Consider the following 72,089-nt stretch of genomic DNA (forward strand, 5'->3'; position numbering starts at 1 on the left):
GGTTAGGATCATCCTGAATTTTCGGTATCGGTTTCGGTCCAGAATTTTCATTTCGGTGCATCCCTAAAATTTACTGACATAATAAATACAAGATTGCCTGCATAGAAATGAATGTGTGTGTGTATATATATATATATATATATTAAAAGCATAAAATGTCTTAGCCTCTCTGTTTTTAAGAATATAAATAGATATTTGTGGACCTAAAAAGAAATGATTACTAACCCTTATTTTATTTCAGATCTACATAGACAAGATTCATACATCCAGGATTTATTAGAAATATGAAATATAGTATATTCATGTTGGAATACAGTGCAGTACTGAATATGAAATAGGCTGTATTTGTATATAAATGCAGGGACACTGATAAAAATTTTAATGGATTTTAAGCTAATAATTAGCAGTATAATTACTTTAATATAATATATTGTTAAAGACACATGATGTCTCATATCAAAATAATCAGAAAAATGATGATACTACCCTATCTACAATTAATATTGTAATTTATTAATGCAATGTTATAGTATTGTTTAATTTAATAATTATATGGAAAATCATGTAAAATGTTTAGAAATTATTAAATGTATTGCTGTGTTGTTCGTCCGCTGCCCCCCGATGGCCAGAGTCTAGTATGACAGTCAAGGGACTTAACTGTTAAAAGATGCGTTTCCATAGCGACAATATATACTGAACCAATGGGGAGCGTTCCCCAAAAGTAGCCAATGAGAAGGGACAAGCACGTGGGTGTGAATGAAAAATATCATCAATGATTAGATAAAAGAATGGCAATGCAAACAAGGAAACCGTTTTTTTTGTGACTTGCTGGAGACTAGTGATTTGATATTTGGCGGCCATACTTGGGAACACATCTCACTAAGCAAGAAGCTGAAAACTTACCTTGATATGCGATAACTTTCCTTCAAATGAAATGATCTAAAGACCACTATGAATTGGTTCAAATTGGTGAAGTATAATTGTCCTAATTTTTAATAACTGAAACAAAGGTTATTGGTAGAAACATAGTCAATTTATAGTAAAGAGATTTAAAGGTGCACTCAGTATTTTAACTGTGTTCATAGTCCTATACATAAAGTTAAGTGTGTCTCTTGCATGCTAAATAATTCATCTGTGCAAAATATAGAAAAAAAAAAAAAAAAAAAAAAAAAAATATATATATATATATATATATATATATATATATATATATATATATCTTAGAATTGGTTTTAATTATAAGTAAATAAGAATTTGCTCCAGTTTAAATAAATAGACATTTAAGTAACTGTTCACATTAAGAATATAGGTATTTTTAGTGTCCTAACTAGAATTGTATTAGAATCAATTACAGCTAAATAGCTGAATATATATATATATATATATATATATATATATATATATATATATATATATATATATATATATATATATATATATATATTGTTTACTAAGCACTGTTAGTGGTTTATACTTTAATCTCATTGTGTTAATTGAATGAAAGGCTGCGGTGAGTAAGGCTAATTTTAAGGGTAGACTTTTATGAATTTTGCATAGCATATTTGAATAGTTTTTAAACGCATTTAATATTGACTCATATTCTGATTCTTACAAATATATATATTTCAATGTGTTCACATAGATATTTACTAATAATAAAGATTTCAGGTATTTATATTAATTGTATTGTCTTAGTATATGCATATTTGATTGTGGGTTCAGTTTAAAGAAAGATTGTTAAATATATTCAGTTATAACCCTGCCATATACTCACACATTGTTTGGAGAGTACGGCTAAGATTCTTATAAATATACTGACAGTACTTAGTACCTGTCACTCAGCCAATGAGCATTTGTACTTAGTGCCTGTCAGCCAATGAGTATTTGTACTGTAATTAGTACCTGTCAGCCAATGAGCATTTGTACTTAGTACCTATCAGCCAATGAGCATTTGTACTTAGTGCCTGTCAGCTAATGAGCATTTGTACTAAGTGCCTGTCAGCCAATGAGCATTTGTACTTAGTGCCTGTAAGCCAATGAGCATATGTACTGTACTTAGTGCCTGTCAGCCAATGAGCATTTGTACTTAGTGCCTGTCAGCCAATGAGTATTTGTACTGTAATTAGTACCTGTCAGCCAATGAGCATTTGTACTTAGTACCTATCAGCTAATGAGCATTTGTACTAAGTGCCTGTCAGCCAATGAGTATTTGTACTGTAATTAGTACCTGTCAGCCAATGAGCATTTGTACTGTAATTAGTACCTGTCAGCCAATGAGCATTTGTACTTAGTACCTATCAGCTAATGAGCATTTGTACTAAGTGCCTGTCAGCCAATGAGTATTTGTACTGTAATTAGTACCTGTCAGCCAATGAGCATTTGTACTTAGTGCCTGTCAGCTAATGAGCATTTGTACTAAGTGCCTGTCAGCCAATGAGCATATGTACTGTACTTAGTGCCTGTAAGCCAATGAGCATATGTACTGTACTTAGTGCCTGTCAGCCAATGAGCATTTGTACTGTACTTAGTGCCTGTCAGCCAATGAGCATTTGTACTTAGTACCTATCAGCCAATGAGCATTTGTACTTAGTACCTATCAGCCAATGAGCATTTGTACTTAGTACCTATCAGCCAATGAGCATTTGTACTTAGTGCCTGTCAGCTAATGAGTATTTGTACTAAGTGCCTGTAAGCCAATGAGCATATGTACTGTACTTAGTGCCTATCAGCCAATCAGCATTTGTACTTAGTACCTATCAGCCAATGAGCATTTGTACTTAGTACCTATCAGCCAATGAGCATTTGTACTTAGTGCCTGTCAGCTAATGAGCATTTGTACTAAGTGCCTGTCAGCCAATGAGCATTTGTACTTAGTACCTATCAGCCAATGAGCATTTGTACTTAGTGCCTGTCAGCTAATGAGTATTTGTACTAAGTGCCTGTAAGCCAATGAGCATATGTACTGTACTTAGTGCCTATCAGCCAATCAGCATTTGTACTGTACTTAGTGCCTGTCAGCCAATGAGCATTTGTACTTAGTACCTATCAGCCAATGAGCATTTGTACTTAGTGCCTGTCAGCTAATGAGTATTTGTACTAAGTGCCTGTAAGCCAATGAGCATATGTACTGTACTTAGTGCCTGTCAGCCAATGAGCATTTGTACTTAGTACCTATCAGCCAATGAGCATTTGTACTTAGTGCCTGTCAGCTAATGAGTATTTGTACTAAGTGCCTGTAAGCCAATGAGCATATGTACTGTACTTAGTGCCTATCAGCCAATCAGCATTTGTACTGTACTTAGTGCCTGTCAGCCAATGAGCATTTGTACTTAGTACCTATCAGCCAATGAGCATTTGTACTTAGTGCCTGTCAGCTAATGAGTATTTGTACTAAGTGCCTGTAAGCTAATGAGTATTTGTACTAAGTGCCTGTAAGCCAATGAGCATATGTACTGTACTTAGTGCCTGTCAGCCAATGAGCATTTGTACTTAGTACCTATCAGCCAATGAGCATTTGTACTTAGTGCCTGTCAGCTAATGAGTATTTGTACTAAGTGCCTGTAAGCCAATGAGCATATGTACTGTACTTAGTGCCTGTCAGCCAATGAGCATATGTACTGTACTTAGTGCCTGTCAGCCAATGAGCATTTGTACTGTACTTAGTGCCTGTCAGCCAATGAGCATTTGTACTTAGTACCTATCAGCCAATGAGCATTTGTACTTAGTGCCTGTCAGCTAATGCGTATTTGTACTAAGTGCCTGTAAGCCAATGAGCATATGTACTGTACTTAGTGCCTGTCAGCCAATGAGCATTTGTACTTAGTACCTATCAGCCAATGAGCATTTGTACTTAGTGCCTGTCAGCTAATGAGTATTTGTACTAAGTGCCTGTAAGCCAATGAGCATATGTACTGTACTTAGTGCCTGTCAGCCAATGAGCATTTGTACTGTACTTAGTGCCTGTCAGCCAATGAGCATTTGTACTTAGTACCTATCAGCCAATGAGCATTTGTACTTAGTGCCTGTCAGCTAATGAGTATTTGTACTAAGTGCCTGTAAGCCAATGAGCATATGTACTGTACTTAGTGCCTGTCAGCCAATGAGCATTTGTACTGTACTTAGTGCCTGTCAGCCAATGAGCATTTGTACTTAGTACCTATCAGCCAATGAGCATTTGTACTTAGTGCCTGTCAGCTAATGAGTATTTGTACTAAGTGCCTGTAAGCCAATGAGCATATGTACTGTACTTAGTGCCTGTCAGCCAATGAGCATTTGTACTTAGTACCTATCAGCCAATGAGCATTTGTACTTAGTGCCTGTCAGCTAATGAGTATTTGTACTAAGTGCCTGTAAGCCAATGAGCATATGTACTGTACTTAGTGCCTATCAGCCAATCAGCATTTGTACTAAGTCCCTGTCAGCCAATAAGCATTTGTACTTAGTGCCTGTCAACCAATCAGCATGTGCAGGAAGGCGCCTGACTAGAAGTAAACAAGTGATACTGCTATATTTTCCACACATTATTTTTGAAGGATACATTTAAATGCTGCTCTTGTTACAGAACATACAAGTAGCTATCTCTATAATCGTCTATTTGCACCGAGAACTTCATATAACAACATATTAACACAATTATTGTGTAAGAAATTAACTGCTACACATTAAACTACATTAATGGATATCTTCACAAACCAACACGCAAGTTCCTCAGCCAATGAGCCAATAGTATACCTCAGCAAGCTAAACTGTGTCACTGCCTTTTATAAATACAGCGTAAACGTCATCAGTCAGTGACCCAATAGAAATACATGACAACCAGCTGAATTGACACGTCATCTGTCGCTAGGAGCAAGAGAGAAAAAGGCTGCTGTGAGGAGTCCCCCAATCTGTGAAGTTTGCTGAGGGGTTACTGGTGAGAAGCCGAGCGTGCGCGCGCACTTATGCTTATCTCGCGCTGTCAGTTATAGGTTCGCGCGCTCACAACACTGCCTTTAGTTCCCCTGACGTTTAGGTCCGCGCGAGTTGCTGCTCTGTTTTTCCGTCTGCGTAGGACCAGATAACTCAAACTACTAGACTAGTGGCGAACCCGCGAGAAGTGCGCGTGACCTGTCGTGTAATGTTACATCTGGGTAACAAGTGACAGTGATGCGAGTGTCATATTTACCCAGAATTCCCCGTGCTGCCCCGAGGAGACCACGCAAGTGACAGCTGTGTGACGTCAGAGCACCTTTATAGGAAACTAATGAGTGCAGCTCTGCATATTACAGTGTTTAGCTATAGTTATTATGTCTGTCTGTACAATTATAATAAAGTACCAGACTAATTAAACAGGTTACATATCCCAGTGGCACAGAGCTGGGCATATGGTGTTTAGGGGCAAATACATGGGCAGAATGCAGCTTCTGTAACATACTGCAATGGTGCCCATAGGTTTACATGAGAGATGTGAGAGCAAAGAAAGTAAACAGCTTTGTATAGAAGACATTCATTCTGCTCATGTGCTGCTACTATTATTATTATTATTATTAATTATTATTATTATTATTATTATTATACTGTACAATCCTTACCACAGCATATATAATGAGGAAACATTTCATTTAAATGATAAACAGTTTAACATCTCCAGTGCAAACTATTCTGAGACTTTATTGCAGTTTGGAAAGCAGCTTTAGTTGGCAGTAATTAGACAAGTAGTGATACCTTTTTTATTGGACTAGCAACATATATAAAGGGACATTAAACACTAAATAAACGCTAAATAGAAATAGAATGGTGTGCTCAAAGAAAAAAATAATCTGAGAATAACGTAGATATAGTTTTTAAAGTTTCATTAGCTGTTTAAATATTAACCATATAAGTGTAAAGTTTTAGAGTCTGTAAAGCAATGGGAGTTGCCATGTTGTAACTTAGGTTACCTTCTCTGCTGTGACCATTTAGGTACAGGTATAGTCACTAGAGTGTGCTCAATGGCTGTGTGGAATATAACAGTGTTCAGCACTTCTATTTCTAAAAGAATGGAATTACAGGAAAAGGGGTCAAAATAAATAATGAAGGTATATTGCAGAGTTTATATATATATATATATGGAAAAGTGTAGAGATAGACAAGCGCACAGAGGCACTCCTAGTGTAATACGTTTTTTATATATATAGATACACATATAAGAAAGAAGAAATATCCACACTCACTTGGTTTTACCTCATTCACTATGAGGTATTTTATCTGCACAGTGTTAGTAGATGTTTACTCCTTGGTCCAAGCCCTCCAGAACTTCTTGAATGGCCCAGTAGTTTCTGGATCCCAGCTCTGCAAGCATTAGCCCTCCACGATTTTGAAGCGATAACTAAGGATCTTGTAGGATTGTGACTTCTCGTTTTCCTGCCCACAGCTTCTCTGTTTAATGCAAATTTCTTAATTTCTATGGAGTGTTATGGAAATCTTGGGGTTATAAAGAATTTTTGTGTTCCATCTTAAAGGGATATGACAGATGAAATTAAACTTGCATGATTCAGATAGCGCATATAATTTTAAGACACTTAAATTCACTTCTATTTTCAAATGTGCTTTGTTCTCTTGGTATCCCTTTTTGAAAAAGAATACGCAGATATCCTATTCTAGAGGGAGCTAGCTGCTGATTGGTGCCCGCACACATTTGTCTCTTGTGATTGGCTAACTAGATGTGTTCATCTACCTACCAGTAGTGCTTTGCTTCTCCTTTAACAAAAGATAACAAGAGAATTAAGCAAATTTGATAATAGAAGTTAATTGGAAAGTTGTTTAAAATTGTATGTTCAAAGTTGCAGTTTAGAAATCAGTGCCATGCTTTGCAATATGCTGCCACTTTCTCTCTTATCCAAGAGATTTTTTTACACAGATCATTTGGTTCGGAATACAACTTAGATAATTGTGTATTCTGTATTTTACTAGTAGTTTGTTTCAGGGCTAGTCCATTTCCCTCATGTTTTTTTTTTTTTTTATCTAAAATAGGACATTCGAAAATGTATTACAATTTTTGCCTTTAGAAAAACAATTGTTTCTAAGCTAAACATTTTTTTCTATGTTTATGGAGAGTGTGAGAGTTTTCTGCCAGTTTGCTTGTATCCCAAGGGCTAACAGCGCACAAACTACATCTCCTGGTAGCTTCAAAGTCAAAATAAACATCTTTAAATATATAATCATGGCTCTTTCAAATGTATATTAGAATATTTCTGAAGTTATGTTCCAGCCAGGGGGTAAGTACAAGGGTTTCAGATAAAATGGGGGGGGGGGAGCTTTTAGGGAGGTCCCATCCAGACCATTATAAAGATTTTGTGGAACCTGCTGTTAGGTCTGCTGGTTCATTCTGTAGCCTTTACGGTGGTACAATTAAGCCTGGTTAGTGGTGTTTTGGAAGGGTTGCTGCTGAATTGAAGAGGGAGCTCTGCTGTAGACTGTGCCCCAGGACCAAGTGAAGTCTAGTTACACCCCTGGTCTGCTGTAGACTGTGCCCCAGGACCAAGTGAAGTCTAGTTACACCCCTGGTCTGCTGTAGACTGTGCCCCAGGACCAAGTGAAGTCTAGTTACACCCCTGGTCTGCTGTAGACTGTGCCCCAGGACCAAGTGAAGTCTAGTTACACCCCTGGTCTGCTGTAGACTGTGCCCCAGGACCAAGTGAAGTCTAGTTACACCCCTGGTCTGCTGTAGACTGTGCCCCAGGACCAAGTGAAGTCTAGTTACACCCCTGGTCTGCTGTAGACTGCCCCAGGACCAAGTGAAGTCTAGTTACACCCCTGGTCTGCTGTAGACTGCCCCAGGACCAAGTGAAGTCTAGTTACACCCCTGGTCTGCTGTAGACTGTGCCCCAGGACCAAGTGAAGTCTAGTTACACCCCTGGTCTGCTGTAGACTGTGCCCCAGGACCAAGTGAAGTCTAGTTACACCCCTGGTCTGCTGTAGACTGCCCCAGGACCAAGTGAAGTCTACTTACACCCCTGGTCTGCTGTAGACTGTGCCCCAGGACCAAGTGAAGTCTAGTTACACCCCTGGTCCCTGTCAGATTATTTCAGCCTAGGTACAACCAACATTTATAAGGTGTTTTTCAAATAATTTGATTGGAACAGAAATAAAAAATAACGTAAATATATTAAACAAGTAGTTAAAGCTAAATGGAGCTTATGCTATTTTGTGTTGGACGGCTCAGCAGCTTGCACAAGGAGGTGGTAGTTGAAGCACAGTTAAGGGAAGCTCTGCGGTAGAAAAGCCTCCTTTATTTATAGCCGCCAGACACTGCTGACAGATTTAGGGTTTGTGGTGTGAAATACGGCACAGGAATGGAGCAGACATAATGTAAATCAGAGGTGCTACAGAGAATAATGTTCAGCAGTAAATCACAAATTAAGTCATTAACAGCTTCAGATCCTAAAATTAATGAAAGCACTTTCCTAAAAAAAAAAAGAAATCTACACACAGAAGGTGTAACTGCATTATTGTATGAGAACAGCATTGGCATCGAGGGTTAGAATTATCACTGTGAGCATATCTGACCTGTGATTGACAAAGCTACTCATATTATTTGTGGTTATCAATTTCATTTTTATTCTTAATTTAGATTTCAATTTGTGTGTGTGTAATATAAATATATAAAATTATATATATATATATATATATATATATATATATATATATATATATATATATATATATATATACATACATAATATAGATACATTCTTGTGAATTTTGGGACCCCTGGCCCACAGTTCCTAAAGGCATATGGTGGCACCTTATTCCCAACGCCTACAGAAGGCCAAAGCAAATATCTCGGGATTACAACCAGATGGGGATTGCTAAAGAGACGTTTTCTGACTGGGGGATTACCAAGCTTTTGAGGGCTTGTTTATACTTCATTAAAGCAACATAAAAGTGTAAAAAGGAAATGTTCTAATGTATCTAAACATTGTATTATTGTGCTATTGCTCGCGTATAACTATGTGTTTAACCTTTTAACGCCGTTATGCCGTTCTATTCCGTCATATTTACACTGGGCTTTAAAGCCGTTATGACGGAATAGAACGTCATATCAAACGGCTGTCCTGAAGCCTTCTGCGCTTCAAGGACTTGATCGCGGTCTGGAGGGCGTTCCTAGGGTTGTAGGGACGCCCCCCAGATGCGATCCAATAATTGAAATCTCGCGATCGTATGCACGATCGCGTAGTTTCAATTTGTCTACATCGGAACAGGTGTTCCGATGTAGACACTTTAACCCTGTCACGAAAGGGTTAAATGCTGCAAAAACAGCTCTAGAGCAGCGATGGTATTCATTTAAACAAAGGATACCAAAAAGAATGAAGTTAATTTCATAATAGATGTAAATTTAAATGCCTTTTAAAACGTCATACTATGGGCTAGATTACGAGTGGAGAGCTATTTATCACTCGCACATCATGTTCGCTAGAAGTAAGAGTTCTGTGCGCTTCTGTTAGCATGCGTATGACAAGTTGAAAGGAAAAAGTTTTTGCACAAGCGCTAACCCGATGCGCTCAAAAAGACAAACTTAGAATATCCGTGACCACGTTAAAGTATTCCCCCATAGACTTTAATTGAGCAAAAAAAGTGGTTACAAAAACTAACACCCTTACTCGCGCACAAACCCAATCACGTTTTCTCAAGCGTGCTAACCTGACATGAAAATTTGAATATTTCACATTCCAATGTTCTTCATATAGCAGAATATGATTTTATTTATATATATATATATATATATATATATATATATATATATATATATATATATATATATATATATATATATATATATATATATATATATATATATTTATATATAGATATATATATATTTATATATAGATATATAGAGATAAGCCTGTGCACCCTTCACTTGTTCCCAGTTGGTTCGATTGAGAGCTTGCATTGTGTGGCTGTTTTAGGGACCCAGGTTTTGGAAGGGACCTTGACTATGTACCTGGGCTTGTCCCATTTGGCCAGATGCAGTAACTAACCTTTCAATTTTTGCTTTTAATCTTAGCTGAGAGCTTGTAAGTGTTCTCTATGTGTTGTAAAGATATATATATATATATATATATATATATATATATATATATATATATATATATATATATATATATCTTTTTAACAATACCTAGAAAATATTCCCCAATGTGAAGAACATTGGAATGTAAAATATTTAGAGTACATACACAGTTTACAACAGTTTATAAAATTATGAATATTGCATAAATATGATTTTTTCATGTTTTCAGCTACTTGCCTGCAAAGAGCTCCAATGCGCGCGCACACACATACACACACACACACACACACACATATATATATATATATATATATATATATATATATACAGTATATAATATTTATGTGTATATTTATGTAAATACATTTATACACATATAAATACATATAACATTTTTATTGGGCTGTGTTTTTATGAGTGTAACTGTACTGTTAAATGTATTTTTGATGTTTTTTGTGCAACATTTTTGTCTTGCATAACAGTTTTAACCAGAGCTCTGAAGTTGCGATATCTCGAAGTTGCGTGTTAAATTAAGCAAACGGGTTTACTTTCTAATACGCGTGTTAGTTCCGACGAGTGCAAAGACCAACGATTTCTCTGCCGTGCAACAGTTAAAGTAATTGTAAACGTTACTGAATTAAAGGCCACTATTAAATAATAATATTAAAAACGGGGGCACTTTAATTCAGTAAAGTTTACAATGATGCTTATTTTTAAAAATGCTTTTCTTGTTATGTTAAAACATAACGCCGATCCTCCGTGGCGCTTACCGGTCCTCCAGGGAGCGTGGGCTAACGACTTGAGCAGCGACACGCCTCTGTCCTGGGCGCAGCAATTTCCAAATATATCACCACAAATTTCGGCTACAGGGCTAACGACCTACTCAGTCCAAACATAGAGACAGGGTCAGTTGAAAGTATAAAAAATATAAATTTATTGTGTACACTTAAAAACAAAAAAGAGCCGTAGCTCTACACACTGACAATAAGGGGTATCAGTGTTCACTCAAGTGAACAAGTGTGTGTGAGACACACAAAACATGTCTGCTGGTGCCACACTGATACCCCTTATTGTCAGTGTGTAGAGCTACGGCTCTTTTTTGTTTTTAAGTGTACACAATAAATTTATATTTTTTATACTTTCAACTGACCCTGTCTCTATGTTTGGACTGAGTAGGTCGTTAGCCCTGTAGCTGAAATTTGTGGTGATATGCTTTCTTTAGCAGATTGATGACAAAACCGTCTTCCTCCAATCTTTACATTGCCCCATGAGCTGGACGCCAAAGGGGTCACACAAAGATTGGAGGAAGCCGGATTTGTCATCGATCTGCTAATGAAAGCAGGAGATGCGGGCGGAGGATCAGCGTTATGTTTTACCATAACGTAAAGGTAAGTATTGTAAAAAATAAGCATAATTGTAAACTTTAATGAATTAAAGTGCCCCTGATTTTTAAGAGTATTTTTTATTACTGGCCTTTAATTCAGTAAAGGTTACAACCACTTTAATACGCCACTCGTAATCTAGCCCTATTTCTGAATCATTAATGTTTTTGTTTTTTTTACTTTCATGTCCCTTTAAGTGCTTCTTCTGTATTAAAATGGATTTATTTAGACATTTTAAACTCAAGAAAAACTGGTTATGCTAAACAATGTTTATTTTGGTTTTGGAACTAACAGGAAGTACATGTTTGTGTTCATAGGGTCCGTAGGGGGTGGAAGCTCACAGGCTGGTCCCACAGTTGTATTGGGGAACAGTGAGGCGCCTACAAGAATAATATTTATTTTTTCTCTCAGTACAAGAATATCCATTTATATATAAAAACATACATTTAGGAGGCAGAAATGTTTAACCATCTGTATTTATATTTATTATGCACACACCCATTATGTAATACCACCATGTATGATAAATTTGTATTTCACCTCTGTGAGGCCGTGAAAGGATCCTGCTACAGCAATCTAAATTTTAGATGTGGCTGGTGGTGGCCAGCAGAGGGATGTAGAGGGCACCCATAGGTGTCTTGGGGACTATAAACCTGTTTTAGGGAATGTGGGGCAAGTATGTTCTTCTCGCAAAAGCAAGATGCGGTTGATATCCCTTTAATGCAGAGGATGGTAGGGAATTACCTGGTGGGCACAGGAAGGATTTTGGAAGATTACCGCATGTCAATCAAAGTGCATTCCCAAAAAATGAAAACCATGCACAATGATTTACTTTTATAAATACTATTAACACATTCTCCCTAATTATTTTCTCTTTAGTTTGCCTTTCATACATGGCTCACTATATCATATACTTAAATGCTGGTGCTGTCTAGGAGTAGCTGAATTACTGCCATAGTTTAGCTTTCCTTGGTCTTTTAATCCTAATCAGAGGCCTAATGATCAAATTCACCAGATGTTTTCATAGAAATAAAAAATGCTGAAATGTGACACGTTTAGGATGTTTGAAATCATTCATTTCTTAAACTGTTATTTATAGTTTTATAGTGATTTGAAATGTCTTTGTTCACAAAGTATATCTCTAATTTGAAAAAGGTAGATGATGAAGTCAAACTGAAACTTTATGATTCAATGAATAAAGAGTGTACACTTTACTTCGGTCATTAAATTGATCTTTCCCTTGGTAACCTTTGTTGAAATGAAGCCCCTTACTGTGAGAGCATACTGAGGTAGGCGAAGGAGCGTGCACGTGTCAAAGACTGTATGTGCTCTAATGGAAAGGTTTTTTATTTCAACAAAGGTTACTAATAAAAAGCTTTTTTAAAATGTTCACTTAGATCACTGAGAACAACATGTTTCAAACCCAGAATTAAAGGGAAATGAGATCACCATCAGTACCAGACACGCACCTGATATAAGCTGTGCAGGAATTTCACCACTGTTGTTAAAGGGACATTCCAGCCAAAATTTAAATCCGCATAGATGCATTTCAGTTTTGAATAGAAGCATTTTTGTAATATACATTTATTAGCAAAAATGCTTCTAATAAAAGCTATAACTGTTTGAAAAGTGTATTTAAGTATGCACCGTGCACCAGCATTTTAAATACAGCACTTGCTCAGAGGGCCTAAGGTGCTTGTACCATCTGAAAATTACTCAATTTGTTGATAGCTGATATGATACAAGTCCCACTGGTGCGCTGAGCAGCTGCAGTACTTAAAATGCTGATGCACTGAGAATACCTAGTTATGCTTCACATGCATAGAAAAATGTTAACACTAAAATGGTGACAACTTTTACTAAAAGCATTTTTGCCAAAACATTTATATTGCAAATATGTTTCCAGTCAAAGATGTAATTCATATATCTGCATTTATATTTGGACTAGAATGTCCCTTTAAAGGGACATTAAACTCAAATAATTATTTCATGCTTTAGATAGAGCATGCAATAACTTTCCAATTTACTTTACTTGTACCCATGGACAGCGATGCGGAAAATGTTGGTGCTTCATAAATGAAGTATAATAATAATACTTCTATTATTTGATTTGCTTCATTCTCTTGGTATCCTTTTGCTGAAAAGCATACCCAGGAAGGTCTACAAGCAGCAATGCACCACTGTGAACTAGCAGCTGATTGGTAGCTGCACATATCCCTCTTGTGATTAACTCACCTGATGTGTTCAGCTAGCCCCCAGTAGTGTATTCCTGCATCTTCAATAAAGGATATCAGGAGAATGAAGCAAATTTGATAATAAGTTACTTTGAAAGTTGCATAAAACTGCATGCTTTATCTGAATCATGAACAAAAAAATTGGGGTTTTATGTCCCCTTTGAGTGCTAACGACAGCTCTGAGCCATTGCAAATTTTCCCAGTCAGGTGCTGACGATGGCTCAGAGCCGTCACCAGCACTCACCCACCATGAGGGCAATCTGAGGGCTCCCATCAACTTCCACCCCAGCGATCGGGCCTGTATAATGACAGGCATCTCCGGGGCTTCACGTTTTGCACGGTGACATCACGTGCAATGACGTCACCGCGCAACTTTTTTGAAAAATTACAATGGACAGTATAGGGAAATGGGGGCATGCTGCTTAGAAGCCTGTATCTCAGGCATCTAAGCAGCTACAGACCCTGAAGACCCACCGTTGGAAAGGTAATCGCCTAATCAACGGTATAAGTCTTGGGGATCTGAAAGAAAAAAAAATATCTATTTAAAAAAATCCTCAAATCCAGCATAGCACCCAGGTGAGAAATTGCTTAGCACTCAAAGGGTTAAATAATCAAGTTGAAAACGCACAGTAGTGAATTTAAAATGTGAATAGAAATACGTTGATGTGTAGCGATAGCTCTTACTGTGAATGTGATGTGAAGCTGTTTTCTGATTTTGTTGGACTCATAATTAACATTTTTTGTTTTAGGTTATAAGCCTGTTCTGTTGGGCTGAATCTGTGCCAGAGGGAACAAACATTGTGCGGGCCGCCTGGCCCCAAGACCCACAAAAGTAAGTGGAGTAATCAGTGGGGTACTTGGTGTATGTGTTTCAACAAATCACTGATACAACATTATTTAAAATGCTGGTGCACTGAGCATATTTAGCTAGGCTTCACATTCACGTGCAGAGAAAAATATTAACACTAAAACAGTGATAACTTGTACTTGAAGCATTTTTGCCAGTACATGTATATTGCAAGTATATGAATTACATATCTTTGAATATAAACATATTTGCATTTAATGGAACACTAAACCCAAAACATTTCCTTTCATAATTCAGATAGAAAATACAATTTTAACCCCTTAACGACTGAGGACGTGCAGGGTACGTCCTCAGAAAAAAGGCAGTTAATGCCTGAGAACGTACCCTGCACGTCCTCAGTGTGGAAAGCAGCTGGAAGCGATCCTGCTCGCTTCCAGCTGCTTTCCGGTTATTGCAGTGATGCCTCGATATGGAGGCATCCTGCAATAACCTTTCACGGCCATCCGATGCAGAGAGAGCCACTCTGTGGCCCTCTCTGCACCGGACATCGATGGCCGGTATCGTTGGTGGGTGGGAGCCGGTATGGGAGGTGGGTGGCGGCCATCGATGGCCCTGGTCATGTGGAGGGGGGCGGGATCGTAGGCGGGGGAGTCCGGGGGCGCGCGCGGGCGTGCGCACGTGCACGAGGGGGCGGGGGCGGGCGCGTGCACGGGGAGGGAGCGGGTGGGAACCGCTACACTACGGAAAAAATGTGTCCCCAAAACACAAAGTGGGACAAATAAAAAAGCCCTTGTGTGATTTAGGTGGTGGGGGGGTGGGGGGCGATTGAGCTACACTACAGAAATTAAAAAAAAATAATAATAAACAGTTGATTGTTCAAAATGGGTACTGGCAGACAGCTGCCAGTACCCAAGATGGCCCCCAATAAGGCTGAGAGGGAGGCGTAGAGAGCTGTTTTGGGGGGGATCAGGGAGGTTGGGGGTTAAGGGGGGGATCCTAAACACAGCATATGTAAATATGCTTTTTTTTTTTTTCTTTAAAAAAAAAAACTTTTATTTTAGTACTGGCAGACTTTCTGCCAGTACTTAAGATGGCGGGGACAATTGTGGGGTGGGGGAGAGAAGGGAGCTGTTTGGGAGGGATCAGGGGGTGGGATGTGTCAGGTGGGAGGCTGATCTCTACACTAAAGCTAAAATTAACCCTGCAAGCTCCCTACAAACTACCTAATTAACCCCTTCACTGCTAGCCATAATACACGTGTGATGCGCAGCAGCATTTAGCGACTTTCTAATTACCATAAAGCAACGCCAAAGTCATATATGTCTGCTATTTCTGAACAAAGGGCATCCCAGAGAAGCATTTACAACCATTTGTGCCATAATTGCACAAGCTGTTTGTAAATAATTTCAGTGAGAAACCTAAAATTGTGAAAAAATTAACATTTTTTTTTACTTTGATCGCATTTGGCGGTGAAATGGTGGCATGAAATATACCAAAATGGGCCTAGATCAATACTTGGGGTTGTCTACTACACTAAAGCTAAAATTAACCCTAGAAGCTCCCTACATGCTCCCTAATTAACCCCTTCAATGCTGGGCATAATACACGTATTGTGCGCAGTGGCATTTAGCAGCCTTCTAATTACCAAAAAGCAAAGCCAAAGCCATATATGTCTGCTATTTCTGAACAAAGGGGATCCCAGAGAAGCATTTACAACCATTTATGCCATAATTGCACAAGTTGTTTGTAAATAATTTCAGTGAGAAACCTAAAGTTTGTGAAAAAATTTGTGAAAAAGTGAACAATTTTTTTTATTTGATCGCATTTGGCGGTGAAATAGTGGCATGAAATATACCAAAATGGGCCTAGATCAATACTTTGGGATGTCTTCTAAAAAAAAATATATACATGTCAATAGATATTCAGGGATTCCTGAAAGATATTAGTGTCCCAATGTAACTAGCGCTAATTTTGAAAAAAAGTGGTTTGGAAATAGCAAAGTGCTACTTGTATTTATGGCCCTATAACTTGCAAAAAAAGCAAAGAAGATGTAAACATTGGGTATTTCTAAACTCAGGACAAAATTTAGAAACTATTTAGCATGGGTGTTTATTGGTGGTTGTAGATGTGTAACAGATTTTGGGGGTCAAAGTTAGAAAAGTGTGTTTTTTTCCATTTTTCCTTCATATTTTATAATGTTTTTTATAGTAAATTATAAGATATGATGAAAATAATGGTATCTTTTGAAAGTCCATTTAATGGCGAGAAAAACGGTATATAATATGTGTGGGTACAGTAAATGAGTAAGAGGAAAATTACAGCTAAACACAAACACCGCAAAAATGTAAAAATAGCCTTGGTCCCAAACGGACAGAAAATGGAAAAGTGCTGCGGTCATTAAGGGGTTAAACAAAATTCCAATTTACTTCTATTATCTAATTTGCTTCATTCTTTAGAAATCCTTTGTTGAAGAAATAGCAATGCACACAGCTGAGCCAATCACATGAGGCATCTATGTGCAGCCACCAATTTGCAGCTACTAAGCCTATCTAGATATGCTTTTTTTTAATCAAAGGATATCAAGAGAATAAGGCAAATTAGATAATAGAGGTAAATTAGAAAGTTGTTTAAAAGTGTGTGCTCTTTCTAAATCATGAAAGAAAAAAAATTGGGTTTCATGCCCCTTTAAATTTTGACTTTTTGACTGGAATGTCCCATTAAAGGGACATTAAACACTAAATAAATTATTGCTTAAATGATGTATCCAGAGTAAAAATTAGCCTGAGAATAATTTGTAAATGTATTTTTTATAAATTATATTAATAGTTCAAAGGGTAAATTTAGTGTCCATATAACAGTGGGCGCTGCCATATTGTAACTTAGGTTACCTTTTCTACTGAGACCAATTAGGAATGGTTATAAATGTCTTACTAGAGTGTGCAACCAATGACTGTGTGGAATATAGCTGTATCTGTACTTACATGTTTAACATGAATTGTAAAACCCCACAGTATTCAGAATTAGTTTACAGGAAAGGAGAACAAAATAAATAATGAAAGTATATTGCAAAGTTGTTTTATTACATGTAATTTAACAATTTATATTAATATCTTGATGTGTTTAATGTCACTTTAACTCTGCTGCATTTTGTTACTCGCATAAAGGGTTAAAAACTTTGTTACTGGCTACTATGAGATTAAAGCACTGTTCCTGATTTATTTTGTGTTTGAGGGATCTGAGAATATAAACACTTTCCTGCAATCATTCAATAAATTAACATGTCAGTATATTCTGAATGATAATAGAACAGATTAACACCTTGTTTGCTGCAGTTGTTTTTCAACTGTCAAACTCCAGACACCACTTTCCTTATCTGGAGGAACCAATCCAGCTTAGTTTGCCTGGGCTTGCCACTGTCTCTGTGTTAACAAAATCTTGATAGTATATCTTTAGCAGAAAATGCGTTGCTAATTAGAGGCATTTATATGTATTGTGCATGTGCTCTTACAGTTCACAGAACTTGAAAGTGCACACTTTTCAGACTTGAATTACAGGAAAAAGGACCAAAATAAATAATGAAAGTATATTGCAAAACTGACTTACATAATGTAATATGACTTTCCCTTTAAATACAGGAAAAAATACATAATCTCCTCATAGAATGTTTAATAAAGAAAAATAAAACCTCTTTTCTTTATTGTGTCTGATTTTGCTTCAAAATACAAATGAATATTGTTTTAGTTCCATCTATAGAGGTAGATGTGTGTCTATAATACTTAAAAAAAAGATAATTTAAAATGTTATTCCCCTTTATGCAAGGGCTCATCAAAGCCAGGAGCTAGGGTATATACAAATACCACTGTCTGGCTCCTAATTATTTAATAACAATAATAAAGCTTTGCAATGCACTTTCATTATTTATTTTGCCTGCCTTTTCTGTTATTTAACTTGTAGTGTTTCTCTCCCCACAGAGAAGCTTAAGTGCCGTCTGTTAAATGCAGAACCCTGATACTCCTACATACAGCATATGTTGTACATTGTTGCTATCTGCAGGAGCTGGTTTATAACTGTTCCTGCCCAATTTGCCACAGTAAAGCATGTAAGATATTCAGAAGGTTTTTTTTTAAGGAGTGTGTCTTGGGACTACAAAATGATGCACATTTTTTTTAACAAAATTACAGGTTTAAATGCTTTTAAAACATGTATCTCTGTTGCAATACAGTGAATCATTTCTGATGCATAAATAAAATTGACCTAAAGGGACAGTCCAGTCTAGATTTGTTATTGTTTAAAAAGATAGATAATCCCTTTATTACCCAGTTTTGCAAAACCAACACTGTTATATTAATATAGTTTTTCCCTCTGTGATTACCTTGTATCTAAGCCTCTGCAGACTGCCCCTTTTCTCAGTTCTTTGGACAGACTTGCATTTTAGCCTATCAGCGCTGATTCACAAATAACTCCACAGGAGTAAGCACAATGTTATGTAATATGGCGCAATTAAATTAATGCCCTCTAGCTGTGAAAAACTCAAAATGCACTGAGATAAGAGGCGGCCTTTAAGGGCTTAGAGCTTAGCATATGAGCCTACCTAGGTTTAGCTTTCAACAACAAAGCAAATTTGATGATAAAAGTAAATTTCAAAGTTGTTTACAATTGCATGCCCTATCTGAATCATGAAAGTTTAATTTTAACTAGACTGTCCCTTAAAATGCCCCATTGAATAATTGAATATAGGTAAAGCTAATTTGAGTCTGCCACATTCCACACTGTGATTGGTTTGCTCAAACTCATTTACTTCAGTCCCTTATTGGCTAAAGCAATATCATATTGGCCAAGAACATATATTACCTAAGGCTTTTCAAGCCTCTGGAATTGTTAAATGAATGTGTCACATTTAAGTCTAGATTACAAGTGAAAAAAAATATTAACATTGCCCAAGTTACTGTAAATCAAGTGTTGATTTCTTGTCAAAACTATTATTATTTTCGTGCTTGAGTGATAGGATGCACTAACATCTTGATATCAGAAAGTGCGGCTGCACTAAACCCCTCACATAATAAACTTCTGTTACAACGTGCTGATAAACTCGCGCTTGCTATTGGTTGAGCCCTAAGTTGTGAGTGCGCTAAACCTCTGCTCAAGTAGTGGAATTTTGTCACTTAGAAATACATTAGGGTATTTCATTAAAATCTTAGTTAAAGGAACAGTAAATGTAAAAACTAATGTTACATAATTCTGCGACAGCTTGAAAAAAAACAAGATTTCAGAGATTTTAGCTCCCAACGTTATACTTACCTTGTTTTCTCTACAGGCTCTTCTGATCAGGTCTTCTTTTGAAAAGTGATTCACAGACGCACTGTCTAATCAAAGCAGGCGCTAGATTGCGCTATTAAACTAAATGTAGCATGCTCCCGATACTTGATAAGAAGAGCCTGGAGAGGAAACAAGGTAAGTAAAACTTTAGGGGCAAAAATCTATCAAGAGGTGGCCCTCGTTTTACAACGGTTCAATTTACACCGTTTCAGAATAACAACCTTTTTTTCCAGTCATGTGACTGCTATTGAAAAGCATTGAGAAGCAGTGCATTTATTAAAATAGCCAGTAGGTGGAGCTGTCCGCTTGTGTTGCAGCAAAGCCAAGGAAGCTGAAATTAATCGGTTTAACCAGACCTGAGCTATCAAGCAGATTTCAAAGGAACAAGATCTTTCTGTCTATAAATCAGTCCAGATTGGAATGCATAGAAAGAACTGTTTGCAGAAAAATGCAAGTGAAGTCTGTGTTGTGATTATTTTATTAGGTTTATAATGCTGTTTAGCAAATGTTTTTGTTTATTTAACTTAGTTTAATTATATATTCTGTGTTGTGTGATTATTTTATTAGGTTTATAATGCTGTTTAGCATTTAAAGTCTTCATTTCAAAGCTTTAAAAATAATGTATTAGGTGTTACTTATGACAATTTTGAGAGGAGCCTGGAACCTATCTCCTTCACTTCTCATTGACTTACATTATAAACTGGGTTTCAATTTACAACGGTTTCGATTTACAACCATTCCTTGTGGAACCTAACCCCAGCGTAAACTGAGGGCTACCTGTATTTAGGCCTAGATTTAGAGTTTGGCGGTAGCCGTGAAAACCAGCATTAGAGGCTCCTAACGCTGGTTTTAGGCTACCGCCGGTATTTGGAGTCAGTCAAGAAAGGGTCTAACGCTCACTTTTCAGCTGCGACTTTTCCATACCGCAGATCCCCTTACGTCAATTTTGTATCCTATCTTTTCAATGGGATCTTTCTAACTCCGGTATTTAGAGTCGTGTCTGAAGTGAGCGTTAGAAATCTAACGACAAAACTCCAGCCGCAGAAAAAAGTCAGTAGTTAAGAGCTTTCTGGGCTAACGCCGGTTCATAAAGCTCTTAACTACTGTGCCCTAAAGTACACTAACACCCATAAACTACCTATGTACCCCTAAACCGAGGTCCCCCCACATCGCCGCCACTCAATTAATTTTTTTTAACCCCTAATCTGCCGACCGCCACCTACGTTATCCTTATGTACCCCTAATCTGCTGCCCCTAACACCGCCGACCCCTATATTATATTTATTAACCCCTAACCTGCCCCCCACAACGTCGCCGCCAGCTACCTACACTTATTAACGCCTAATCTGCGGTCCGCACGCCGCCGCCGCCAGCTACATTATAGCTATGTACCCCTAATCTGCTGCCCCTAACACCGCCGACCCCTATATTATATTTATTAACCCCTAATCTGCCCCCACAACGTCGCCTCCACGTGCCTACACTTATTAACCCCTAATCTGCCGAGCGGACTGCACCGCTATTATAATAAAGTTATTAACCCCTAATCCGCCTCACTAACCCTATAATAAATAGTATTAACCCCTAATCTGCCCTCCCTAACATCGCCGACACCTAACTTCAAACATTAACCCCTAATCTGCCGACTGGAGCTCACCGCTATTCTAATAAATGTATTAACCCCTAAAGCTAAGTCTAACCCTAACACTAACACCCCCCTAAATTAAATATAATTTAAATCTAACAAAATTAATTAACTCTTATTAAATAAATTATTCCTATTTAAAGCTAAATACTTACCTGTAAAATAAATCCTAATATAGCTACAATATAAATTATATTTATATTATAGCTATTTTAGGATTAATATTTATTTTACAGGTAACTTTGTATTTATTTTAACCAGGTACAATAGCTATTAAATAGTTAAGAACTATTAAATAGCTAAAATAGTTAAAATAATTACAAATTTACCTGTAAAATAAATCCTAATCTAAGTTACAATTAAACCTAACACTACACTATCAATAAATGAATTAAATACAATATCTACAAATAACTACAATTAAATAAACTAACTAAAGTACAAAAAATAAAAAAGAACTAAGTTACAAAAAATAATTTTTTTTTACAAACATAAGAAAAATAATACAACAATTTTAAACTAATTACACCTACTCTAAGCCCCCTAATAAAATAACAAAACCCCCCAAAATAAAAAATGCCCTACCCTATTCTAAATTAAAAAAGTTCAAAGCTCTTTTACCTTACCAGCCCTGAACAGGGCCCTTTACGGGGCATGCCCCAAGAAATTCAGCTCTTTTTTTCCTGTAAAAAAACACATACAATACCCCCCCCCCAACATTACAACCCACCACCCACATACCCCTAATCTAACCCAAACCCCCCTTAAATAAACCTAACACTAAGCCCCTGAAGATCTTCCTACCTTGTCTTCACCTCACCGGGTATCACACCGATCCGTCCTGGCTCCGATATCTTCATCCAACCCAAGCGGGGGCTAGACATCCATCATCCGACGGCTGAAGAAGTCCAGAAGAGGGTCCAAAGTCTTCATCCTATCCGGGAAGAAGAGTAGATCCGGACCGGCAACCATCTTCTTCCAAGCGGCATCTTCCATCTTCATCCGATGAGGACCGGCTCCATCGTGAAGACCTCCAGCGCGGACCCATCTTCTTCCGACGACGACTTCCCGACGAATGACGGTTCCTTTAAGGGACGTCATCCAAGATGGCGTCCCTCGAATTCCGATTGGCTGATAGGATTCTATCAGCCAATCGGAATTAAGGTAGGAAAATTCTGATTGGCTGATGGAATCAGCCAATCAGAATAAAGTTCAATCCGATTGGTTGATCCAATCAGTCAATCAGATTTAGCTCGCATTCTAGTGGCTGATCGGAATAGCCAATAGAATGCGAGCTCAATCTGATTGGCTGATCGGATCAGCCAATCGGATTGAACTTGATTCTGATTGGCTAATTCCATCAGCCAATCAGAATTTTCCTACCTTAATTCCGATTGGCTGATAGAATCCTATCAGCCAATCGGAATTCGAGGGACGCCATCTTGGATGACGTCATTTAAAGGAACCGTCATTCGTCGTCTAGTCGTCGGTTGAAGAGGATGTTCCGCATCGGCTTGGAAGAAGATGGTTCCGCTCCGCTCCAGAAGAAAGAAGATTGAAGATGCGGCTTGATAGAAGACTTCAGCCGGATCATGGACCTCTTCAGCTCCCGCTTGGATGAAGACTTCAGCCGGATCATGGACATCTTCAGCCCCCCGCTTGGGCTTGGATCAAGACATCGGAGGAGCTCTTCTGGATCGATCGGTGAACCTGGTATGGTGAAGATAAGGTAGGAAGATCTTCAGGGGCTTAGTGTTAGGTTTATTTAAGGGGGGTTTGAGTTAGATTAGGGGTATGTGGGTGGTGGGTTGTAATGTTGGGGGGGGGTATTGTATGTGTTTTTTTTACAGGAAAAAGAGCTGAATTCTTTGGGGCATGCCCCGCAAAGGGCCCTGTTCAGGGCTGGTAAGGTAAAAGATCTTTGAACTTTAGTAATTTAGAGTAGGGTAGGCCATTTTTTTATTTTGGGGGGCTTTGTTATTTTATTAGGGGGCTTAGAGTAGGTGTAATTAGTTTAAAATTGTTGTAATATTTTTCTGATGTTTGTAAATATTTTTTATTTTTTGTAACTTAGTTCTTTTTTATTTTTTGTACTTTAGTTAGTTTATTTCATTGTATTTATTTGTAGATATTGTATTTAATTAATTTATTGATAGTGTAGTGTTAGGTTTAATTGTAACTTGGGTTAGGATTTATTTTACAGGTAATTTTGTAATTATTTTAACTAGGGAGCTATTAAATAGTAAATAACTATTTAATAGCTATTGTACCTGGTTAAAATAAATACAAAGTTACCTGTAAAATAAATATAAATCCTAAAATAGCTATAATATAAATATAATTTATATTGTAGCTATATTAGGATTTATTTTACAGGTAAGTATTTAGCTTTAAATAGGAATAATTTATTTAATAAGAGTTAATTAATTTCGTTAGATTTAAATTATATTTAACTTAGGGGGGTGTTAGTGTTAGGGTTAGACTTAGCTTTAGGGGTTTATACATTTATTAGAATAGCGGTGAGCTCCAGTCGGCAGATTAGGGGTTAATGTTTGAAGTTAGGTGTCGGCGATGTTAGGGAGGGCAGATTAGGGGTTAATACTATTTATTATAGGGTTAGTGAGGCGGATTAGGGGTTAATAACTTTATTATAATAGCGGTGCGGTCCGCTCGGCAGATTAGGGGTTAATAAGTGTAGGCAGGTGGAGGCGACGTTGTGGGGGGCAGATTAGGGGTTAATAAATATAATATAGGGGTCGGTGGTGTTAGGGGCAGCAGATTAGGGGTACATAAGGATAATGTAAGTAGCGGCGGTTTACGGAGCGGCAGATTAGGGGTTAAAAATAATATGCAGTGGTCAGCGATAGCGGGGGCGACAGAATAGGGGTTAATAAGTGTAAGGTTAGGGGTGTTTAGACTCGGGGTACATGTTAGAGTGTTAGGTGCAGACGTAGGAAGTGTTTCCCCATAGCAAACAATGGGGCTGCGTTAGGAGCTGAACGCGGCTTTTTTGCAGGTGTTAGGTTTTTTTTCAGCTCAAACAGCCCCATTGTTTCCTATGGGGAAATCGTGCACGAGCACGTTTTTTAACCTGGCCGCTTCCGTAAGCAACTCTGGTATCGAGAGTTGCAGTGGCGTTAAATATGCTCTACGCTCCTTTTTTGGAGCCTAACGCAGCCATTCTGTGAACTCTCAATACCAGAGGTATTTAAAAGGTGCGGCCAGAAAAAAGCCAGCATTAGCTACGCGGGTCGTTACCGACAAAACTCTAAATCTAGCCGTTAGTTTTTTCAAGCTGTCGTTATGATCATGTTACATAACATAATATTTGCAGAATTCTTTAACATTATTTTTTATTTTTTCTGTCCCTTTAAAAATACTTCACACATATGTATACATACACACACACTCACATATATATATACACACACACGTATACACACACTCGCATATATATATACACATATATATACACACACGTATACACACACGTGTGTATATATATATATATATATATATATATATATACACACGCACACACATATATACACACATATATATACACACACACGTATACACACATACACATACACACACACACACATACACATACACACACACACACACATACACACACTGTGACACCAGGGTTAACCAACCCTGCACCAGTCACTTGTTTGGCACAGAAAGGGTTATCTGACCCTTTCTACTGTCTCTAATCTGTCACAGTCTAGCCACTCCAGGCAAGCCTGTGACTTAGTTCAGTGGGTGCAAGGTTAACAACACTTTCTAGTCTGTTCTAGACTTAGAAAAAATGCCCAAAACTCCCCTTTAATGCCACCCACACTAATCTCTAGCTCTAAGCTGCCACCACTCACAATTTTTCTGTGGGAAATCCTAAGGAAAAACCCAGACTTACACATTAACTCTCAGAATACAATTTAGCAAAAAATTACCTAAGATCACAGTACTAATACTACCAGTCTCTATCAGTAACGTGGTTCAAATATTAGACAAAGGCAAAAAAACTTAATAACTGAATTATTTATTATGCGAAACATTAGCAAAATGCATTATTAATAAAAAGATGTTAACAAATAGAATTACACAAGCAAACAGTTTTCAAATAAAATAAAGAAATAACAGAAACCTTACACTTTACTAGCTTTGGTATCTGCCCCAGGGAGATGGGTCAGAAAGATTCACTCACGCTGCAGCAGCCTCCCAAGTAGAATGAACACTTGAAAATGTTAAAACACAAAGTTATATACGTTTTTCCAGGAGATCAAGTTGCTTGACCCATCCTCTTTCCAGGGGCTAGGAAACCCCTCTCTTTTACGACAGTCAATAGAACTCAGCACCTTTGGCTGAAATCATAGAACACCTTACAACTTCTGATAGGTATATTCAGCACATTCACCTATGTAAGCAAGTTCCCAGGGACATTCTGATAATTAGTTAGGTACCAAATATGACATGATTGTTATATTTCCCTCATCTAGTGTTATAACAAGTTTAAAAGCATGTCTTAAAGTGAAGGTCAATTTGACGAATAAGTGCCTGGTTTTTAATAATCCTATTAAAAACAAGGGCACTTTAATTCATCAAAATTGACATTTCAAGCGTTTTCTTCAAAAACTTACCTTTTAATCCCGAAAGCTGCTCCATCGATTCCCCCGGCCGTCAGAAGCCTCTGCTTACATCAGAAATGACTAATCCGGCTTCCTCCAATCACGGCGTTCCACCTGGGGGGATCAAGGCCTGAGGGAACGCCGTGATTGGATGAAGCCAGTTTCGTCATTTTGGACCCGCAAAGAAGACTTGCGAGGGGCGGAGGAAGCGCTGCAGCGGCTCTCAGGATTAAAAGGTAAGCTTTTGAAGAAAACGCTTGAAATGTAAATTTTGATGAATTAAAGTGCCCTTATTTTTAATAGGATTATTAAGAAACCAGGCACTAGCTCGTCAAAATTGACCTTCACCTTAAATTGTACCAGGGTCCTCTTATTGACCTTATCTACTCTGGGGAGAGGGCACTGCTTATTGTCTCTTGAGCTGACACTTTTATTAGCTTGCTGCTTCAATGAATATACAATAACAGTTAATCAAGGGGGACTCTGAAACTATTTATAAGGGGAGTCTGGTTTTATCAAAGGAAACACAAACAGCACTTTTCTTCTGAACAAAAACACATGTTTTTAGCACACAGGCTAAAAAGAATTAACCCCTTAGCATCTAAATCATGCGGAATCACACACACACACACACATATACATGTACACACGTAAACACACATACACACACACACACACATACACACACACACACGTATATACACACACGTATACACACGTACATCCACACAAACACACAAACGTATACCCACACACACTCACATACACATACACACGCACACGCACACATACATATGTATATACACTTACATATAAACCTTTGACCCCTTCCCAATCCCACACCTTGTCAATTACTGTACCCTTCTAAGTCCATTTAAAATCCTTTTTCTTCCTAATGGGAAACAGTCCACAGCCGCATTCATTACTTGTGGGAAATAAGAACCTGGCCACCAGGAGGAGGCAAAGGACACACCAGCCAAAGGCTTAAATACTCCTCCCACTTCCCCTATCCCCCAGTCATTCTTTGCCTTTCGTCCCAGGAGGTTGGCAGAGAAGTGTCAGAAGTTTTATTTTTTAAAGAAAATACTTTTATTTATTTTTAAGTAAAGTGTGTCTCTTATGGAGGGTAGTACTCTTCGCAATGGGACAGGAGTTTTAAGTAGTCCTTTTAGTCTCTCAGTGAGGGCCTGGGAGAATGTTAGAGTCTAGAGATGCAGTGTAAGTTCTCTCTGCAACACCATCCTGATTCGAATTAACAGCTCCTTTAGCACTTGGCATTGCCGACCCTTCGCTTTGCTACCAGCTGTCTTCTCTCAAATCCATGACGTAGGCGACGCTAATATCCATCACACTTGAAGGGCCGTGTTCCTGTTCCACGGCATAGATTCCGGTTAGATCGTTTCATTTCATCAATATGAATATTATGTTGTTATGTGACAGATAGGTATGGGTCTCAGTGAGACTCCTCTTTTCGGATCTGGGAATCATGGGATAATTTCTTCCTTTGGGGGGAAATGTGTGAACAGGGTGGGGTTCCTGAATCATGTTTCTTATGTGATCTTTAGTGGGTCCTAGTTGCCGCTTTTTTCTGGCGAGTTTTTTGGACTTACAGTTCACCTTCTGACCGGGAGTTGTTACGCTGGGTTTGTTACGCTTCTGCATTCCTGACCGTGTGGCGATGAAGATTTTCTGCTTCGTTTGGATCTGGTCATAGGAGGTGGTGAGTGCCCCAGCCATTGTGGGTGTCAGGTGCCGTTCATTTTTTCATGATGTCCTTATTTTCTCTTGGTTTTAACCATAGAGGATTCTGAAGCTGAGACTGTTGTTGATTCTGATTCTTCCTCTTGTGAGGAAGGTGCTTTTGGCCCCACTGACGCAGGTTTATCAGTCCTGTGTATTGTGCCTTCTTAGAGTGCCTGGTTCCTCGGGCTCGGGGAACTAGGGGCCTATTGAGCCATCAGCCTCTGGGGGCTCTGTTCCTCAAGCGGCGGATTCCCAACAGCACCCTTTGTCTACATTTGCGGTTAACCCTAATGTTATTTCTCCCTCCGCACAGGGTGGTTTCTTTCCCCTGGAGATGGCGGGTCATTTCCGCTTCAATTTATTGATGGCGCTGGTTTGCCTGCAGGATCCGGAGGTTTCTGCGCGGTTGTGTTCTTGCCCGATTATCCCGGGTGTCTAGACTTCAGGTGGGTCTATTCAGTTGCCTCCGGGGGTGAATATTCCTCCATGTTGCACTTTTTATTATCGGATCGCACGACTGCACGTTCTACTCCGTTGTCTTTACGACTTATTGGGGGATCCCCTCCTCTATCAGTCGGGGAATGTGTCATAGAATGGTGCTTCGAGCTAGACTATGTGGGATGTTGATCGTCTCCTGTTGGTCGCTCGTGTCCTTTCCCAGAGTTTTTTTTGGCAGATGCCTTCGGGCTGCCTTTTTTTCTTTCATCCAGTTACGATACTTTTTTATTTGATTGTTCCTTTGGGAATTTCTGGGATGGACTTGCTTTTGTTGCTTCCTTGGAAGTTATTCGTGGACTGTTGGGTCCGGAATTTGTGTGCACTTTGTTGTGTTGTCAATGACGCCTGGTGGGTCCGGCGAGACCTTGTGTGTTTTGTTTTATGTTTTATCGTTTGTTTTCTCAGACTACTCTATACATATACATCCGGGCCTTCGGGTCTGCATACCGGGAGAGATTAGGCATGTCACTCTCTCCCTGGGCTGGGTCGGTGGCTTCCACCGCATCGCTTTGGTTCTCCTTTCAGGGGGGAGGGGCCTTCTCCGCTAGGGCGGTTTTTGGGCCTGGGTCTTCTTGCTACCCTTTGGGTGGTTTTAGACTCCTAGGGTCTCTGGACCTTGTTTCGTTCCACCTTTTAATGGATCCTCTTCGTGGATCAGTGGTGGAGCGCTTGTCAGTATGTGAGATATAGCGGGTTCATGCCAGCATTCTCTATGATCCGGCAGCGTTGCTTTGGGGTGGCTAGCCTCTGACTTGCCATGTAGAAGCCTGGTCCGCCTTTTTTCGCTGCTGGAGGCTTCTTTTAGCTGAAACCCGGTTTTCTTGGGGTCACTTTGTTTCGGTTCTGGTTCTGTTTATTTCCAGAGATTTCTCCACCCTCTTAGGGTCGGGAGCTGATGTGGGACCCTAGTTTCTGCATGTCACAGAGTTTAGCTCAGCGTCGTGGGTTCTATCATCTTGAGACCGGTTCTGAGTTTTTTAACTGTCTTTTCCTAGGGTTTTGCTAGATTTCCCATTTTTTTTTTCGGGTTGCTTCCTCGGGTGAGGAGTGTCTGACCAGAATTTTGGTCTGGGTCCTCTTCTTCAGGTCTATTCGTGGATCTGAAATTGGGGTTTCCGGGTGGTGTTGGTATAGTTCTGTCTATGCTTGTCCCGGTTTTTCCCTCTGGTGTTCGGGTTGCGTCTGGAAGGGGTTCTTTCTTTTCTCTCAAGGCTGGTCCTCTTCTTATGGCTGCTCGGGGGTTTTGTTTTCTGTCCGGGAATGTGTTCTGGACTTCCTTTGGGGTCTGTTGTTCTGGTGCTCTGACCTTGCATCAGCATTCGTATGTAGTGCCTTGGTAGGGGTAACTTTGTCCTCTTATCTTCCCCACCAGTATCTGCTGTGGGGCCCCAAGATTGCTACTTCGGGTAGCCTCTGCTCCTTTGGGGGCTGGCTCGTTTTGGGTTCGTTTTGACCCCTGTGTCGTTTTTTGTGGGACACGGTTTCCCTTATCCTCCGTCTTCCCTTGGGAGACTTTTGTCTCTGGTGGTGTGTTTCTTTTGTCCCTGGTTCAGGGATAGAGATGCCCTTGGGAATGGACTTCTGGGTTCGGTGTTCCTCTGGTTCTGGTGGGACTCTGCCTGTGTTTCTGGTCACACTCTTTCGAGGTGGCTGGTGGTGTTCCTCTCTCTCGTTTTCAGGGGGGGGGGGGACGACTCTGTCCCTAGACTTTTCAGTGCTTTTTTTCGTGTGTAGGTGGTCCTCTTTGCGGAGGTTCTGCGGTTGTGGAGGACGTCCTTGTTTATCTCAGGATCCTAGGCTGTGATTCTGGTCATATTTTAACTTTTCAGCTGCCTCTGTTTCTTTTCGATGCAGTGATTCCCTGTTGAGGTGCTCTCTGAGCTCTTGGGGGGGGGTGGATATCTAATTTTTCCCTCCATGGAGGGGCATTTGTCTAGGAACTTGGATTCTGCTGGTTCTGGTTTTTCTTTGGTTCCCTCCAGCTGGGAAGCTGGACAAGGGTTTTATTTTGTCCCTTTATCTGTGGCTGCACTATGACATGCTACTTAGTCGTCTGTGCGGTTTCTGTTCTCAAGATACTTTTTGTTCTCTTTCGGTCTCCGAATTGGTCGTGTTTGACAGATGATCCCCTTTTTTCTGGCATTCGTGAGGCTTCCTTGAAGTCTCCCGAGCTAGTTTGATCTGTCTTTTGAAGGACAGGGTTCTGGTTAGTTATCCATCTACCTTGCTTCTTCCTTTGGGGAGTTCTTGGTCAGTGTTCCCTTATGGGGGCGTGTGAATGGGATCTGCCTTTGGGTGATAATGCGTTTCGAGTCCTGTTGGCTCGTTGAGGTTGCATGTGGTTTTTGCCCAGGCTTGGGACTGTCGTTTGTGTCCTTGGGGCTATTTTTTTTCATGGTTTTTGCTCCCTGCTTTTGGATGAAGCAGGACTTTTTTTATTTATGGGTGTGGTTCAGTCCTGGTGCCCTCAGTTTGGGCCGCCTCTTACCCTCTCATTCTTGGCATTCAGTGTCCTCTTTGGCTTGGGTATATTTTTCCCACAAGTAATGAATACTGCTGTGGACTCTTTCCCATTAGGAAGAAAAACATAAATTATGCATACCTGATAATTTAATTTTCTTCCGTGGGAAAGAGTCCACAGCCCCCCGCCAGTTTTTTGAGGCGTTTTTCGTGTATAGTCTTCTGGTACCCTTTCACCTTGATATTTCTTCCACTGATCCAGAATGACTGGGGGATAGGGGAAGTGGAAGGAGTATTTAAGCCTTTGGCAGGTATGTCTTTGCCTCCTCCTGGTGGCCAGGTTCTTATTAACCACAAGTAATGAATGCGGCTGTGGACTCTTTCCCACGAAAGAAAATGAAATGATCAGGTAAGCATAATTTATATTTTTGGCAAAAAAAATCTGTATGTAATAAGTATAAATATAAGTAGTAAAGGTGGTTATCTTTCTTTTTAAACAATAAAAAAAATCAAGTAGACTGTCCCTTTAATTAAATCACCACAAAATACTTTGCTCACAGTGAACAATTTAGTCATGACCACTATTAAATAATGCACTATAGTCATTGTAAATGAATTGTTATGGTTTTAGCAAACAATACAGAGTCATAGGGTTTATATAAAAGGTTTTTATTTCCCTTTATTTTTAGCTGATCCTGAAACTGCTGATTGTTTTGTTTAGTTTATTTATATAAACTGAAGCAGTAAAAAAGGTTCTTGAAAAGAATTATATCAAACAGATAAGAAATTTAGAGGGGTATAAAGTGTCTGTTTTGGTTTGTCATGCAGTGCACGTTCTGTTGCTGCCACTCGGAATCTTCCGCGCGCATTTTATGTCTGCACCTGTGGTAACCAGGAGGATATTTTAATTAGCAATACAACCTGTTTAATCGTCTCACTGTAAAAAGTGCTTTTCATTTGCATACAATGTAGTTTAATTCTATATACATATAAATATAGTATTGTAGAATTAGATGCACACAGGCATTTTAATTGTATATACATATAAAAAGGTATTGCTGATGTATTCTTTTGACCCTGGATTCTGCAGAGTCTCTACCCTGAAAAGTAGTATATATCCCTAAGTCCGTATATGCTGCTTGTTCAGTTTAGTTCTGTTGTGCGTTTGGGTCCCTGAGGTGGAGTATTTGGGAGAGACTTGTTGGCCAATTCCCCCTCAATTCCAATCAATTCCATGTTTTCTACTTGGTACAGCCCAGCGCGGACAGAATGGTTAAAGGGATATGAAACCCAAAATGTTCTTTTGTGATTCAAACAGAGCATACAATTTTACAATCTACTTCTAATATCAATTTTGCTTCACTCCCATGATATTCTTTGTTGAAGAGATACCTAGGTAGGCATCTGGAGCACTACATAGCAGGAAATAGTGCTTCCCTCTAGTGCTCTTGCTTATGGATAACATTCTTGTAAAACTGCTGCCATATAGTGCTCCAGAAATGGGCCGGGTCCTAAACATATATCCCTGCTTTTCAACAAAAGATACCAAACGAACAAAGTAAAATTGATAATACTCGTAAAGTTAGACAGTTGATTGAAATTGCCTGCTCTATCTGAATCGCAAAAAATGTTGGGTTTCATATCCCTTTAAATTATCCTGGAACTGGTTGTCTCAGCTGTATACAGCATACAATAGTAAAGCACCAGCACTGCTGTTAAAAAAAAAGTATTTTTAGGGTGAAATGCTGGGGGCACATAACAGAACACAAACAGGCAATTAGAAATAGAGATTGTACACAACCAGTGTCACAACATTTTCTGGGGGCAGGGCATTGAGTGAGCCAATTACGTTTTTAGGTGATTGATTGATATTCCTGAATTAAGGAGGGGTGGTAATAGAGAGATGGTATTGAAGAAAAGAGAGGTATGGTGGATTAAAACATTAGGTACTCTCTACCCTAAGGGCCTGAATAATGATTATGATCTACATTTACTTCTGTAAATGTGTTTTTATATAGAAGAGTAGAATTTGTATGTTTTTAATATTTTGTAAAATAAATTATTTTTATTTTGTGATTTAGTCATTGGGTGGCAATATAACATTTATTGTAATAATAAGAAAGATTACTAGGTGTTACTAAACAGTTTTCTTTCCTATGACATGGAGAGTCCACAACGTTATTACAATTACTAGTGGAATATTCAACTCCTAGCCAGCAGGAGGAGGCAAAGAGCACCCTAGCAAAGCTGTTAAGTGTAACTTCCCTTACCCATAATCCTCAGTCATTCTCTTTGCCTCTGTCAATAGAGTTTGTGTGAAGTTGGTGTCTGAAGATATTAATCCTTTTATGGGTATTTTTCCCTGCAAGCAAGGATTGGGGTCTAGCTGTGTCCATGGTAAACAACAAACAGTCACCACAGCACCTGCACACGTACAACCTCTATGCAGCCGGTTGGGAAAGCTATAACAGGCTTCAAATGGGTGCACCGCGAACCAATGTACCAGCTGTATTGCAATCCAAGACGTCACTTTTAGAGACACATCACCTCAAAAGGTATAACACTATAGCAAGGCTCTGCTTTAAAAGCGGGGGGCTCAAAACACCCTAACTCACGGTTCTGTGGATTGGCCGAATTCTGGATCAGCACCGATACCTCTGTCACCTCTGTTTAGGTGATCCGGACTACTGCAAACTTTCCTCTCCGTAGGGCAGGAAGCCCGTTCTCTCTCTCTCTTTCTCTCTCTCTCTCTCTCTCTCAGGTGGATCCGTGCTCACACAATATCCTCAGTACGTAAAATTTATTCACACTGGAGCACTGAGACCAGTCAACTTTTATATTAAAATAAGAACTGCATACAATAACTAGAATAACACTCAGAAAGGGCATTAGTGAAGAAGGGTAGCGTGCGTTACCTGCTGACGTGTTTCAGCATTTCGCAGTAGCTAGGGTATGTCTCCAGTTGCATACCTTTTGATCCTTAAAAAGCCATATCATTGGCTAAAAACAAAAATGTCACTGCTACCTCATCTATCTCATCTACACCTATGCATATGAAATTACATTGGATTACAAGAAAAATGCACCCTTAAAACACTTAGTAAAATCCAGACCTCGTCATAAGGGAGGCTGATAAGGTTGGACAATTGTAGTTGTGGATCGTGAATTTTTTTTACAAGAAGCAATAAGACAATTGGACGATCCCCAAGAATATACAAAGTTGGTGTTCAATACCACAGTAAAGTTCCAAAGAGAACCTAGGCACCTTATAGACGATGGTAGAGAGATGGGGTTTCTAGATCAGGACACTTGCCTTTTTCTATACACAGATAATTCTAGAACCCCCATCTTCAATAATCTTCCTAAGGCGCATAAGTCCCTGGTAAATATAGAAGGAAGGCCCATTATAAGTGGAATTGGATCTCTTCTCGAGCCACTGTCTCAATGGCTTGACATGATACTACAGCCTTTTGTAAATAATCTTTTGAGTTTCTTGAGGGACACAAAGCAGTTGCTCTCAGAAATGGAGTCCCTGGTTTGGGAAGAAGAGTATGGCTGGCTGATCATAGACGTCAAATCACTTTATTCATCTATACCGCACGATAAAGGTTTAGAAGCCATAGATTTCTTCCTTAGACGTAATCAGGGCTACAGCGGGGATTTTAGGTTGTATACACTGAGAGTCACAAAGGTTTTGTTAACGCATAATTTTTTCTCCTTTAAAGGGAATTTTTAACTCCAGAGATGTGGAACAGCGATGGGGGCGAAGTTTGCCCCCTCCTACGTGAACCTTTATATGGGCTGGTCTTTGGAGATGGCAATAGATTTAAGTCCAATATTGTTTATTTTCGTTGTTACATTGATGATTTGCACATAGTGTGGAAAGAGGGAAAGCAACAGACACCTGAGCTAGTGAAGGCCCTTAATATTAATACAATGGGCCTGCAGTTTACGTTTGAGTATGGGGACAACAGCATAAATTTTCTAGATGTAACCTAAAGGTGAAATATTAATAATAATAAAAATGAAAAGAGTACAATTAAAGTTGATCTTTATAGGAAACCCATTACAGGAAACACACTCTTGCACGCAGAGAGCTGTCACCCTGCAAGAGTATTTAACTCTGTGTTGAAAGAACAGTTCACTCAGTTACGCAGAAATTGCAGTGATGACAAAACATATGAGCTGCAAGCCAGAGATTTATCTAATAGATTCCGCCACAGAGGCTATAAGAAAAGAAACATTGATAAGATATGTAAAGAGGTAGCCAAACTTGACAGGGCAGTACTCCTGAAAGATAAGGAGGAGAGAGGTTGGACCAAGGACAAAGACACCAGAGAGGTGACTTTTGTCACACAATATAGCAGATAATATTACCAAATTTGCAATGTAATACACAAGCACCTTCTCTTGTTGAAAGCGGATGACGCTTTGGTAAATGTTGTGGAGAACGGATGCAGATTTGCATTCAAAAGAGACAGGACACTGGATAATACCATTGCACCCACACAGCTTCAACCTAAGACACTGCATCAAAGTTCCTAGCTCCTTTGTAAAGGGGTTTACAGATGTAGTTTTCAAAACTGTACAGGCTGTGGCTGTTTGGGAATAGGGAACACCTTTAAAAGTGCTATGACCTGGTGAGGTCTTTAAACGTAAAGTATGCTATAATTGTAGACCCACATTTGCGGTGTATCTCTTGTACTGTAATATCTGCAAGATCCAGTATGTAGGCCTCACCAATAGGGAGGTGAGGTCTAGGATATGGGAGCATTTGAATAATATTAAACATGGGGATCTGTCGACACCGCTAGTGCAACACTTTAAGACCAAGCACAATAAAGAGACAAATAGTCTTACTTGGTCCATAATTGAAGTGGTCAGAACTGACTCCAGAGGTGGGGACAGATTCAACCTGCTAGCCAATTGAGAGGTCTTCTGGATTCGTAAGTTAAAGACTAGAATCCTGTGGGGAATTAATTCAGAATTTGACTTGATAAATTGTTGATGTCGTTGATGTGCGTTAATGTTTGGTGACTACCTGTATTCATTTGTGTCATCTTACCTTTGTAATTGTATCCCTCTTGTGAGTATTCAATATTATCATTTATGAAATTTATTGCAATAGAATTATATAGTCAATATTTTTTGACACATCCAACACTGTTTATTTTTGGCCAATCTATTTACTATGGGTCTATTACATAGGTTCTATATATAGGACCTTCTAATTCAGGGTCCTTTCCTCCATCCAAACCTGGATTCTCGGAAGCTGACTGCTTGGAGATTGAACGCCTAGTTCTGTCTAAGCATGGTTTTTCTGAAGTGATCATTGATACTATGCCTCAGGCTCGCAAACCTGTTACTCGCAAGATTTACCATAAGGTATGGCATAAATATCTTTATTGGTGCAAATCTAAGGGTTTCTCCTGGAGCCGGGTGAGGATTTCCCAGATTTTGTCTTTTCTTCAGGATGACCTAGAGAAGTGTTCGTCGGTCAGTACTCTAAAAAGGTCAGATTTCTGCATTATCTATCCTTTTGCACAAACGTCTGGCAGACTTACCAGATGTTCACGCCTTTGTTCAGGTTCTGGTTAGAATCAGGCCTTTGTTTAAACCTGCTGCTCCTCCGTGGAGCATTAATCTAGTTCTTAAAGTTTTGCAGCAGGCTCCGTTTGAGCCGATGCATGTTGTTGATTTAAAATTGTTATCTTGGAAGGTTTTGTTTCTGCTTGCTATTTCTTTTGCTCACAAAGTTTCTGAGCTTTCAGCTCTGCAGTGTGATTCCCCGTACCTTATTTTTCATGCAGATAAGGCAGTCCTTCACACTAAATTGGGTTTTCTCCCTAAGGTGGGGTCGGATCGAAACATTATTCAGGAAATTGTTGTTCCTTTTTGTCCTAATCCTTCTTCTCATAAGGAATATCTTTTGCACAACTTGGATGTTGTGCGTGCTCTTAAGTTTTACTTACAAGCTACTAAAGATTTTTGGCAGTCTTCTGCCCTGTTAGTTGTTTACTCTGGAAAACGTAAGGGTCAGAAGGTCACTTCTACTACTCTTTCTCTCTGGTTAAGAAGTTTTGATTCGTTAAGCTTATGAGACTGCTGGACAGCAGCCTCCTGAGAAAATTATGGCTCATTCCACTAGGGCTATCTACTCTTCTTGGGCTTTCAAAAATGAAGCTTCTGTGGAACATATTTGCAAGGCAGCTACATGGTCCTCTTTGCATACTTTTTTCAAATTCTACAAATTTGAAACTTTTGCCTCGGCTGAGGCTTCTTTTGGGAGAAAGGTTCTTCAAGTGGTGGTGCCTTCTGTTTAGGTCCTCCTGCCTTTTTCTGCCTCCCTGTTCATTCCGTGTCCTCTAGCTTGGGTATTGGTTCCCACTAGTAATTGGAATAACGTTGTGGACTCTCCATGTCATAGGAAAGAAAACTAAATTTATGCTTACCTGATACATTTCTTTCTTTCTGGACATGGAGAGTCCACAACCCCACCCTCTTTTTAATTATACTTCGGTAGTTTTTTTGAGTAAAGCTCAGGCACCTTTTTAACCCTTGTGTTTCTTCTTTTTCCATTTTCCTTCGGCTGAATGACTGGGGATTATGGGTAAGGGAAGTTACACTTAACAGCTTTGCTGGGGTGCTCTTTGCCTCCTCCTGCTGGCCAGGAGTTGAATATCCCACTAGTAATTGGAATGACGTTGTGGACTCCATGTTTGGAAATAAATAAATTTATCAGGTAAGCATAAAGCATAACGTTTTTTTCCATGCTAAAGTATGGAATAAGATTGCTGTAAATTTTTAGAATACAAATCTTTAATTACAAATACAATTTTTTTTTTTTTTTTGGAATTACAAACTTGTTTTTCGTTATTTGACATATGTTAGTTCCCAGGCAAACTACTGCAAGTGAATGCTGTGACATCACAAGTCCTTTAGCAAAATGGGAACTAGATTTATTTTTTTGACACCTGCTAGAAGTGTAATTCCAAAAAAAAAATTGTATTTCCAAAAAAATAAATTGTATTTGAACATTCAGATTTGTATTCGTATGTCACTATTTATGTACAATGATAAAGAATCTCACATGCTTGCTTTTTTGACAGCAATCTTATTCCATACAAAACTAAGTTTTTTTTTTTTTATTCAAACACTAGGGGTCAGCATAGCTATTTGTAGGATGAAGTATTAATCTTGTGAAAGAAGTGACAAACATTGGATATTAGCAAAGTCTGATTTTGTATTGATAAGAGTAGATCGGCGAGATTACGAGTTTTGCGTTAGGAGCTATGCGGAGCTAACAAGCAGTTTTTTCTCACCGCTCACTTACCTGCAGCGCTGGTATTACGGGTTTTAAGAAACCCAGCATTAAAAGACCAGAAGTGAGCGTAGAGCAAAATTTAGCTCCATATCTCACTTCAATACCAGCGCTGCTTAAGTCAGCGGTGAGCTGGTTATACGTCCTCGTGCACAATTTCCCCATAGACGTCAGTGGGGAGAGCCGGCTGAGAAAAAGTCAAACTCAGTAACGCAGCCCCATTGATTCCTATAGGGAAACACATTTTATGTTTACACCTAACACCCTAACATGAACCCCGAGTCTAAACACCCCTAATCTTACACTTATTAACCCCTAATCTACCGCCCCCGACATCGCAGACACCTACATTATATTTATTAACCCCTAATCTGCCGCTCCGGACATCGCCGCCACCTACATTATACTTATGAACCCCTAATCTGCTGCCCCCAACATCGCCGACACCTACATTATATTTATAAACCCCTAATCTGCCGCCCTCAACGTCGCCGCCACTATATTAAATTTATTAACCCCTAAACCTAAGTCTAACCCTAACACCCCCTAACTTAAATATAATTTAAATAAATCTAAATAAAATTACTATCATTAACTAAATTATTCCTATTTAAAACTAAATACTTACCTGTAAAATAAACCCTAAACTAGCTACAATATAACTAATAGTTACATTGTAGCTAGCTTAGGGTTTATTTTTATTTTACAGGCAAAAGTTTGTATTTATTTTAACTAGGTATAATAGTTATTAAATAGTTATTAACTATTTAATAACTACCTAGCTAAAATAAATACAAATTTACTTGTAAAATAAAACCTAACCTAAGTTACAATAACACCTAACCTTACACTATAATTAAATAAATTCCCTACATTAAATACAATTAAATAAATTAAATTAGCTAAATCAAATAAATTAAATTAGCTAAATCACAAAAACAAACAAACACTAAATTAAAAACAAATTACAGATCTTTAAACTAATTACACCTAATCTAATAGCCCTATCAAAATAAAAAAGCCCCCCCAAAATAAAAAAAATCCCTAGCCTAAACTAAACTACCAATAGCCCTTAAAAGGGCCTTTTGCGGGGCATTGCCCCAAAGAAATCAGCTCTTTTTCCTGTAAAAAAAATACAAACACCCCCCCAACAGTAAAACCCACCACCCACACAATTAACCCCCCAAATAAAATACTAACTAAAAAAACCTAAGCTCCCCATTGCCCTGAAAAGGGCATTTAGCTCTATTGCGGCCCAAAGTCCCTAATCTAAAAAATAAACCCACCCAATACACCCTTAATAAAATCCTAACACTAACCCCCGAAGATTCACTTACCGGGAGAAGTCTTCATCCAAGCGGCAAGATGTCCTCAACAAATCCGGCAGAAGTGGTCCTCCAGACAGGCAGAAGTGGTCCTCCAGACGGGCAGAAGTCTTCATCCAGATGGCATCTTCTATCTTCATCCATCAGGCGCGGAGCGGCTCCATCTTCAAGACATTCGACGCGGAGCATCCTCTTCTTCCGACGACTTCTTCGTAAAGGAATATCACTTTAAGTGACGTCATCCAAGATGGCGTCCCTTAGATTTAGATTGGCTGATAGAATTCTATCAGCCAATCGGAATTAAGGTAGAAATAATCCTATTGGCTGATGCAATCAGCCAGTAGGATTGAGCTGGCATTCTATTGGCTGTTCCGATCAGCCAATAGAATGCAAGCTCAATCCTATTGGCTGATTGGATCTGCCAATAGGATTGAAGTTCAATCCTATTGGCTGATTGCATCAGCCAATATGATTTTTTTCTACCTTAATTCCGATTGACTGATAGAATTCTATCAGCCAATCAGAATCTAAGGGACACCATCTTGGATAACGTCACTTAAAGTGATATTCATTACGAAGAAGCCGTTGGAAGAAGAGGATGCTCCGAGTCGGATGTCTTGAAGATGGACCCACTCCGCGCTGGAAGGATGAAGATAGAAGATGCCGTATGGAGGACCACTTCTACCTGTCTGGAGGACCACTTATGCCTGTCTGGAGGACCACTTATGCCCGTCTGGAGGACCACTTTTGCCGGCTTCATTGAGGACATCTTGCCGCTTTGCTGAAGACTTCTCCCGGTAAGTGAATCTTCAGGGGTTAGTGTTAGGATTTTTTTAAGGGTGTATTGGGTGGGTTTATTTTTTAGATTAGGGACTTTGGGCCGCAATAGAGCTAAATGCCCTTTTAAGGGCAATGCCCTTAGGTTTTTTTTAGTTAGTATTTTATTTGGGGGTTGGTTGTGTGGGTGGTGGGTTTTACTGTTGGGGGAGGTGTTTGTATTTTTTTTTACAGGAAAAAGAGCTGATTTCTTTGGGGCAATGCCCCGCAAAAGGCCCTTTTAAGGGCTATTGGTAGTTTAGCTTAGGCTAGGGTTTTTTATTTTATTTTGGGGGGCTTTTTTTATTTTGATAGGGCTATTAGATTAGGTGTAATTAGTTTAAAAATCTGTAATTTGTTTTTTATTTTCTGTAATTTAGTGGGGGGTTTTTGTGATTTAGTTAATTTAATTTATTTAATTGTATTTAATGTAGGGAATTTAATTATAGTGTAAGGTTAGGTGTTATTGTAACTTAGGTTAGGTTTTATTTTACAGGTAAATTTCTATTTATTTTAGCTAGGTAGTTATTAAATAGTTAATAACTATTTAATAACTATTCTACCTAGTTAAAATAAATACAAACTTGCCTGTAAAATAAAAATAAACCCTAAGTTAGCTACAATGTAACTATTAGTTATATTGTATCTAGCTTAGGTTTTATTTTATAGGTAAGTATTTAGTTTTAAATAGGAATAATGTAGTTAATGATAGGAATTTTATTTAGATTTATTTTAATTATATTTAAGTTAGGGGGTGTTAGGCTTAGACTTAGGTTTAGGGGTTAATAAATTTAATATAGTGGCAGCGATGTTGGGGACGGCAGATTAGGGGTTAATAAATGTAGGTAGGTGGCGATGATGTCCGGAGTGGAAGATTAGGGGTTAATAAGTATAATGTAGGTGGCGGCGATGTTAGGGACGGCAGATTAGGGGTTAATAATATTTAACTAGTGTTTGCGTGGTGGGAGTGCGGCGGTTTAGGGGTTAATATGTTTATTCTAGTGGTGGCGATGTCCGGAGCGGCAGATTAGGGGTTACAATTGTTATTATAGTGTTTGCAATGCGGAAGGGCCTCGGTTTAGGGGTTAATAGGTAGTTTATGGGTGTTAGTGTACTTTTTAGCACTTTAGTTATGAGTTTTGTGCTACGGCGTTGTAGTGTAAAACTCATAACTACTGACTTTAAAATGCGTTAGGGATCTTGGAGGTAGAGGGTTTACCGCTCACTTTTTGGCCTCCCAGGACAGACTCGTAATACCGGCGCTATGGAATTTCCATAGAAAAAAACTTTACGAAGTTCACGTAAGTCGGTTTGCGGTAAGGCCAAAAAAGTGTGCGCTGCCCCTAAACCTGCTAGACTCGTAATACCAGCGGTAGTGAAAAAGCAGCGTTAGGACCTGTTAACGCTGCTTTTTCAGCCTACCGCACAACTCGTAATCTAGCCGGATGTAATTAATGAGGCAATTCTTTTGAGCTTTAAATATGTGTATTGCCAGTGTTTTTGTTTAGCATGATTAAGGGCCTGGCACATGTATGAACATTTCACCCTAACAGTAGTGGTGGTGCTTTACCGTTGTACGCCTACATTAATTAAGGATGAGCAGAGACCATATAAGCAATGGTCACACTGTAAAATTTATATGAAGGAGATTGCTGTGCTCAACTACAGTATATAATCTGTGTCTGAATCATATAAACTCACAAAGCAAACCTAGACTGGTAGTTAATTTGTTGGTAAGCAGACAAGCTTCTACCCCTTACATATTAGGGGTAAGAGTCTTGAAGTGTTTCATAAAAGAGTCATGGAGGACCTCACCACTCTTTCCCAGACCAATTCTAATCACAACTCAAATTTGACTAGACAAGAAAGGGAAGCCGTTACCAAACTACAGAATAACAACAACATTGTGATTCGTCAATCCGACAAAGGTGGTAGTGTAGTTGTCATGGACAGGGATTCCTATGTCGCGGAAGCCTTGAGACAATTGGGTGATCATGAGGCCTATTCCGTCTTACCTAGGGACCCCACTACATCTTTTGGACATATCTTGAAGGATCTCCTGGATGATGGTCTGGAGATGGGCATCATCGATAGACATACATTTGACTGTTTGTTGGTTGAAAATCCAGTGATGCCCATCTTCCACCACTTCCCGAAGGTCCACAAGAGTCTTGAAAATGTCCAGGGACGACCCATTGTGGCAGGTATTGGCTCTTTAATAGAGCCACTATCTAAATGGGTCGACAACTTCTTGCAACCTATGGTACACAGACTACCCAGTTATGTACGAGACACTGCTCACGTCTTATCAAAACTGGAACAGATTAGATGGGAGTCTAACTATAGTTGGATAACTATCGACGTGGTGGCTCTATACTCCAGTATTCCCCACGAATCTGGACTCAAGGCTGTGGAATTTTTTCTGGATATGGTCACAGACCTGGATTCTCAACACAAAGATTTTGTTTTGAGGGTTATTAGGTTCCTGCTCCAACATAACTTCTTCAAGTTTTCCGACACTTACTACCTCCAGAGGCGTGGAACCGCCATGGGGGCAAAATTTGCCCCCTCCTACGCCAACCTTTTTATGGGCTGGTGGGAGCGGTTCCACGTCTATGGGGGTAGTAATACATTCACTGGATCCATCCATAAATACCTGAGGTTCATAGATGACCTATTGATCATCTGGTCCTCAGGGGAGATACAAGCAAAGGAATGGGTGGACCAATTGAATTGTAATGAAGTGGGTCTCAGATTCACCTATCAGTGGCATCACAGCACTATGAGTTATTTGGATGTTACTCTGACGGGTGATTCAGACACCCATAAGATCATTTCTTCTCTCTACCGTAAGCCTATCTCCGGTAATACATTATTGCACGCTAATAGCAGTCACCCTAAGCATGTGTTTAGGGGGATTGCTAAAGGCCAGTTTATGCGTGTCAAACGTAACTGTACCCGGGGTGGGGACTACGACAGAGAGAGTGAGGATTTGGAAAAGCGCCTACGAGATAGGAACTATCCTGTTAAAACTATTTGGAGAGCACGTAATGAGGTAGATCAGATGGATCAGTCAGGCTTGTTCCCCAGGACCATTAACCCAGCAGATGAAAGTATCAAGACAGTATTGACACGTAATACTCCTACCCTTATTACAGCCTACTCGAACCAATACCATCAGGTCTGTAATATAATTAGGAAGAACATTCCAATTCTGCGGGGAGATAAATCATTACGTGATGTCATTAAGGGTGGCTGTAACTTTGTTTACAGGAAAAATCTGACCCTAGGCAATCTGTTGTCCCCCAGCCAGTTAAGGGAAGAACCAAGCAGGAGCTCTTGGTTACATTTCAAGGGCACTTTCCGGTGTGGAAAGAGGTCCTGCGGGTCCTGTGACCACATTAAAGTAGCCACTCACTTTACGTCAGCTTCTGGGGCAGAATCTTTTGAGACCAAGGGCTGTGTTAAATGTGGTAGTAAATTTGTGGTATACCTCATAGAGTGTACCCTATGCCACAAACAGTACGTAGGTAGGACCACCAGAGCAGTGGGGACACGTATCAAAGAGCATCTAGCCCACATCTCCCATGAAAGAGCAGTTTCTGCTCTCTCTAAACACTTTTTGGAGGTACACCAAGGCCGAGTTGGATCCTTTAGGTGGCAGGCAATCGAGCAGATTGTCAGACCCCCTAGGGGAGGTGACAAATTTGGCATCTTATGCCGTCAGGAGATTTATTGGATCCATAAGCTCGGTTGCCTTTTACCAAGGGGATTCAACTCTGAATTTGACATCATCAATTACTGGCAACACTAATAGTTCTTATTACTCCAAGCGTATAGTTTATGTTGAAGTATCTATGTGCCCATCTTTGCAAAACTATGTATACATCAGCTCATGGAGGCATTTTACTTTTTACTTTAGACTAAGCCCATATTCTGACTATGGTCCCACATTCTGTTGCGTAAATTTAGATAGACATGTATATCAGGTTATATCTTTTGAGAATATCAATACCTTTGTTAGACAATCTATCCATATATATTTAAAATAGTTCATTATTAGACTTTAAATATTTAAGTCTTATATACTTCTACACGCCATTTGTTACATACACGTTCACCATTCACATCCTAAATAACTTCATGTCCCTAAAACTAAGTATATAGAGCTCTTTATTCATCTTATATATATATACATTAGCTAGATATTACTCAGTATTTTAGCTAGGTTGCCCTTAAGTACAAAAAACACTAGAGCTTGCTTTTGCACTAATGAAATGTTATTATATTCATTATTTGAATACACTTGATTTGTTGCGGCTGCTGAGCTAATAGGCGCTACTAATTTTTGACAGTTATGTGTTCATTTAATGTTAGTTGTCTATTTTTGTTCTTTTTATATGCATGTATATATATTGCTCTATTTATTTTTCCCTCAAGGGGTTAAACATTGGGAGTCAGTTCTTCTGTTCTTTTATCACCTCCTCTAGGAGGAGCTAAGAGTTTTAAATAGAGTGCACCTGCACAGGTGCAACATGTCTATGACTACAGCCTGTTAGGCTGAAACCGGTCAGACCTTTCTCACTCCCAATGTTCATTGGAGTCTGCCTATTTTTTCGTTTTTAAATTATCCTAATAAAGCATACTTTTATTTTTCTACAACTCTCTTGTCTGCCTGGACACATTCTTGGATCTATTTGCTATCATTTTACTTGGAGTACTGGGACTCCAATCCTATTACACTGTTCATGGCGACACTGGATTGCCTAGCCGGGTGACGTCACGACCGGAGGAGGAGTCGAGCAGCGTGTCAGCGTGGAGACCAGCTGAGCAGAGTTGAAGCAAGGAACTACTACGGAGCTACGGAGTTCCAGACAGAGACGCACAAGTGGATCTCATCGGACGGAGGTCACGCTATGGGTAGTGAGTAACCATTCATTACACTTTATTAAGGCTTGTGGCTCATTTGCGGATACCAGGTAACTTAACTACATCGGAACCCTGTTAAGTCAATTTTGTTTGAGCATTTCTCAGCCTAATATCTATATCCTACCCTAGCGTAAGGACTTTTTCCTATGCTTGCTTGTTACACTTTTTCATCCATTTCATGAGCATCTGCAACACCTATCACCTAAAAGTGAGCGACTGGATAGATGGTTATGACCTGCCCTGAAGAGGATTATATGTTTCATGTTATGTGTTTCACACATATTTTTTCAGCATAAATATATGTATAAGGTCATATGGATTGATTGGTTATTTTTGAGCACTTATGCGAGCATTTGAATATGCAGGACCTGGCTTTCCTGATATACACAGCTTGATTAACCTCTCACTTGCCATAAATCCTTCGTTTGCTGCTGTGTCTGCTTACTACTACTATAATATAACATATTACACATGCTTTAGATGTTTGGATCGTGATACAAGCACTAATATGTTATAACCCTTCAAGACTTTTACTAACTCTGCACGTTGCGATAGTAACAGCGGTCTCCACTAACGCTTGCTCATTCATTGTTTGCATCATTTGTTCTCCCTTTTTTTTCTCAAGCAGACAAGCTGCTTAAAGGGACATTAAACCCAAAATATTTATTTCATGATTTAGAAAGAGTATATAATATTAAACAACTTTCCAATTTATCTTCTTATTTACTTCATTCTTTTGGTATCCTTTGCTGAAGAAGCAGTAATGCACTACTAGTTAAGGCATTGGGTGAGCCAATAACATTTATGTACATCATCCAATCAGCAGCTCCTGAGTCTACCTATGTATCCTTTTCAACAAAGGATATACAAAGAACAAAAAAATTAGATAATAGAAATTAATTGGAAAGTTGTTTAAAATCACATGCTCTATCTGAATCCTGAAAGAAAAAAAATGGGTATTTCATATCCTTTTAACTGTATAGAGCATTTATTATATAGGTAGCTTAAAAGAACACATTTTTTATTTTATTGTTTAAGCAGCAGTGTTTTTTAACTTCCAGATAGAAACAACCAACATTGCAAAAGTGTTTTCCTTTCCCCTAAAACCGTTATCACCAGCAGAGGGCAATATATATACTCGCTGTTTGTATAATGCACGGGGTAAGTGTCTGTTAATGGTTATAGTCAGTGCAATAAAACAAAATAACAACCATTTTAGATCTTGTTCAGCCTCTTCCTTTCCGTCTAGCACTACTTAATCAGGTTCCCTGTATATCAGTTTAACAGGGGTCTCTTCCACAAGACGGAGTGATTGCTCATGAGATGGAACAGAAGTTGGCAGAGTTCAGAGCCAGAAAAGTGACTCTTCACCAAGAACGAGGAGACACTGAGAAAAGCTTAAAAAAAGAATCTGAAGAGATGGGACCAAGAGAAAAAACATTTACAGTGAGGATGAGAGAGAAACTTTATGGGACATGGGCAAGAATGTGGAGTAAGAATGTTTCAGTCCCTCAGAGTACAGAGGTAGGTCAAATAAATGTCTCCTTGTGCACATGCACTGTCTACTTCTGGGGTTCTTACCTGGGATGTAGTCTTGAATTGTCTTGCAAAACATATTATGATGTTGTTGGGACTGGTCTGGTCCTTTACAATATTAAATAGCTCTCTAGTAGTGATGCACCGAAATGGAAATTCTGGACCGAACCCGAAAATCAAGGATGCACTAGGTTAAAAACCGAAACCGAAAATGTATTTTTTTCAAATAATTTTTTGCATAATTAGATTATTTAATGAATGAATCTGAATTGAAAAACTGCAAGCCAATAAAATAAAATAACCACACTTTTATTGAAAGTAACACACTAAAATTGTACAAAAAAATATCTTAAAACAATAATATGCTGCTCAATAATTTTACCAAGAAAAAACAGGCAAAAAAAAAAAAACGAAAAAAAAAAAACAACCAAAACTGAAAACTACTATTCCTATTGAGTATAGTTGTTCTTTTAAGGATCCCATGGATAAGAAGCTTGAGGATTTTTTGAAGAAAATTTACATTCATCAGGGATTACAGTGGCAGCCTGTTGCTTGTATTGCTACAGTTGCAGGGGCAGCTTCCTATTGGTGTGATGATTTATCTAATCTTATTTTAGGTGAAACCACTTTAGAGGAGATCCAAGACAGGATCAAAGCTCTCAAGCTAGCCAATACTTTTATTTGTGATGCCAATATGCAAGTTCTTAGGTTGGGAGCTAAGATTTCTGGTTTCACTGTTTTAGCTTGCAGGGCTCTGTGGTTAAAACCTTGGTCTGCAGATGTCTCATCCAAGGCCAAGCATTTATCTTTGCCATACAAGGTTAAAACCTTTTTTGGTCCAGGTCTGGCTGAAATAATTTCCGAAATTACAGGTGGAAAGGGTTCTTTCCTACCTCAGGCTAAAAAGAATAGGCCTAAGGGTCGCCAGAATTCTAATTTTCGTTCCTTTCGTAACTTTAAAGGACAAAAGTCTTCCTCCTCTTATGAGACCTCTGTATATATGCATGTTCAGTTCAATGGAACAGGGACCACTCAGACCTCTTGCAGAGGATAAATCTGGATTCCCCAACAAGAGTCTCTCGTGGTGGATTTCTCAAGATCATCTGTCTTGGGGCACATGCTTCCTGAGACCTTCCTGGGTGATTGTGACCACGGACGCCAGCCTGTTGGGCTGGGGGGCAGTTTGGGGTTCCTTAAAAGCACAGGGTTTGTGGACTCTGGAGGAGTCCTCTCTTCCAATAAACATCTTGGAATTAAGAGCAATCTTCCATGCTTTGATAGCTTGGCCTCAACTAGCTTTGCTCGGTTTATCAGATTCCAGTCGGACAACATCACCTTGGTGGCTTACATCAATTACCAGGGAGAAACTCGGAGTTCCTTGGCAATGAAGGAGGTGACTTACATTCTCCAGTGGATGGAGTCTCACGATTGCCATCTCTCTGCCATCCACATTCCAGGGGTGAACACCTGGGAGGCAGATTTTCTGAGCAGACAGACCTTTCATCCCGGAGAATGGGCTCTCCACCCGGAGGTATTCTCAAATATAACCCTCAGGTGGGGGGTTTCAGAGTTGGATCTGATGGCGTCTTGTCAAAACGCAAAGCTTCCAAAGTATGGTTCAAGGTAAAAAAAAACTCAAGCTGTTCTGTTAGATGGACTGGCGGTTCATTTGAACTTCAGTCTAGCATACCTGTTTCCTCTGTTTGCGCTTCTTCCATGAGTAATTGCTTGCGTCAAGCAGGAGAAAGCTGCTGTGATGCTAATAGCTCCTGCATGGCCTCACATGATCTGGTTCGCGGATCTGGTGACAATGTCATCCCTTCTGCCTTGGAGGTTACCTTGAGGAAGGACCTTCTACTTCAGGGTCCCTTCCTTCATCCAAATCTGGTTTCTCTGAAGTTGACTGCTTGGAGATTGAACGTCTAGTTTTGGCTGGACGTGGCTTCTCTAAGAAAGTCATAGATACTATGCTTCAGGCTCGTAAGCTGGTTACTCGCAGGATTTACCATAGGGTATGGTGTAAATACCTTCATTGGTGTGATTCAAAGGGTTTTCCTCAAATTTTGGCTTTTCTTCAGGAGGGCCTGGACAAAGGTTTGGCAGTCAGTACTCTGAAGAGTCAGATTTTTGCTCTATCTATTCTTTTGCATAAACGTTTGGCAGTCCTGCCAGATGTTCAGTCTTTTGTTTAGGCCTTGGTCAGAATCAGGCCTGTGTTTAAATCTGTTGCTCCTCCTTGGAGCCTTAACCTTGTTCTTAGAGTTTTGCAGCAGGCTCAGTTTGAGCCGATGCATTCTGTTGATATTAAACTTCTATCTTGGAAGGTTTTGTTTCTTATTGCTATTTCTTCTGCTCGCAGAGTTTCTGAACTTTCGGCTCTGCAGTGTGATTTCCCTTACCTTATTTTTCATGCTGATAAGGTGGTCCTCCGTGCTAAGCTGGGGTTTCTCCCTAAGGTAGTGCTGGATCGCAATATTAATCAGGAAATTGTTGTTGTTGTTCCCTCTATCTGTCCCAATCCTTATTCCCAGAAGGAACATCTTTTGCATAACTTGGATATTGTGCATGCTCTTAAATTTTACCTTCAAGCAACTAAAGATTTTCGGCAGACTTCTGCTCTGTTCGTCGTTTTCTCTGGTAAGCGTAGGGTTCAGAAGGCCACTTCTAGCTCTCTTTCTCTCTCGTTGAGAAGTGTTATTCGTTTAGCTTATGAGACAGCTGGACAACAGCCTCCTGAGAGAATTACGACTCATTCCACTAGAGCTGTTACATCTTCTTGGGCTTTCAAAAATGAAGCTTCGGTTGAGCAAATTTGCAAGGTGGCCACTTAGTCCTCCATTCATACCTTTTCCAAATTTGATACTTTTGCCTCGGCTGAGGCTTCTTTTGGGAGAAAAGTTCTTCAAGCGGTGGTGCCTTCTGTTTAAGTCTGCCTGGCTTATTCTCCCTCCCTTTCTTTCCGTGTCCTCTAGCTTGGGTATTCGTTCCCACTAGTAATTGGAATGTTTTGTGGACTCTCCATGCCATAGGAAAGAAAAGAAAATTTATGCTTATCTGATAAAAATTTTTCTTTCCTGGCATGGAAAGTCCATGACCCGCCCTTTTTTTGCATCAAGCGGTAGTTTTTTCTATAAAACCTCAGGCACCTCTATACTTTTGTGTTATCTTCTTTTTCCATTTCCCTTTGGCCGAATGACTAGGGGTTATGGGTAAGGGAAGTGACACTTAACCACTCTGCTGGGGTGTTCTTTGCCTCCTCCTGCTGGCCAGGAGTGAATATCCCACTAGTAATTGGAATGTTTCGTGGACTCTCTATTGCCTGAAATAAATAAATTTATCAGGTAAGCATACATTTTGTTTTTCATCATTGTTTTCGATTTTAGTGTTCAGAAGTTCTTTAGTTCTCTATGGCCCCAATGATCGAAAGTGCTGCCACTATGTCGAAAAAAAAATATTCCAAGTTTCCGACATAGATGCTATCAGATGGTATTGCAGAGAGGCATTTACTATGCATGCCATTCGTCAGTGATGCTGGCGATAGATCATACGCAGCATCGCTGCCCATATTAGTGATGTATAGTAAACGATCCCTTGGAATATAGCTGTTGTGGCTAACAACTAATCATAAATACTCCTAAATCAAAGTACCCCACAATCGCAAACTAACACTACACTAATAAATATCTAAACCGCCACATATCCATCGCAAGTATTTATCCTGTTAACCCCGAAACTGCCATATACCCACCACAAGTACCCTACACTTTTAACCCGTAACCAACCACTCCTGGAACTGAGCGCAGAACCAGAAATGAGCACCAGTCTGGGCGCTTCTGGAAAGTGGTGCTAATCTAGCAGGGTTCAAGGGATCAAGTCGCCCTTTTAGTATGTTGTCGGCAATTTGATGAGGTACCTAGGGATACTACTTATTTGGGGATACTACCTTCTGAGCAGAATGGGGGACACTTTAAGTTGCGCCAAACCGGAATTGAATTGTCCCCATTCCTCCCAGAAGGTAGCACTACCAAACAAGTGGTATCTCTAGCTACCTCATTAAATTGCTGACAACATACTAAAAGGAAAATTGATCCCTTGCACCCTGCTCGATTGGCACCCCTTTTAATATGCGCTGGATCTGGGCTCATTTCCGATCAGACACTCAGTTCCATGAGCCCGGTTATGCCAGTGAGGTTTTGGCCTCCGGTGTTTAGCGCATCTCCATGACAAATCATTTAAACATTGTTTATAATTTTAGCGACATAGCTCCTATAGTAATAATGGGGAGGTTTACTATTTAGCATACTTTATTATAGTCGGGTAGTTTTCAGATAGTAGGCAGTATGTGGGAGTTAGCTGCGGCATTCCAGGGTAATGTAGGTTAGGCGTGACGTAGGCAGTAAGGGGGAGTTAGCTGGGAAGTGCAAGAGGAATGTAGGTTAGCTCTGATGTAGGTGTAGACGGTCGTTGGGAGGTAGCGAGGCGAAGCAGGGGGAGGGTAGCATAGATGTGATATAGGTATGAGTTCAGGGGGAGTTAGCGGGGTGTGCTAGAGGGAGTAGGCTGCACTTTGATTCAGCTATATCACCAGTGTTATATGTTCGAATCAGCTTAGTGCAGGTTGTGAGTAGGGTAGCGGCCATGTTTGTCTCGCCAGCTTTTAGTTGGCGAGACTTACATCATCTGATGGAAGTTAGCGTAGGTGTAGTGCAACTTAGGTCCCTACACAGTGTGGGCCCACTTCAAATAGGGCCCCCAATCAAAGCAAAATGCAGATGAGCAGCACACCTTTTCTTTGAAACTACCGACAGCTTGATGGACTACGAGGCCAGAAAGGCAGGTTCTCGTTGGTCGAAGCTTTGTATATCGGGGCCTATATCTTTTCTACGAATCCCGCTGTGACTTTATTGCAGGCAAGAAAAGGGAAACAGAAAACAGGTGTTGGTCTTGAAGGACAATATACAGAGCCTGCCTTGTGTTTCTATTCTGTGTAAAATGTGTCCATGTTTGTGTGCTTGATAAAACCAAGAGACATCATGGTGTCCCATTGTAATGTTGCCTCTGTTGTAACAGTGAGATTTGCTTACAGGTCTTGCATGCAAGTTCTCTTTGTGTGCTGTAATCTTATGTGTAAGTCATCAGAACTTTCTATCATTATTTCAATTTCATAAACTTGAAGCTTTTCAAGGTTTTTCTTTCATATAGTACATATACTGGCTGAAGATAGCAATTAAAGTGAGATTGTAATGTGTATATATAACATGTGGTCATGTGACTGCCGATGTAGATTTTCTCACCTGCTCTGTCTGTTTGGGACCAGCAGTACTCTGTGGCTCCCGAGCATTACTACATTTTTACATTACAGCAGGACTTTATCCTTGCATAGGGCTTGCAAACTGTTTTGTGAGTATGCATCCAGATTGTCTAAAATCTTCTAAAAAAGTATTGTTTGTATAGCATTGCTGCACACACTGCTGTCTTATACTGCACAAGGCATGTGCATGCTAGTGAGCCTACGTCAGTATTCTGTTATGGACATAGGCCGAGTTTCAAACAAGTAAATTGGTATGATTTTTATTAATCTGGTGTGCTGTATCTGAATCAGATGAGATTTAAATTTGATCCATGTTCACTGTTTGGGGGAATTTATGTAGTGCAAACCATTTGAAAACTATGTGATAAACTGGTTTACTTTTGGACTGAAATATTCTTGAATTTTAAAACCCCATAAAACTATAAATTTCAGCTCTTTTAACGAATTGGAATATTGTTAATACAATTTATTTATGGTAATCTTTATTGGATTGCAAAGAAGCCTTATGTAACTATTACGGAACATTTTTCCAACATAACTGCTAAAAATGTTAAAGGGACATGAAATCCCAAATTTTTCTTTAATGATTCAGATAGAACATACAATTTTAAACAACTTTCCAATTTATTTCTATTATCTTATTTGTTTCATTTCTTCGTATCCTTTGTTGAAGGAGCAGTAATGCACTACTGAAAGCTAGCTGAAAGCCAATGACATATACGTGCAGCCACCAATCAGCAGCTTCTGAGCCTACCTAGGTATATGTTTCAACAACGGATATAAAGAGAACAAAACAAATTAGTTCATAGAAATAAATTGGAAAGTTGTTTAAAATGGTGCACTCTATCTGAATCATGAAAGAAAAAAATTGGGTTTCATGTTCCTTTAATAATAGTAATTAAGTCTTTAGTATTTCCTCAACCCGGTTTGAAAAAACGTATTAAGTACAGGGAGTGCAGAATTATTAGGCAAATGAGTATTTTGACCACATCATCCTCTTTATGCATGTTGTCTTACTCCAAGCTGTATAGGCTCGAAAGCCTACTACCAATTAAGCATATTAGGTGATGTGCATCTCTGTAATGAGAAGGGGTGTGGTCTAATGACATCAACACCCTATATCAGATGTGCATAATTATTAGGCAACTTCCTTTCCTTTGGCAAAATGGGTCAAAAGAAGGACTTGACAAGCTCAGAAAAGTCAAAAATATTGAGATATCTTGCAGAGGGATGCAGCACTCTTAAAATTGCAAAGCTTCTGAAGCTTGATCATCGAACAATCAAGCGTTTCATTCAAAATAGTCAACAGGGTTGCAAGAAGCGTGTGGAAAAACCAAGGCGCAAAATAACTGCCCATGAACTGAGAAAAGTCAAGCGTGCAGCTGCCAAGATGCCACTTGCCACCAGTTTGGCCATATTTCAGAGCTGCAACATCACTGGAGTGCTCAAAAGCACAAGGTGTGCAATACTCAGAGACATGGCCAAGGTAAGAAAGGCTGAAAGACGACCACCACTGAACAAGACACACAAGCTGAAACGTCAAGACTGGGCCAAGAAATATCTCAAGACTGATTTTTCTAAGGTTTTATGGACTGATGAAATGAGAGTGAGTCTTGATGGGCCAGATGGATGGGCCCGTGGCTGGATTGGTAAAGGGCAGAGAGCTCCAGTCCAACTCAGACGCCAGCAAGGTGGAGGTGGAGTACTGGTTTGGGCTGGTATCATCAAAGATGAGCTTGTGGGGCCTTTTTGGGTTGAGGATGGAGTCAAGCTCAACTCCCAGTCCTACTGCCAGTTTCTGGAAGACACCTTCTTCAAGCAGTGGTACAGGAAGAAGTCTGCATCCTTCAAGAAAAAAATGATTTTCATGCAGGACAATGCTCCATCACACGCGTCCAAGTACTCCACAGCGTGGCTGGCAAGAAAGGGTATAAAAGAAGAAAATCTAATGACATGGCCTCCTTGTTCACCTGATCTGAACCCCATTGAGAACCTGTGGTCCATCATCAAATGTGAGATTTACAAGGAGGGAAAACAGTACACCTCTCTGAACAGTGTCTGGGAGGCTGTGGTTGCTGCTGCACGCAATGTTGATGGTGAACAGATCAAAACACTGACAGAATCCATGGATGGCAGGCTTTTGAGTGTCCTTGCAAAGAAAGGTGGCTATATTGGTCACTGATTTGTTTTTGTTTTGTTTTTGAATGTCAGAAATGTATATTTGTGAATGTTGAGATGTTATATTGGTTTCACTGGTAAAAATAAATAATTGAAATGGGTATATATTTGTTTTTTGTTAAGTTGCCTAATAATTATGCACAGTAATAGTCACCTACACACACAGATATCCCCCTAAAATAGCTATAACTAAAAACAAACTAAAAACTACTTCCAAAACTATTCAGCTTTGATATTAATGAGTTTTTTGGGTTCATTGAGAACATGGTTGTTGTTCAATAATAAAATTAATCCTCAAAAATACAACTTGCCTAATAATTCTGCACTCCCTGTAGGATATGCTAATTTCACTAATTTAGTATCCTTTTTTTCTACAGGTCCATCAAACATCTCCACAAGTCCCAGGAGAAGACATCTTGGAACCTTTTGTTCCGTCCTCACAAAACTATTTCCTGAGCTATAATTTTTTCTTGAAGATTCTCTTGTGGTTGGTGTTGCTTGGCCTTTTTGTGGAGCTGGAGTTTGGCTTGGCTTATTTCATTATTTCCATGTTTTATTGGTTGTATGAAGGAACAAGAGGACCTGGCGAGAAACGAAGGGGAGAGAAGAGTGCTTACTCTGTGTTTAACCCAGGCTGTGAAGCTATCCAGGGTACAATAACTGCAGAACAGTTTGAGAGAGAGCTACTTTATGGAACTGTCTTTTGAATTTCAATTTGAAGAACTCAAATGAAAAAAAAATATTTTATAAACTTGGACTTGTGCTGAAAGCCTTTTCTCTTATACATCATAAAGCATATGATACAGAATTAAATGGGTTGAGAAGAGCGATGTACGGAATGTCACTCTATAGTATGGGGTCTATCAACAAATGTTTAACTTGTATGCTGTTCGTTTAAATCTTCTATTGATTTGTGTTAATACTTTTTTTTTAATTGCATATGTCCCATAGTTCTGTATATTTTGTTTATATACACTAAGGACAGTTTTTGAGTCTAGACTTGGAACATAACTAAATGACAATAACTAAAAATTGTGTTAAAACCGTATTTAAGAGTAAGTGACCATGGTTAGATTTTTTCTCCTTGTGGCATTGTCTCTAAAAGATTTATTGTCTAGGAACCTCTTTGCAGTTCTAATTATACATTACACTATATGTTAGTTATTATGTTGTAATTTGTATTTATACTGCAGGTACCCATTTTTGAAGAAGTATTTGCATATTATCTAAGGTCTACTTTACAATGATTTTACTAAATGTCATCCTTAAAAATAAAAAAATACCAATATTAGTCGAGATAGATGATTTATAAAGGAGAATAAAATTCTTAGACATTATCTGAATTTTAATAAGACAGGAGCCAAATATTTTGCTTAACTTTTTTGCTGAACATAACAGCAGAACAGAAACGCTCTGTGTACCGTAGCATTTAGTAGCCAATCAGAAAGCAGAAACAGAATAAAGGGATGCAGAACTTTTTTGCTGAACATAACAGCAGAACAGAAACGCTCTGTGTACCGTAGCATTTAGTAGCCAATCAGAAACAGAATAAAGGGATGCAGAACGTTTTTGCTGCTTTTTTTGACTGTTACAGGTACTGTACTGTTGTGCCATTAATCTCTTTTGGCATTTATCTAGCACATGCCTTTCAGTGTAACTATTTTCTTTTTATTATTGTTAAGTTGTACTATTCCTGTCACTATTTTGTCTTTGACTTTTCCTTTCAGTCTCCATTATTATTTTTAAGTACACGTGATATAACCTTTGTTGAGTTATAAGGAACAAAAAAATGTACTTGAATTGATCAAAAGTAATATATGGTGTCTCTCAGGGATAAGTACTGGGTCCAGTTCTTTTTATGAATTATTTAGAATTAAATAGCAACTTTTCTATCTTTGCAAATGATATTAAATTGCTTAAGTTGACTTGTGTCAGGGTAGGGTGCAATTGCTCAGTGTTGCTAAATATGGAGGAATAGGCTGCTAATTGGCTGTTTAATTTAATATTTTACTTTTTGAAGACAAAATAAGCTTCTACCTATTCATTAAAGGGACAGTCAACACCAAAAATGTTATTGTTTAAAAATATATATAATTCCTTTATTTACTATTCCCTAGTTTTGCATAACCAACACTGTTATATCAATACACTTTTTACTTCTATGATTACCTTGTATCTAAGCTACTGCAGACTGCCCCCTTATTTCAGTTCTTTTGACAGACTTGCATTTCAGGCAATTAGTGCTGACTCTTAAATAACTGCACTAGAATGAGCACAATGTTATCTATATGGCACACATGAGCAAACAGTACATGTTGTTATTAGCTATTCAGAGCCAGACTGTAAAATAAGAGGTGGTCTGCAGAGTCTTAGAAATCAACCTATGTAGGGTTAGCCTTTAGCAAAAAATACAAAGAGAAAACAGCTAGTTTGATAATGATAGTAAATTGGAAAGTTGTTTAAAATTAAATGCCTTATCTAAATCATAAAAGTTTCATTTGTATTTTAATGCCCCTTTAAAGTGACATTTAACAGTAAATACATGTAAGATAGAATGATGTATTTAAAGCAGAGATTACCTCAGGACTAATATGCAGTTGTATTATTTTTAAATATGAGTTGTTTTAAAATTTAAAACAAAAGTGTAAAGTTTTAGTGCCCATATAGCAACTGGTGGCGCAAAGTGGTAACCTAGGTTACCTTCTCTGATGAGGCCAATCAGGGACAGTTCTATACGGGCCATTAGAAAGAGCAACCAATGACTGTGTGGAATATAACCGTGTTAGATCCGGAGTCTGCACTTTCAGAGATTGCAAAGCCAACAGTTTTGAGAATTAAGTTACAGGAAAAAGGGGAACAACTTCAATGATGTAGCTGCAAAAATGTAGCTAAAACTTCCAAACCTCACTGTACATAACAAGGTTTGCCTTTGAATAATTTCTATTACGGTAAGAAGATAGCGATGCGAGGTTCTAGATATTGTAAATCTTATTATTCAAAACACTATTTTTGGGACTTTTTATTCTTGTAAAAACCTTGCGCAAAAGATATCGGTCGCCAACAAACAAGAAAGAACGCAAAATTGTTAAATCCTGAACATGAGAATGTGATTGCCGATTGAAATCCTGTTTAAAAAAAATTAAAGTACTGTAACTGAGAATCATGAAAATGTGAGTATGAAATAAAAAACATTTCTTTCCTATGACATGGAGAGTCCACAACGTCATTCCAATTACTATTAAATGTTTATTGAGGTACAAACAAATGCAACGTTTCGGGAGTATTTCCCTTAATCATGCATCGATTAAGGGAAATACTCCCGAAACATTGCATTTGTTTGTACCTCAATATACATTTTTTCCTATGAACTCTTGGTGCTGTGGAATTTCACTGTTTGGATGTATCAGAGAGGAAAGCAGTCCCCTCCATACCACCGGTCACCAAGGAACCCTACCCAGGGCATAAAGAAACTAAGGTGCTGTTTGTGCATTGTATGTTGCTGTATTCCAATTACTAGTGGGATATTCAACTCCTGGCCAGCATGAGAAGGCAAAGAGCACCCCAGCAAAGCTTTTAAGTGTAACTTCCCATACCCATAATCCCTAGTCATTCTCTTTGCCTCTGCCAATGGAGGTTGTGCGAAATTGGTGTCTGAAGATATTTAATCCTTTTATGGATATCTTTCCCTGCAAGCATGGATTGGGGTCTAGTTGTGTCCACGTCAATCTCTTGAGTAAGAGTAGTGGTGGCTTTTAGCAATTAGAAGGCGGTGAGATAGGCTTTGCTTTACTTCTAACAATTTTGCTACCCCTTTGTAGAAAGCCAAGGTTGGTTACTCTGCTCTTTCTTTTACTACAGGTCCATGACAGGGAGTGCAGTACCTGTCACACCTATGTAGCTGCTTTCTGCCCTGCAGCCAGATCCACGGGTAAGTTACTCTTCCTTCTAGGTTAAGAAGGACAGCACTTCAGAGGTTAACTTCTCTAGTGGATCACATTATGGCACAGTTACCCTATTGTCTTAGGGGTACAGTGTTGGGGCAGCTTTTATTGGTGGTCAATAAATCCTAAAGTAATTGACACTTTATTGGTATGGGGGAAAAAGAGATACTTAAGCAGTTAATTTCTCTAATTCTTGTCAGTGTATTGCATACTGTTCCCTTATAAGGTCTTGGAACATTCATGGGAGGCAGATTATACTTGTGCTGGATTTATACCAGTTTAAAACTGCAGAGAGGGCTGACGGCTTTTAAACCTATGCAGCTGTTTGTTATTTTGCACTCTTATGTATGGTGCAGTTTTCCCAGCCGTTCACGTGACTTCTGGTTTTACAGAGCGGACCTTCATGAACTCAGAGTGTCGGATTGAAGCGGATGAGGAGAGATGTTGGCTTAGTTATCTTGCTGATCGGAGTGACTCTAGTTAAGATTTGTTTAGCTGACAGTTCACAGCTTCTTCTTCTTACTAGTGGGGTTATCTTTTTGGTCCGGTAGGAGCTTCAGATAACTTGTCTGAAGTTGATTTTCATACTTGTTTTCCAACCTTGTTAAACATATTTCTCATTAAAAGAAAGAACATTTTTTATTTGTGTTCATCTATCATGTTATTACTAGTGGGACCTGTCCTTTTGAGCTATGGAATCAGAACAGGATCAGCCCATCTCTCTGGATAAATGTTTGCTATGTTTAGAGAATCAGATTGCCTTACCAATGCAGTTTTTTTAAAGAAAAAATTCTCCCTTCTGAGCCAAGTGTCTCTCAGGATATTGCTGTGCATGACATGCCTCAGCTTTCTCCTCAAATGTCCTCTCAACCACCTGGGGGTGTATAATTACCTGGGAATTTTGCAGCTCAGATTACTTCAGCAGTATCTGCGGCTTTATCTGCTTTCCCTTTTTCAGGTAAGCGTAAGAAGAAATCTAAACATTTGCCTGCTAGTAAGGTTTCAGAATCTGAAGAAGTACATTTTAGATTTAAACTTGAACACCTCAAATTACTACTGAAGGAGGTTCTAGCTACATTGGATGACTCTGAACTTTTGGTTTCTGTCAACCCTACTAAGTCTTCTAAACTGGATAGAGTTTATGATTCTCCATCTTCTGAGGAGGTTTTTCCTGTTCCAAGGAAAATGTCTGAATTTATAGCTCAGGAATGGGATAAGCCAGGGGTTCCTTTTTCTCCTTCCCGTTTTATAAAAAAAATGTTTGCTGTTGCAAACTCTAGTCTTGACTCATGGCGCACTGTGCCTAAGGTAGAAGGAGCTATTTCTACTCTTGCTAAGAGAACTACCATTCCTATTGACGATAGTTGCTCTTTTAAGGATCCAATGAATAAGAAACTAGAGGCTTACTATAAAAAGATTACAGTGGCAACCTGCAGCGAGTATTGCCACGGTTGCAGGAACAGCATCATTTTGGTGCGATGCGTTGTCTGATCTTATTTCTGAGGAAACTATGGTAGAGGAGTTCCAAGATGGGATCAAAGCTCTTAAATTACCCAATACCTTTATCTGTGATGCCAACATGAAAATTATTAGACTGGGAGCTAAGATGTTTAGCTTCACTGTGCTAGCCTGCAGGTCTCTGTGGTTAACATTTTGGGCAGCTCATGTTTCTTCAAAGGCCAAGCTTTTAGTTTCACCTTATAAAGGTAAAACTCTGTTTGGACCTGGTCTGGCGGAAATCATTTCAGAGATTACGGGTGGAAAGGGATCTTTCCTACCTCAGGACAAGAGGAATAGACCTAGGGGTCGACAAACTTCTAATTTTCGCTCCTTTCGCAACTTTAATGGGCAAAAGTCCTCCTCTTCTAAACCAGAACAATACAGGTCCACTTTGAAATCCAGTCAGCCCTGGAACAAGGGAAAACAAAACAAAAAGCCTTCCACTGACTCTAAATCAGCATGAAGGGTCTGCCCCCGATCCGATTTTAGATCAGGTGGGAGCAGACTTTCTCTTTTCCAAAAGGCATGGATACACAATGTCCCAGATCCATGGGCTGTGGATATAGGATTCCAGGGTTACAAAATAGGTTTCAAGTCTTGCCCTCCAAGATTATCCTCAAACCAGGTAAAGAGAGAGGCCTTCTTAAATTGCGTAAAGGACCTTTCCTCCCTGGGAGTTATTGTACCAGTCCCTCTAAAGGAACAAGGTCTAGGATTCTATTCAAATATTTTTGTGGTTCCCAAAAAGGAGGGAACTTTTCACTCCATCCTAGATTTAAAGTGTCTTAAAAAGTTCCTAAGGGTCCCGTCCTTCAAGATGGAAAATATTCGTTCCATTCTTCTCTTGGTCCAGGAAGGTCAGTTCATGACAACCATAGACCTCAAGGATGCGTACTTACATGTTCCCATTCACAGGGATCATCACCAGTATCTAAGATTTGCCTTTCTGGACAAGCATTTCCAGTTTTTTGCTCTTTCTTTTGGTCTTGCCACGGCTCCCAAAATTTTCACAAAGGTCCTGGGAGCATTATTAGTAGTGATCAGATCCTGTCATGATCATCTTTTCCTTTAATAGTATATACCCCGCCTATCAAGACCGCCTTCATTAGCACCTCACTTTTTATCTCTAGATGCTTGAAGATTAGTGTTATTTTCAGCATAGGTTTCAGCTGATTTACTTGCTACACACTTGAGCCTTCCATCCTTTATTGGATTCTGATACCAAGTCTAAGGCTATTTCCCTGCTACGAGGGACACCTTCTTCCATTTTTTTGGCTATTCCACTTGTCTGTCACTTTGTCTACCTCGACACCAGCCTCTGAAGCGAGCCATAGACACACCTATTTGCAGCTGCATCGGTCTGACTCTGGAATCCAAAGACGCTGTCTTACACTCTGTGATGTCACAAGCCTCGCTCTCACACACACCCGACTTCTCCGCTACAGCTCGTCGCTCTCATCCACAGTGGCTGGAGAATCATTTACCATCCACAGCAAGTATCATCCTATAAGGAGATTTAAACCTATCTATTGATTTCTCTGTACATATTCCATGCTTAGATGACATTATTAACCAATGAAGTATATTGAAAGCGGTTTCTCTGTGTGTCAACCTTATGAACTATGTTTACTTAATCACTACTAACAGAAGTGGATTGTATATTATATATCAAGTCTATGAAAGTTTTTTTCCTGAAGTTTATCACTACTGACAGAGGTAGATTGTATATGTTATATCAAGTCTATAAAAGTCATTATACCGAACTTAATCACTACTAAAGAGTGGAGATTTATACTCAACTTGGGATATAAAGTAAAACCTCTGAACCCTACTGATATCAAGTCAGAATATTATTCAGTTTACTCCATACTTCCATTTGTATGAGTTTTATAAAACTAAAAGACCAATTGCCTTTCTCTATTAACGAGTCCACTTCCCTATGGTGAACTGCCTCTTTAATAGAAAAGCTACATTTACCATATTTCTCACATCAAGATTGTGAAAGCATAACAGTATCTTCAAGCCTTAAAAGAAAAAAAAATAACATTTGGTGAATGGATCCAAAAGAAGTAGTGAACCACATATCTAACCTAAATCAAAAGGTAGATATATTAGCTTATTACACTCCAAACTGAAAATACTAGATTTAAGTGTTTAATTAATGACATAATTACTTCCAAAGCTGCTGAAAATTAATCCACCCAAAGTTTTCACAGGTATGCGCTCTGAATTCAGAGAGTTCAAAAATGCATGCAATTTGCTTTATTCCCTCAAAACCAAAAACATATCATAATGAGAGAATTAAAAGTTTGTACCACTATATCCTATATGAGGGGAGAACTTAGGCGAATCGATTCTTTGAGATAAATGACAATACTTGACTCATTGGAAAAAAAAATTCTGCCATGGCAGTCTTATATGAAGATATAAATAAAGAAAACAATCTTAGGGCCTTGAAACAGGGTAAGAGGCCGGTAGAAGATTATGTTGTCAATTTACAGCTTTGGGCCACTGACTCGCAATGGAATGCAGTCAGCCTAATCAATCAATTTAGACTAGGACTGTCTGAAAACCTCAAAGATGAGCTCTCCTGTATTGACATGCCTGAGTCATTAGAAACACTAATCAAAGTCTGTATTAACATGACAAAAGAGCCGAGAGGTCACATCTGGACTCCTATCCAAAAAGATCACCTCTACCTCATCTGGACAAACCCTCCAACAGTCCTACTCCAATGGAAATTGGAACCATTAGGGGCCCATTGTTGCAAGAAGAGAAACAAAGAAGACGCCTCGCCAATCTTTGCCTCTATTGTGGTCACAAGGATCACTTGGTTTCAGCCTGTCCCACCTTAAATCTCCAACGAAAGGGTAAGAATACTACTATATATACTGTAACAACATCTAAACAAAATTCACATCTCTCCCTTCTGTTTTCTTTAAAGTGGGATCAGCTACAGACAGAGGCTATAATTGACTCCGGGGCATTTGGAATGTTTATAGATGATAAAATTGTAAAACTAAATAAAATAACTTTGCCTAGATTTAGAGTTTTGTCGGTAAAGACCCGCGGTGCTAACGCTGCTTTTTTTTCCAGCACACCCTTAAGACAACGCTGGTATTAAGAGTTGTCTGAATGGCTGCGTTAGCCTCAGAAAAGGGAGCGTAGAACATAATTTAGCTCCACTTCAACCCTCAACCAGTGTTGCCTACGGTAGCGGTAAGCTGGAAAAACGTGCTCGTGCACGAAATCCCCATAGGAAACAATGGGGCTGAGCTGGCTGGAAAAAAAACTAACACCTGCAAAAAAGCAGCGTTCAGCTCCTAACGCAGCCCCAGTGTTTCCTATGGGGAAACACTTTCTAAGTCTGCACCTAACACCCTAACATGAGCCCCGAGTCTAAACAACCCTAACCTTACACTTATTAACCGCTAATCTGCCGCCCCCGCTATTGCTGAAACCTGCATTTTATTATTAACCCCTAATCTGCCGCTCCGGACACCGCCGCAACCTACATTATCACTATGAACCCCTAATCTACTGCCCCTAACATCGCCGACACCTATATTATATTTATTACCCCCCCCCCCAACGTCGCCGCCACCTACCTACACTTATTAACCCCTAATCTGCCGACCGGACCTCGCCGCCACTATAATAAATGTATTACCCCTAAACCGCCGCGCTCCCGCCTCCCAAACACTATAATAAATTGTATTAACCCCTAATCTGCCGTCCCTAACATGGCCGCCACCTACCTACAATTATTAACCCCTAATCTCCCGCCCGCAACATCGCATACTATAAAAAAGTTATTAACCCCTAAACCTAAGTCTAACCCTAACACCCCCTAACTTAAATATAATTATAATTAAACAAAATAAATTTACTTTCATTAAATAAATTATTCATATTTAAAACTAAATACTTACCTATATAATAAACCCTAATATAGCTACAATATAACTAATAGTTACATTGTAGCTATTTTAGGATTTATATTTATTTTACAGGCAACTTTGTATTTATTTTAACCAGGTACAATAGCTATTAAATAGTTAATAACTATTGAATAGCTACCTAGTTAAAATAAGTACAAAATTACCTGTAAAATAAATACTAACCTAAGTTAAAAATACACCTAACACTACACTATCAATAAATTAATTAAATAAATTAACTACAATTAGCTAAACTAAAATACAATTAAATAAACTAATCTATAATACAAAAAAACACAAACACTAAATTACAGAAAATAAAAAAAGAAGTTTAAACTAATTACACCTAATCTAAGCCCCCTAATAAAATAAAAAAGCCCTCCAAAATAATAAAATGCCCTACCCTATTCTAAATTATAAAAGTAATCAGCTCTTTTACCAGCCCTTAAAAGGGCTTTTTGCGGGGCATTGCCCCAAAGTAATAAGCTCTTTTACCTGTAAAAAAAAAATACAACCCCCCCAACATTAAAACCCACCATCCACATACCCCTACTCTAACCCACCCAAACCCCCTTAAAAAAACCTAACACTAACCCCCTGAAGATCTCCCTACCTTGAGTCGTCTTCACCCAAAATCTTCATCCAAGGTGCGCAGAAGAGGTCCTTCATCCGGGCGGCGTCTTCAATCTTCATCCATCCGGAGCGGAGCCATCTTCCAAGGAGCCGACGCGGAGCCATCCTCTTCATCCGGAGTCTTCTTAAACAATGACGTCCCTTCAATTCCGATTGGCTGATAGGATTCTATCAGCCAATCGGAATTAAGGTAGGAAAAATCTGATTGGCTGATTCAATCAGTTTGAAGTTCAATCCGATTGGCTGATCCAATCAGCCAATCGGATTGAGCTTGCATTCTATTGGCTGATTGGAACAGCTAATAGAATCCAAGCTCAATCCGATTGGCTGATTGGATCAGCCAATCGGGTCGAACTTCAATCTGATTGGCTGATTGAATCAGCCAATCAGATTTTTCTTACCTTAATTCCGATTGGCTGATAGAATCCTATCAGCCAATCGGAATTGAAGGGATGCCATCTTGGATGACTTCACTTAAAGGTACCATCATTGTTTAAGAAGATTCCGGATGAAGAGGATGGCTCCGCGTCGGCTCCTTGGAAGATGGCTCCGCTCTGGATGGATGAAGATTGAAGACGCCGCCGGATGAAGACTTCTACCGGATGAAGGACCTCTTTTGCGCACCTTGGATGAAGATTTCGGCCCGGTTGAGTGAAGACGACTCAATGTAGGGAGATCTTCAGGAGGTTAATGTTAGTTTTTTTTAAGGGGGGTTTGGGTGGGTTAGAGTAAGGGTATGTGGGTGGTGGGTTTTAATGTTGGGGGGGTGTATTTTTTTTTACAGGTAAAAGAGCTGATTACTTTGGGGCAATGCCCCGCAAAAAGCCCTTTTAAGGGCTGGTAAAAGAGCTGATTACTTTTGTAATTTAGAATAGGGTAGGGCATTTTATTATTTTGGGGGACTTTTTTATTTTATTAGGGGGCTTAGATTAGGTGTAATTAGTTTAAACTTCTTGTATTTTTTTTTATTTTCTGTAATTTAGTGTTTGTTTTTTGTATTATAGATTAGTTTATTTAATTGTATTTTAGTTTAGCTAATTGTAGTTAATTTATTTAATTAAATTATTGATAGTGTAGTGTTAGGTGTATTTTTAACTTAGGTTATGATTTATTTTACAGGTAGTTTTGTACTTATTTTAACTAGGTAGCTATTAAATAGTTATTAACTATTTAATAGCTATTGTACCTGGTTAAAATAAATACAAAGTTGCCTGTAAAATAAATATAAATCCTAAAATAGCTACAATGTAACTATTAGTTATATTGTAGCTATCTTATAGTTTATTTTCTAGGTAAGTATTTAGTTTTAAATAGGATTAATTTATTTAATTATAGGAATATTATTTCGTTTTAGTTAAATTATATTTATGTTAGGGGGGTGTTAGGTTTAGGGTTAGACTTAGGTTTAGAGGTTAATAACTTTATTATAGTAGCAGCGACGTTGGGGGCGGGAGATTAGGGGTTAATAATTGTAGTTAGGTAGCGGCGATGTTAGGGAGGGCAGATTAGGGGTTAATACAATTTATTATAGTGTTTGCGAGACGGGAGTGCGGCGGTTTAGGGGTTAATACATTTATTATAGTGGCGGCGAGGTCCGGTTGGCAGATTAGGGGTTAATAAGTGTAGTTAGGTAGCGGTGACATTGGGGGGGCAGATTAGGGGTTAATAAATATAATGTAGGTGTCGGCGATGTTAGGGGCAGCAGATTAGGGGTTCATATGTATAATGTAGGTGGTGGCGGTGTCCGGTTGGTAGATTAGGGGTTAAAAAAAATTTATTAGAGGGTTTGCGATGGGGGGGGGGCTCGGTTTAGGGGTACATAGGTAGTTTATGGGTGTTAGTGTACTTTATAGCACAGTAGTTAAGAGCTTTATAAACCGGCGTTAGCCCATAAAGCTCTTAACTACTGACTTTTTTCTGCGGCTGGAGTCTTGTCGGTAGAGGGTCTACCGCTCACTTCTTCCAAGACTCCAAATACCAGCGTTAGGCAAATCCCATAGAAAAGATAGGATACGCAATTGACGTAAGGGGATCTGCGGTAGCCTGGAGTCGCGGAAAAAAAGTGAGCGGTAGACCCTTTCCTGCCTGACTCTAAATACCAGTGTCGCAATCGCTCAGCTGATCGCTTTTCCGGCTCTATTTTTCCTTCTGCGCTTTTGCGCTTCTCTTGGTTGCCTAGCAACTCAGCAATCTACCGTACCTCTCTGCTGACGTCAGAATGGCTTCTTATTCCGGCGTCTCCTTTCCTCCGGTGCCTGTTTGTTCTACTTCGTGGCATGTGAGTACTATTTTGAATTCCTGGTTAATCTGAACTTTTGGCTTGTTTGACTTTGATTCTGCTTAACCCCTACCTGCCTGATACCTCATTGCTGAACATAGCTTGCTTTATTATTCTATTGCTTAACCCCTACCTGCCTGATTACACGTTGCTGGACATTGCTTGCCTTGATTATTCTACTAGTTAACCCCTACCTGCCTGATTACATGTTGCTGGACATTGCTTGCCTTGATTATTCTACTAGTTAACCCCTACCTGCCTGATTACACGTTGCTGGACATTGCTTGCCTTGATTACTCTACTGGTTAACCCCTACCTGCCTGATTACACGTTGCTGGACATTGCTTGCTTGATTACTCTATTGGTTAACCCCTACCTGCCTGATTACATGTTGCTGGACATTGCTTGCTTGATTATTCTACTGGTTAACCCCTACCTGCCTGACTACATGTTGCTGGACATTGCTTGCTTGATTATTCTACTGGTTAACCCCTACCTGCCTGATTGCACGTTGCTGGACATTGCTTGCTTGATTATTCTACTGGTTAATCCCTACCTGCCTGTTTACACGTTGCTGGACATTGCTTGCTTGATTTTTCTACTGGTTAACCCCTACCTGCCTGATTACATGTTGCTGGACATTGCTTGCTTGATTATTCTACTGGTTAACCCCTACCTGCCTGATTGCACGTTGCTGGACATTGCTTGCTTGATTATTCTGCTTGTTAACCCCTACCTGCCTGATTACACGTTGCTGGAATTTGCTTGCTTGATTATTCTACTTGTTAACCCTTACCTGCCTGATTACACGTTGCTGGACATTGCTTGCTTGATTATTCTATTGTTAACCCCTACCTGCCTGATTACTCGTTGCTGGACCTTGCTTGTTTGATTATTCTACTGGTTAACCCCTTCCTGCCTGATAACACGTTGCTGGACTCTGCTTGCTTGATTACTACTCTCTTGGATTATCCCTATCTGTTTGAAGTTTCATTGCCTGATCCTGCTGAGCTAACTCCCACCTTATTTCAGTGAGTACTTATTATACTGAAGCTGTCGTGGGGTCAGGTCCTGGTTTATACTCACAGTGCTAGGGTGTAATTAACCTCATTCTAGCATTTGGGTCTGGCTCTGGACTTTTCCTATCCTGACAACCAACGGGCGGTAAAAAGCAGCGTTAGGACCCCGTAACGCTGCTTTTGACGACTATCGCCAAACTCTAAATCTAGCCGCTTGTGTTAACGCAAACTCTAATTCTAGTCAAAGTAATTGATGGTTCTTATTACTTAAAAGGGCCTATCACACACCACACTATTCCACTACTTGTATCCACTTTAGATGGTCATAAAGAGTATCTATCATTTGATCTAATTCCCTGTTCACTACATCCCATTATTCTTGGACATCCATGGTTAAGAAAACACAACCCATTATAGATTGGGAACAAAATAAAATAATGTTTAGATCTGACTTCTGTAAATCAATGTGCTTTCCATACATAACCATTGCACATACTGAACACCTACTTCCAGTAGACTATCATGACTTCATGGATGTTTTCCTTTATCTCAAAAAGAGTTACAACATCTTTGTGAATACCTCGACGAAAACCTGAGGAAAGGTTTTATCAGTCATTCTACTTCCTCAGCAGGAATATTTTTTGTTACCAACAAGGATAGTACCCTTCGACCAATCATAGACTAAATAGCATTAAATTCTTAAACAATAAAGAATCTGTATCCTCTACCCCTAATCCCGGAATTTCTTGAACGGTTGAATGAAGCCACCATCTTCATGAAATTAGATCTCAAGGGAGCATATAACTTAATCAGGATCAGGAGAGGAGATAAATAGAAAACTGCATTCAGAACCCGATATGGCCTATTTGAATATAATGTAATGCCATTCGGGTTATGCAATGCCCTGGCAACATTTCAGTTTTTCATAAATGAAATCTTCAAGGATCTGATGGATGGATGCATTGTAATATATTTAGACAACATTCCAATTTATTCTCAAAACAAACCTTATCACTTAAAGCACGTACGCTGTGTTCTGAACAGACTTAGGGAACACCACTTAAATGCAAAAATGATATTTCCATGTTGAAAAAATAAAATTTCTCAGCTATATCATCTCCCCAGGGGGAATCCAAATGGACCCAGATAAGGTCCAAGACATTTTCAATTGGCCGCAACCAACCTCAGTGAAATCCTTGCAATGCTTTTTAGGCTTTTCAAACTTTTACAGGAAACTTATCCATAAGTTCTCCACCGTCATGAAACCCTTAACTAAATTGAGGGGTACATATTATTTTAAATGGACACATGATTGTCAACCTACCTTTGATGATTACAAAAGACTTTTCACATCAGCACCAATACTTCAACTTCCAAATTCTGAGTATCAGCCCAGTGTTGAAGTAGATGCCTCAAATATTGGATTAAGAGCCATTCTGTCCCAATGCAGCAACTTGTCTTCTGCTTTACACCCTATTGCTTACTACTCCAGAATTCTAAGTCCTGCTGAAATAAACTATTCTGTGGGAGATAAAGAACTCCTTGACATTAAATGTGCTCTGGAAACATGGTGTCATCTCCTAGAATGAATCAAAAAAACATTTCTCATATACACAGACCACAAGAATCTCGAGTATCTTCGGAACAACAAGACTCTATCCTCCAGACAGGTCCGCTGGAGCTTATTTTTTGATAGATTTGATTTTTTTATAACTTATCAACTAGGATAAAAAAAAAACTAAAGCAGATGCTTTGTCTCGATGTATCATCAGAACTCCTGAAAAAGAAACACCATCACATATAATTCCCCCAGAAAAAGTAATTGGAACAAAAACCACTTTCTCCTCAGAGATTCTATCAACTCTACAAAAGGACTCTAACATACCTACTGCTACATTAAGAATGAAATCCACAGGTTTTTACTACCACAAAGCCAGTTATATGTCCCAGAATCTACTCGCAATCCGATTTTACTATATTTTCATGATTCTCTACTATTTGGTCACCCAGGAATCACAAAAACAACTGAACTCATAAGTAGACAATTCTGGTGGACAGAGATGAGACATGACATCCAAACCTATGTTCATGCCTGTCAAGTTTGTGCCAGAAATAAGTTGAACCATCAAAAACCTTTTGGTTATTTAAAACCCCTACCGATACCTCAGATTCCCTGGTACATGATTTCCATGGATTTCATCGTAGACTTACCTCCTTCAAATCATTTCATTACCATACTCATTGTGGTGGACCAATTAACAAGATTGGCTCATTTTGTTCCTCTCAATAAAATACCCTGAGCCTTAACTACAGCCAAAACGTTCATCTCTCACATCATGAAATTACATGGACTGCCTTCTACCATCATATCAGATAGAGGAACACAATTCACCTCAAGCTTTTGGAAAGAATTGTGTCATACTCTCAAAGTCAACTCCAAGTTATACACATCATATCGCCCTCAAACAAACGGCCTTACTGAGAGGGTAAACCAGATTCTATAACAGTACTTGCAATACTATGTAGCCCATCTTCAAGAAGATTAGTCTGACATCTTACCACTTGCAGAGTTTGCCTACAATAACTCAACTAATTCATCCACCAAAATAAGTCCTTTTATGGCAACACATCCTTTATCCATTCCACTCTCTTCTCTGAACTCCACTAACCCAGCAGTTACCCATTTCTCTGATAATATAAAGCCAAATCTGGAGATACTTAATAAAACATCTGTTATATGCCAAGATCAGACAAAAACACTATTATGACCAGAAGAGAAGACCTAGCCCCCTTTATAAAAAAGGAGATTTCGTATGACTTTCAACAAAGAATTTAAAGCTAGCTGTGCCGAATCAGTTCATCGGACTCTTCGCTACTCCAAAAATCCTAAATCCTAATGCAGTTGTTCTTAACTTACCACATACCTATAAAATGTATCCATATTTTCATGTCTTTCTCCTCAAACCCCATATATCAGACTCTAACCCTTGTAGGCATAAGCCACCTCCAACTACAATATTGATAGACAACCAAAACGAATATTCGGTATAGGATATACTGGACTCCAGGATACGATGGGGGAAGCTTGAGTATCTTATACATTGGCAGGGGTATGGATCTGAAGAGGACTCTTGGTTTCCATATCAGAACGTTCACGCTCCAAAACTACTTTCTGCTTTTCACAAGCGCTATCCTCATAAGCCTAATCTGGAACCCTCGTACAGAATTCTTTGAGGAGGGGGATCTGTCATGATCATCTGTTCCTTTAATAGTATATACCCCACCTATCAAGACCGCCTTCATAAGCACCTCACTTCCATCTCTAGTTGCTTGAAGATTAGTATTATTTTCAGCATAGGTTTCAGCTGATCTACTCGCTACACACTTGAGCCTTCCAACCTTTATTGGATTCTGATACCAAGCCTAAGGCTATTTCTCTCCCTGCTACGAGGGACACCTTCAATTTTTTGGCTATTCCAGTTGTCTACCACTTTGTCTACCTCAACACCAGCCTCTGAAGCGACCCATAGACACCCTTACCTGTTTGCAGCTGCATCTGTCTGACTCCGGAATCCATAGACACTGTCTTACACTCTGTGACATCACAAGCCTCGCTCTCACACACAGCCGACTTCTCCGCTACAGCTTGTCGCTCTCATCCACAGTGGCTGAAGAATCCGTTGCCATCCACAGCAAGTATCCTCCTATAAGGAGATTTAAACCTATCGATTTCTCTGTGCATATTTCATGCTTAGATGACATTATTAACCAATGAAGTATATTGAAAGGGGTTCCTCTGCGTGTCAACCTTATAAGCTATGTTTACTAAATAAGTCATTACCTTGAACCTAATCACTGCTAACAGAAGTGGATTGTATATATTATATCAAGTCTATGAAAGTAATTTTCCTGAACTTTATCACTACTGACAGAGGTAGATTGTATATGTTATATCAAGTCTATGAAAGTCATTATACTGAACTTAATCACTACTAAAGAATGGAGATTTTTACTCAACTTGGGATATAAAGTAAAAACTCTGAACCCTACTGATATCAAGTCAGAATATTATTCAGTTAAACTCCATACTTCCATTTGTATGAGTTTAAAAGACCAATTGCTTTTCTCTATTAACTAGTTCACTTCCCTATGGTGACTGCCTCTTCTTAAAAGTAAACTCTTAAAGGAACTCTTAAAAGAGTAATAATTTTAGAGTACAAATATAATATTTAGTCTTAAAGGTTATTTAATATGAGGAATTTTAGATCCTTAATCTGACTTGTAAAGTGCATACATATATATATGTATGTTTATGCAATATTTTCTGATTTTATCCCAGAGTGACAATATAACTACGTCCATAAAATATATCTGTTTATTTACACAGCTTTTTATGGCTCATTGAGGAATTAACAATTAAAGTCTAACTGCTAGATTTGGAGTTCGGCGGTAGATGGGTTGCTAACGCCACGCGTGTTTTATGTCTAACGCACGGCATTGTTTGACTCCGGTATTTAGAGTTCAAAAAAGACCATCTAACGATGCTCCTGACGCGTGTATGTCACACGCATAATACTGCCCGCGTTAGACAGTCTCCCATAGAGATCAATG

General features: G+C 39.1%; 1 protein-coding gene across 5 annotated transcripts; it reads left to right on the forward strand.

The window, feature by feature from the left end:
* Window positions 1-4,524: 4,524 nt before the first annotated feature.
* Window positions 4,525-56,657, forward strand: SAYSD1 (SAYSVFN motif domain containing 1). 5 transcript variants are annotated; one of them, XM_053712678.1, is made up of 7 exons: window positions 4,525-4,912; window positions 14,399-14,481; window positions 19,772-19,908; window positions 44,931-45,135; window positions 46,203-46,302; window positions 46,421-46,665; window positions 54,544-56,657. In XM_053712678.1, the coding sequence occupies exons 6-7, from the start codon at window positions 46,465-46,467 to the stop codon at window positions 54,871-54,873; spliced, it is 531 nt and encodes a 176-aa protein (XP_053568653.1). In that variant the 5' UTR covers window positions 4,525-4,912; window positions 14,399-14,481; window positions 19,772-19,908; window positions 44,931-45,135; window positions 46,203-46,302; window positions 46,421-46,464; the 3' UTR covers window positions 54,874-56,657. The 5 variants fall into 5 exon arrangements, with proteins under 5 accessions (XP_053568653.1, XP_053568656.1, XP_053568655.1 ...); XM_053712681.1 differs by lacking the exon at window positions 19,772-19,908; XM_053712680.1 differs by lacking the exons at window positions 44,931-45,135; window positions 46,203-46,302.
* The last annotated feature ends 15,432 nt before the right edge of the window (window positions 56,658-72,089 follow it).

The sequence above is a fragment of the Bombina bombina genome, chromosome 4 (assembly GCF_027579735.1).
Source record: "Bombina bombina isolate aBomBom1 chromosome 4, aBomBom1.pri, whole genome shotgun sequence".
Lineage (NCBI taxonomy): Eukaryota > Metazoa > Chordata > Amphibia > Anura > Bombinatoridae > Bombina > Bombina bombina.

Bases quoted from the DNA above. Each gene is read 5' to 3' on its own strand.
- SAYSD1 (XM_053712678.1), top strand. From the start codon at position 46,465: ATGGAACAGAAGTTGGCAGAGTTCAGAGCCAGAAAAGTGACTCTTCAC. The intron at 46,666-54,543 runs GTAGGTCAAATA...TTTTTTCTACAG, and splicing joins CAGTCCCTCAGAGTACAGAG to GTCCATCAAACATCTCCACA.